At 44.4% G+C, this 72,089-nt stretch overlaps 2 protein-coding genes and 2 long non-coding RNA genes across 9 annotated transcripts in view; all 4 read right to left on the reverse strand.

Moving 5' to 3' along the window:
- Positions 1-3,477: 3,477 nt before the first annotated feature.
- Positions 3,478-35,094, reverse strand: DDO (D-aspartate oxidase). Of its 4 annotated transcripts, none has more exons than XM_073337038.1 (5): positions 35,024-35,094; positions 15,367-15,541; positions 12,975-13,083; positions 9,195-9,371; positions 3,478-4,973 (listed from the first exon to the last, which is right to left on the reverse strand). In XM_073337038.1, exons 2-5 carry the CDS (start codon positions 15,536-15,538, stop codon positions 4,406-4,408), a joined length of 1,026 nt encoding a protein of 341 aa, XP_073193139.1. In that variant the 5' UTR covers positions 15,539-15,541; positions 35,024-35,094; the 3' UTR covers positions 3,478-4,405. The 4 variants fall into 4 exon arrangements, with proteins under 4 accessions (XP_073193139.1, XP_073193138.1, XP_073193141.1 ...); XM_073337037.1 differs by lacking the exon at positions 35,024-35,094 and adding an exon at positions 34,626-34,754; XM_073337040.1 differs by lacking the exons at positions 12,975-13,083; positions 15,367-15,541 and having other exon boundaries at positions 35,024-35,069.
- Positions 26,422-27,999, reverse strand: LOC140908926 (uncharacterized). Its single transcript, XR_012158018.1, has 2 exons — positions 27,919-27,999; positions 26,422-26,997 (listed from the first exon to the last, which is right to left on the reverse strand). It is a non-coding gene; the product is annotated as an uncharacterized lncRNA (long non-coding RNA).
- Positions 35,095-41,669: 6,575 nt separating the features above from the next.
- LOC140908927 (uncharacterized) lies at positions 41,670-61,345 on the reverse strand. Its single transcript, XR_012158019.1, has 5 exons — positions 54,906-61,345; positions 54,242-54,315; positions 50,347-50,503; positions 42,978-43,123; positions 41,670-42,307 (listed from the first exon to the last, which is right to left on the reverse strand). It is a non-coding gene; the product is annotated as an uncharacterized lncRNA (long non-coding RNA).
- A 110-nt stretch (positions 61,346-61,455) lies between these two features.
- The window catches only part of SLC22A16 (solute carrier family 22 member 16), a 67,829-nt gene continuing 57,195 nt past the window's right edge, over positions 61,456-72,089 (reverse strand). For all 3 annotated transcript variants that reach the window (XM_073337041.1, XM_073337044.1, XM_073337042.1), the window contains exon 8: positions 61,456-69,810. In XM_073337041.1, the coding sequence (XP_073193142.1) occupies positions 69,628-69,810 (183 nt within the window). In that variant the 3' untranslated portion in view covers positions 61,456-69,627. The remainder of the gene's footprint in view (positions 69,811-72,089) is intronic.

Consider the following 72,089-nt stretch of genomic DNA (forward strand, 5'->3'; position numbering starts at 1 on the left):
TACAGTGCATTGGTGATCTTCCTGAAAACACCATCCTGGCCACCACGGATGTAGAAACTCTTTACACCAATATTCCACACGAGGATGGACTACAAGCTGTCAGGAACAGTATCCCTGATGAGGCCATGGCACACCTGGTGGCTGAGCTTCGTGACGTTGTCCTTACCCATAACCCTTTCAGATTTGGGGACAACTTATATCTTCAAATCAGCGGCACTGCTATGGGTACCCGCCTGGTCCCACAGTATGCCAACATTTTTATGGCTGACTTAGAACAATACTTCCTCAGCTCTCGTCCCCTAGCACCCCTCCTCTACTTACGCTACATTGATGACATCTTCATCATATGGACCCACGGGAAGGAGGCCCTTGAAGAATTCCACCTGGATTTCAACAATTTCCATCCCACCATCAACCTCAGCCTGGATGAGTCCACACAAGAGATCCACTTCTTGGACACTACAGTGCAAATAAGTGATGGTCACATAAACATCACCCTATACCAGAAACCAACTGTTCTACTTACCTACATGCCTCCAGCTTCCATCCAGGACACATCACACAATCCATTGTCTACAGCCAAGCCCTAACCGCATTTGCTCCAATCCCTCAGACAGAGGCAGACACCTACAAGATCTTTATCAAGCATTCTGAAAACTACTACCCACCTGGGGAAGTGAGGAAATAGATTGACAGAGCGAGGTAGGTACCCAGAAGTCACCTACTACAGGACAGGCCCAACAAGGAAAATAACAGAACACCACTGGCTGTCATGTACAGCCCCCAGCTAAAACCTCTCCAGCACATCATCAACGATCTACAACCCATCCTGGAAAATGATCCCTCACTCTCACAGAACTTGGGAGGCAGGCCAGTCCTCGCTTACAGACAGCCCCCCAACCTAAAGCAAATACTCATCAGCAACTACACAACAGAAACACTAACCCAGGAACCAATCCCTGTACCAAAGCCCGTTTTCTACTCCGTCCCCATATCTACTCTAGCGACACCATCAGAGGACCCAACAACATCAGCCACACCATCAGGGGCTCATTCACCTACACATCTACTAATTTGATCTATACCATCATGTGCCAGCAATGCCCGTCTGCCATGTACATTGGCCAAACTGGACAGTCTCTACATAAAAGAATAAATGGACACAAATCAGACATCAGGAATGGTAACATACAAAAGCCAATAGGAGAACACTTCAATCTCCCTGGACATTCAATAGCAGATTTAAAAGTAGCCATCCTTCAACAAAAAAACTTCAAAATCAGACTTCAAAGAGAAACTGCAGAGCTACAATTCATTTGCAAACTTAACACTATTAATTTGGGTTTGAATAGGGACTGGGAGTGGCTGGGTCACTACAAAAGCAATTTCCCCTCTCTTGGTATTGATACCTCCTCATCAGTTATTGGGAGTGGACCACATCCACCCTGATTGAATTGGCCTTGTCAACACTGGTTCTCCACTTGTAAGGTAACTCCCTTCTCTTCATGTGCCAATATATTTATGCCTGTATCCATAAGTAATTTTCGTTCTATGCATCTGAAGAAGTGGGATTTTTTACTTATGCCCAAATAAATCTGTTAGTCTTTAAGGGGCCACCGGACTCCTCATTGTTTTTGTGGGTACAGACTAACACGTCTACCCCTCTGATACATAGCAAAAGAAGTAACAGTATTTCTTTTATGTTGTTATGTTGATAGGGGTTTGATAGATATTTCTGGTGTCTCATTAAATATGTCTTTTATTAGTCACTACTTACACTCTTCAAGTCTTAAAACACAAGTACACTTTCACAATTACACAATAAAACAAGATTCACAATATCACAGCTTTCATCATAGGCACCCAGTTCCTGTGTCCCCGGGGGGTGCTCGACCCACGCTCCATCCCAGACTCTGCCCCCACTCCACTTCACCCAAGCCCACACCCCTGCCATGCCTCTTCCCGTCCCCACCCGTTCTTGCCGCCCCTGCCCTGCCCCAGACCCCGCCCCCATACCACCCTTCCCTCAAACCCCCACTCGTGCCTTGCCTCTTCCCAACCCCTCTCCCCTCTTTCGGCCCCCAGCACCTCCTGCACACTGTTAAACAACTGATCTGCGGAACACAGGAGATGCGTGGAGGAAGGGGGAGGCACTGATCTGTGGGGCCACCAGCAGGCGGGAGGTGCTGCGAGGGAGTGGGAGGAGCTGATAGGGGCGCTGGTGTTGGGTGCTGAGCACCCACCATTTTTTTCCCGTGGTTGCTTCAGCACCGGAACACCTACGGAGTTGGCACCTGTGGCTCTCACTTCAGTTTGTTCTTATATCTCACTGACAGACTGGTGACTCCCCACCCCTTATATACCTGTGTGGGCATGGCTGACAACATTCTAGGAGGTTCAAGGAAAATGTAATCCTCAGAAAATCTGGAAAGTTCCACGTGATTCTATAAAGGGACCACCACAGCCATCTAGCCTGAATCCCTGTACACACAGGCTGTGGAATTTCTCCCACAAACTGGATTCAAGCATATCATAATTAGAAAGTTATCTAATCTTACTTCACAGATTTAAAGCGATGCTGAGTCCACTGTACTGCTTGCTGCCCGTGCTGAAGTGTTCTATAAAGGTAAAGAGAGGACTTTACTATCTAGGCTTAGGCTTGTCAATCTGGCACTTTTCATGAGAACATTTTTGTGCATGCAGGTTTCAGCCCCAAAGAGGAAACAGATTTCAGAGTAGCAGCTGTGTTAGTCTGTATCCATAAAAAGAAAAGGAGTACTTGTGGCACCTTAGAGACTAACAAATGTATTAGATCATAAGCTTTCGTGAGCTACAGCTCACTTCATCGGATGCATGGAAATGGAGACAGCCATTTGCAAATGTAATTCAAACCCACTGAACATTGTTTTATTTCCAATATCAAAATCTAGAGCCTGCTGATGTACAGTGTCCTTCTGCTGTTTACAGTACAGAAACCCTGTCAATTAACATAGTGCCAGCTACCCAGTGATGGGCATAATATTAACCCTAGGTATATTACATAGAAGTAATCACAGCTGTAGGATTTTCTGTAAAATATTTCTCCCTTAGGGATTTTCTGTGCTGCTCATGCTGGGTACCTGCATGTCTGAATCCAACTGCAGTGACTATCACAGACTGCAGTAATATGCTGGTAAAAGGAAGGATGTTTTGCAATAAAAGAAAGTGAATAGAGAAGACAGTGAAAAGGAAGAGAGTTTGGAACAGCAAATTTATCAGTAGGTGTTTTGTCATCATGTACATGGCGTAGTGAAGGGTCGTTGTGCTTTGGCCAACCTCTGGATATGATCTATGAGAGAGAAGGTACCTTTCAGCTGACCATATGAAATCACCCATTGTTGTTTTCCAGTGTTGTTATAGCCCTGTTGGTCCCAGGATATGAGAGAGACAAGGTGTGTGAGAAGATTGTTGCGGTTCAGTGATGAGACAGAACACAGCTTTATGCAAGCAAACAGGCTGGTCAGCGGAGATGGGCTGTTCTGCCCCCCCTGCCTTCCACCTTCTCCTTTTATTATATTTCTCCCCCTAAGCATTACACACTGCTACACAAAGGAATGTATGACGTTGATTCATATGCTTAGTTACCATCCTCTATCTACTACAATCCTGGTTCTCAGGCCTTGAGCCCAGGCTAAAGAAACCTCCCACAGTTGCTGTCCAAACAATCAAGTTCTCAGGGTTCATATCTAGCCCTTGTCCTTGGATAGAGCAATGTGTGCATTGCTTCTAGGAAACAGTCAGGGTGTGCCCCGCCTGCTTCCAGGTGGAATAGCTAGACATTAACCCTTCAGAAGATAATCTTTTATTGGACCACCTTCTGTTGGTGGAAGACACAGAGACAAGCTTTCAAGCTACATAGAGGTTTTCTTCAGGTCTGTAAAAGGTAATCAGAGTGTCACAAGGTGGAACAGATTGTTAAGCACAGCAGTTCATGCATGTTGCAAGGGACCATTCAAAATGAAATGGCCCATTAACACCTCTACAGTCATAGGACAAAGGAGGATTTTTGGGGTTACAGATGGTTGTAAACAGACATAAAACTAGTGTCTCTATCGAATCTATACCTCCCACAGCACACCTTTCAAGATCCTTGGTTCTTATATGTGTTGTACATCAACCAGTGCATCAAATGCCCCAACAACGGCTATGTGGGTGAAACCAGACAATCATTATGCTCTCCAGTGAACTGACACAGAAAAATGGTGAAAGACAAAAACACCCTATCACCTGTGGGCAAACACTTTTCACAAAACAAGCACTTGGCTGCAGTTCAGAATGTGGCATGCAGCTTATAGAATAACATTCCAAAGGTATTACTAGTAGATTTATTATAGCCTACCAATAACTGAAAAGGAGGCCCCAGTGATTATAACTTTGCCTTTGAAGAGGCGCCTTCCAGAGCAGCAATGCATTCTCCCACCAGTCGAGCAGCCTCTTTGGCAGTGCCCCTGTGCACTGAAAAGCCACCCGAACCATGTCCATAGTTGTGGACCACGGGCAGTTTTTTCCCATCATGGACTAGTATCTCTTTCTGCAGTCTCACAGCTAACCTGGTTGGCCTCACACCCACCCTCTCCTTTATGTCCTGGGCTCTTTGAAGTGAGGGTTCAAGAGCACAACATCTGTCAAATATGTCTTTGCTACTTCTAGGATCTGGGGACAAGCTCCAGTTATCCTTCTGCCTTGTCCCACCTAATGTTACATTGTGTATTCCTGGATAGATATAGGTTAAACCATCCCCATCCCGGATGAAGTGATTCACCCAAGGAGCATTGACCTTGAGTACTTGACCTCTGACAGGGTATATCTCCAAGTCACCCATGAGTTCTCTGGATCCAATGCCTGAACAGTTGACAACGATGTCATATTTGCTATGTAGTTCCCACAGATCTTTGATTCGTCTTGCATACACCTGGCTGCCATTTCCTTTCAACCTAAAAAGAAACACAGGAGGTAAAGCAAGACAATTAACTATTAATAAATTACCTTGATAATTTTTATGCAAGTCAAGTAAATAAGAGACTCTTTAAGACACAGAAGAATAGAAAATTGAAGAAAAATCAGAGATAGATAGCACAGGGCTTTTGTTTATGACTTGTCTGATTTGGCTGTTGGAATTAAGACATTGCGAACAAAAGGCTCTTCGTTTGTTTATAAGATTGGACAGGGCAAAATATATCAGGTGTACAAATATTACAGAGATGCTGTGGCAAAAAAGATGTGATAGAGATCTCATGAATTCATTCTCATGACAGCTCCAAAACTGAGCAGTTCATGCAGCCTAAGGATGGGCAAAATATGACTTTTACATCATACAAGTATTTATTATATTATTAGTAGTATTTTACTACATACATTTCTAAGGTACCTGTTACTTGAGCCAAATTCATCACTTATGTCACTCTGTCTTCAGGGTTGCTATCAAATATGACACTATTTATAACTGCATAAGGAAGAAAGGAATCAGGCCTCATTTATAGAGAGTGAGATACAGCAGGTATTAACTTCAATTTACTCTGGGTGTTTTAAAGTGGCGATCTCATGTAGGATGGGATGACTTGGTTTAATATCTGTAAAGAGATCTGTTTGACTGCACGTTAGGCATGCATGCCATTCTTTCATCAAAAACTCATCCTCTTCCTAGGGTTTACATTTATTGTTATTTAAATCTCAACCTAAGCTTCATTTTGAGCATGGCTTAAATGTAGGGTTCTCCCTGCAGGACCAGCTCCTAATCTGTCTAATAGGTAGAGATTAACTCTCTCCAGTGGGATCTCACCCATAGCATTTGAGATTCTGTCATCTTTTTTGCAAAAATATGTTTGTACAAAAACTACTAAACATTCTGCAGAATTCAGACAAGGTAGAGGGACAAAGTTCCTGAACTGTGACATTAAAGCTAACCTAGAAAGAGGGTATAGTAAATGCTTTTGTGCTGCCAAGGCAAGGTACCATAAATATTGTTCAGATCACTTAGGTTTGCAAAATAGTACATATTTACTATGCTCTCTTTCCTGGTACTCACCGGGTGGCGGGAGGGGGATGAGGGGGGGGACTTGATCATCTTATTAGACTACATCCTTTGGGAAATGAGAAGAGTCTGAAACAGGAATAAGGAAACAGCAGAAGCCTTTGTGGTGAAGCAGCCTGACAGATACTAAATGGAGTCAGTGATTTAGTTGTGCCTTAGTACAATTTTCAGTATCAGTTAAGCAATGAAACATGACAAGGCGTGTGTTCCTGTGAGACACTACAGAAGTCGGCTAGAGTACTCCCACTCATGCTTGCTGCTAAAAAACAAGAAATGTTATTTTATGTGGTTCAGTGGCATGGAACATAATCAAACAAGCCTATTATCTAGCAATTTGTTCCAAGATGTAGACACACATTTTACTACCTAACATCAAATCACCTCGTATCCAGTCACTATGCCTATGAAATGTCAAACATTATTTGCTCTTTTTAAGCGTATTTAAATGGATTATACGTACACATTATAGGATCGGTTTTCTGACTCTGCTAAAATTCTTTGAAATTGATGTGGTTTGAGGAGAATTGGTCTTCAGAAGGAAAAATATGAACTGTAAGACTTTTTTCTCACAGGCATACATTTTAAAGCCTTCATTTGTGCCAAGCATTTTGCACATGCAAATATTTCTGTAAGGTTTTCTACAAGATGATAATACAGAAAGATAGTACCTGGATTTTTTTTACTCCTTTCTGCTCCTGATTCCAGAATAGTTTGTGAGGTGAGTTGGGCAGAAGAGAGGTTTTTGACCAAATCAGAGATGAATTGGCCCAGCCAATTCCAGAGGTTGGAACAAGAGGCATTTTCCAAGATTTTCAAATTCTCCTGACAGGTTTTGTCATTTCATAGCTCAAAACCAGTGAGGCTAGAGGCTTCAAAACATCACCTTTGGTTTGTGGCAAAGGCTTGCAAAGCATTAGCATCTTTTACCATTTTCAAGAGCTGGTGGGATGTATTTTGGAAGTTACACACTGGCAAATGAGGAACATCTGAATGCTCATTTGACTTATGGCAGAGAAAAGACAGAAGATAACACTTTTTCTACTCCACTAGTATCTCTGGAGGATCTTAAACAGAAGCTACTAAAGTTAGACATTTTTAACTTTCATTTCAGCAGGTCCTGATGGCTTGCATCCAAGAATTTTAAAAGAACTGGCTAAGGAGCTTGATGGGCCATTAATGCTGATTTTCAATAAGTGTTGGAGCACTAGGGAAGTTCCAAAAGACTGGAAAAAAGCTAACTTTGTGCAGTTTTTAAAAAGGGCAAGTGGGATGATTTGGGTACTTATAGGCTGTAAGCCTGACTGTGATCCTGGACAAGATAATGGAGTGGCTGATACCAGACCTAATTATAATGAACTAAAGGAGGTTAATGTAATTAATGAAAATCAACATGGGTTCATAGAAAACATCCTGTAAAACTAACCTGATATCTTTTTTTGATGAGATTACAAATTTGATGAGATTACAAGATTACATAGATGCCTCTAAGGTGTTTGTCCTGGTGTCACATAACATTTTGATTAAAACACTAGAATTAACCTGGCACACATTAAATGGATTAAAAGCTGGCTAAGTGATAGGTGTCAAAATGTAATTGTAAATGGGGAATTATCATTGAACAGGTCTGTTCACAGTGGGGTCCTGCAAGAATTGATTCTTGGCCCTACACTATTTAACATCTTTATCAATACTGGAAGAAAACATAAAATAATCATTAATAAAGTTTGCAGATGACACAAACATTGTGGGAGTGCTAAATAATGAAGAGAACAGGTCATTGATTCAAAGCAATTGAGATTGTTTGGTAAACTGAGCGCAAACAAACAATATGCATTTTAATATGGCTAAATGTACACACCTATGAACAAAGAATGTAGGTTATACTTCCAGGATGGGGGACTGTATTCTGGGAAGCAGTGACTCTGAAAAAGATTTGGGGGTCGTTGTGGATAATCAGCTGAATATGAGCTCCCAATGTGATGCTGTAGCCACAAGAGCTAATGCAATCCTAGGATGCATAAACAGGGGAATCTTCAGTACAAGTAGAGAGATTATTTTGCCTCTATATTAGGCTCTGGTGCAACCACTGCTGGAATACTTTGTCCAGTTTTGGTGCCCACAATTCAAGAAGGGTGTTGATAAATTGGAGAGGGTTCAGAGAAGAGCTATGAGAAATTATTAAAGAATTAGAAAACATGCTTTAAAGTGATAGACTCAAGGAACTCAATCTATTTAGCTTAACAAAGAAAAAACTAAAGGGTGACTTGATTACAGTCTGTAAGTACCTATATGACAAACAAATATTGAATAATGGGCTCTTGAATCTTGGAGAGAAAGGTTTAACATGATCCAATGGCTGGAAGTTGAAGCTAGACAAATTCAGACTGGAAATAGGGCACAAAAATTTAACAGTGAAAGTAATTAACCATTAGAACAATTTACCAAGGCTTGTAGTGGATTCTTCATTGCTGACAATGTTTAAATCAAGAGCGGATGTATTTCCAAAAGATCTGCTGTAGGCATTATCTGGGGGCAGTTCTATGGCCTGTACTACTTAGGAGATCAGAGAGGAGATGATCACAACGGTCCTGTCTGGCCTTAGAATCTATGAATCTATGAAAGGACAGGACCAGGAATATGGCTGCTCTCAAGAAATCCGCTTTCCACATCCAAATCCTGCACGATTCCCCATGTAAATGTATGTGGATCAGGTCATGCATAAGATAGTTCCCACAATGCTCAGTGAATGTCTCCCTTGAAGAAATTGATTGAGCCATTAAGACACAGTCCTTCATTGAGGATGGTGCTGAATTGCCCCAGCAAGAGCTCCAGAATGTATCATCATCTACCTGTGTGCATTATCTGCAGGGGGACTGCAGCTGCAGTACCTGAGTCAGCCTGGTACAAGGTATATAGGCTCCCTGGTGTACTTAGCCAGCTCTGTTTCACTGACTAAGAGAAGGATCATGGTTCCTTGCCTACTTGGCAACACAGGGGTAACTCACAGAAGATCAGTCTCCATTTGTCCCAGAAAGGAAGGAAAGATTTTAAAATCCATTAAATCAAAGGAATATTCCCAAGCCTTTCCTTTCAGGAAATATCAGCTATACCCATCAAAACCAACCTTTTCTCCAACCATAGCAGATAGGATGGGCAGTCACATTTCAGTGTAGTAAAAGCCTGACCAAATCTGTGCTGTGGAAATTTCTTCAGCTCCTCTTCAGTCATTGAACGAAATCCCAGGACAACATCAGACCAGAATGGTAACACTTCATCAGGAATGGTTTTAAAGATCTGCCAGCTAAAGGACATGGAAGAGAACAGGGTAGACTTAGACACGCTTGGGTTCATGTGACACAATTCATTTTGATCTTAATTTAAAAATATTAGCAATCTTCTTCCATTGGTCAGCAGGATCTCTAGAGTTTAAACAGATAGAAAGTAACAAAGTAAAAGACCTCGTGAGTCACAGATGATAATTATTTAATTGGCCATAAGATTTAGGGGAGTCTTAGTAGGACTTGGACGTAGGGGTGAGGGCAGAGTGAGGCTTGAGGTAATGGAGCCAAGCTAAAAATCACTAAATGGGGTGGGGAGAGAGGGGGCACCAGGGAGAATAACAGGTTAACACAGGGTTAAATACATTAAATGCAGTGAGTGGAGGGATGGAGGAAATAGCAGTCCAGTGTGTCCTGTGTCTTCTTATTTTCATGGTTCTCATTTAAAACTAAAACTGTACTGGAGAATGACAACATGGGCCATTAAAACCACATCCTTTCTGTGCTCCATTTACTCTCCAGTCTGGAATCTTGTTGCAGAGATTCTAGGTTAATCTGCATGAATTCACTAACTAAATTCCACACCAAGTTAAATTTAGAGATGGGCTCAAATCCAGATCTGCATCACAATGCCACTGCTTGGGCTCATCTCCAGGTAAGGTACAAAGTTTGCTCCCCTTCAGAGTTTAAACTCTGGAATTCCTGCCTGTAGGGAGGAGGTGCAGCCTTCCTCAGATGCAGACATGGAGGGAACACCGCACACCGCCTGGTGGGAGGAGCCAGAAGTGCCACGCCCACACACTGGAAGCAGAGGGACGGGACAGGAAGGGGAGCTATAAAAGGTTGGCCCAGCTGCTCAGTTGGGAGGAAGCTGCTGGAGGAGATAGATGCTTCTTCCCTGATGCCAGAGGCGAGCACCAAAAACTGCTTTTGCCCAAGGGACTAGCATGAGCCTCCACAGAGCCCTGACGCTCCTGGTGCAGAGATGCTGCTACCGCTACCCTTGGCAGAGTACCCAGAGGAGATTGAGGCTGACCCCTGGATCCAGGTACGCCCGAGGGGGAGAGACGGAAGCAGCCCAGGGAAACCAGGCAGTAGTCTGGTGGAGGGTGAGCCTGAAACCAGATCAGCATGTTCCAGGCGGATCCCTGCTGACCCAGTGGTGGACTACTCCACCACTGTTAGGGCCCTGGTTTGGGACACAGTGGAGCTGGGTGGACCCATGTCACCCCACCCCTGGGGTGGCAATACTCCCCCTCTGTAGGCCAGGAGACCTATGGTCCTCTGCTCACTTCAAACAGAGCCCCCTTGACTGAGTGTGGTGCTCACCCCAAACTGGAGCCCCATAGCCTGGACTGGAGCTACAGCTCTGCCTGGCTGCAGGCCAGAGCCCTGACTGTTTGTTGACTCAGCCTGTTCAAAGGCAGGGTGCATAGAGTCATAGGTGCTGACTCCGTGGGTGCTCTGGGGCTGGAGCACCCATGGGGAAAATTGGTGGGTGCTCTGCACCCACAGGCAGGCAAGCTCCCCTCCCCCCCCCGCCTCGCCTCGCCTCGCCTCGCCTCCCCTCCCCTCCGCCTCCTCCCCTGAGCGTGCCGTGTCCTCACTTCTCCCCCTAGCTCCCAGCACTTGCTGCTCTGAACAAGCTGTTTCGCAGCGTCACAAGCTCCAGGAGAGAGGGGGGAGGAGCGGAAATGTGGCTTGCTCAGGGGAGAAGTCGGTGAAGAGGCAGGGCTGGGCTGGGGATTTGGGGAAGGAGTCCAATAGGGTCAGGGAGGGGGTGGAGTTGGGGTGGGGACTTTGGGGAAGGGGTTGGAATGGGGGCGGGGCAGGAGAGTTGTGGTGGGGCTGGGGGCAGAGGCGGGTTGAGCATCCACCAGCAGAAGTTGGCACTTATGCATAGATGCTGTAGTTCTGCTTGATTGCTGGCCAGAGCCCTGGCTGGTTGCTGCCCCAGCCTGCTTAAAGGCTGAGCAAGTGAGCTACAACAGCTCTACCTGATTGTAGGTCAGAGCCTTGGCTGTTTTCTGCCCCACCTTGCCTAGCGACAGGGTGAATAAACTGCTGCTGCTCTGGCCCTTTGCAGACCACACCCTTGACAATTGACTACCCTGCCCTGTTTAACAACTAGGCGGATAGACTGCTGCAGCTCTCCCTGGTAACAGGCCAGAGCCCAGCCTGTGTGGCCCACCCCTGCTTGAAGGACGGGCCCCTTGAGAATGGCTGATTCCCTCCTTTTTCCTCTTTGGAGAAGGCTTTAGCAGACCCAAACTGCGAGGAGGTGAGGCCTCCCTCAGACGCGGAGGGGTGGCTCCGCTAGTTTACACTACCCCATTTAACATCGATAGCTAACACCTTTTCTCCCCCCCACCTTTAAAATCCAAACTTTTCCCCAGCTTTCTACACAACACTCCTAGGAAAGTGCTAATTCTACTTCCACTGAGTAGCTACTAAGGGCATGTCTATATTACAAACTTAAGTTGACCTATTTTAGGTCAACTTAGAACCACCATGGTAATTACTCAGGGTCCACACTACCCTCCTTCTGTTGGTCGCACATGTCCATACCAGGAGCACTTCCACCCTCTTAAGGGGGTGGGGAGCTGAGAGTCTGGGCTCTCGGCTCCATGCACAACTCCACACCAGGAGCCCAGCTACCCCACTCCTCCCAGGCTCTCAGCTTCCTGTTCTCCCATGGGAGCCTGGCTGCCCCTAGGGCGCTCAGCTCCCTGCTGGGAGCTGGAGCAGCTGCTGGGCTCCTGGGGACAATGGGGAGCCTGGGCGGCAGCCTGGCTCAAAGCGGGAAGCCCAGAGGCAGCTGGGGTGACAGCCCAAGCTATGAGCCATGTTTTCTTCTCAAGTTCACGGCTCTAGCACAGAGTTGTGAAATTGACATGAATGACAGCCAATGTATGTAACCTGCAGTGTCTACACAGACACTGCGTTGCTCTAACTACACTGACGTAAGCCCTACGTCTCTTGTGGAGTGGAGTTATTCTGTCAATGTAGTAGGGCACTTACATCGGCAGGAGCAAAGCTGTAGTGTAGACACTGATATAATTTGGTCGATGTAAGCTGCCTTACGTCAATCAAACTCTGGCCTGTCGTGTAGACCAGGCTTGACTCAGGCTCTCTTTCTAAAGGCTACAAGCTTCTTGGCTTCATCTTCATGCAGTGCCTGATCATACTTTCTTCCAGGTGCCAGCAAAGTCACAAACTGAGTAGACAAATCTTTGTAGGTATGGTGGGCAGCAAACCTACTGTGTTTTATATTTAGTTACCATAACTGAAAGATCCTACAATGTTCCATCTTCCATTACTAGGATGACCACGTACATTTCAAGCAACTAAAGGAGGAGGAATGTAGGGAAGATATGGGCTACAACTTATATTTAAGAGACACCAGCTCAGAGTGTTTTGTTTGTATGAGCCTTTGAATGATTTTTTGCTTGAAAACTCGCTTCATGTAATCAAATGCATCTTAACACTGTAGCTCCTTTTAAATATGGGTCACAAGAGAGACTCCAGAGAAAGAATGTCCCTTAAGTATTGGATGGAGTGTCACCCTGCCTATTACAGTATATAGCATAAAAATACTAAAAACCTATTTTGAGTTCCTTTCTTACCCAGACACCAGATGAATGCCAGCATCTGAAGCCTCCGATGAATTATTGATTTCAAAAAGATAGTCAAAGGTCTCCCTAATCCACTGCTTCTGCTGATGAATTGGTATGCCTGTGCATATGAAATAAAGCAAAAAACTAAAATGGAGGGAGACGGTAGATCAGGAAAAGACTCCCAAACCCACATCAGCTGAGAAAGGTAGGCATCAGAGAAACCAGGAATAGTAAAGTTTCTACATTAGTAAAACTTTGTATATGACCAGGTAAAAGTATACACTGTCCTGAACACACAAAATACATGGGAACTAAACCTCTATTTTAGTATTTATAAAGTCCAGCGCTATAAGGTAATGCATGCCTCCTATAAGGTGCTAATTGCCCTCAACTCTCCAGGACTGCATTGGTCTTCAAAGAGAGATGACAGTGCTTAGCAGCTTGCAGTGTTGCGGCCTTCATATTTACCCACTTAATGTTGTCGTTACACATTACAAGACTGAACTATATCCCAAAAAATCAATGCATACCCTGCTGATTGAACTATATATTAGTGGAAAATATATCCTACTGCAACATCAAGGCCCCAATCCTGCACTGGGATCCACTAGCACATAATCCTACCCTACTGAAGTCATCAGGGCCTGAGGATGGACACTAAGATTAAATTTTAAAAGTAAGAAAATGAAAGTTATATTTCCTAGAACAACATAAACTCAGCCTCTTTCCCATAGGCAGTACTTCTGCCTATGGGACATTGGTTACATGCGTAGGTCAATATATTGTTCATGTCATAAAATGCATATGGTAAAACATACAAGGTGTGCCAGTCAGGTTAAAGTTGCTGGAGGAGCCTTTAATTTAGTGATTCCTGCCTTTTTTCTTTTTCTTCCCTTTCTTCCCTCCCATCCCTGAGACACAATCTCTCCTAAGTTTCCTTGTAAACCCTTTCCCAGTGCAGGCCAGGGTATTCTATGTAATTATATCTAACCTCTCAGCAAACATCAGACTACAGTAATTACTGAAACAGGAGTACTTTCATTAACACGAACGTCTGCACACTGACCCGCTTCCTGGGGGTGCCCAGAGTTGAAAGTCACCTTGCTATCATCTGCCCTTAGCATGAGGAAGCCTTGTCTGTGCCTGCCGGGGATCAGCTCCCTGCTACAGGCAACACAAGCATTTCTTTCTAGGCCTCGCAGGCCCTGCTGTTTCTCTACAGGTTAACGACAGGCACACTCCAAACCTCAGCTCTCTGAGCATCCGCCTGGAGGGTCCAGCTCTTGCTGCCCTAAAGAATCAGTGCACCTTGGCTTATCAGTTCCACCTCAGATCACTAATCCATTTAACTCACAGCACTTAACACACAGCACAGACATGTGTATAGTGAAATCAAGTATACAGTTATTTAACAAAGCACAAAGATTCAAGTAGCAGCAAGAAGTAGTACTGGAAACAAATGGTTATATATAAAACAAAAGCATAACATGCATTCTAGAGCCTAGACTTAATTAACAAGATACACTCATGTCTTGTAGAATATTGCTCATCCAAAATCCCTGTAGCATTTTACAGCCAGGTTTGGCCTTAACCTTCCTCTCATGAGACAGACAAGCTGTCTACTTGTCTGTTTCCTTGTACTCGCAGATATACACTAATAATCCTTTGTCTTTAATCTGAAGCAGACACCTCTGCTGTTTATTCCATCCTATGAATTTTGTCTCTTGTAGATTTCACAATCTCTTCCTTTGCGCATGGCTCAACATGCAAATAGGGCTACATGGTGAGGCATACACTACACAAATAACCAGACAGCGAGATCGGTGTCTGCTGCCTCCTTCCTGAAAGGAACATTTCCGGTATGAAACTTCCTGGTGACCTGCCTTAACTCCAAGACCTTGAGAATATAACTTTTTTAGTATATATACATCTTAAATTTTATCCATACATACATTTCAAAATGACTTTGACAACCAGTGGGCTACAGATTCTTGGTATACACCTCACATGTCACTCTTCGGTGAACTATTATGCATATATCCATATGTGCTCTCTGCTGATTGGCATGAAGAGATCCCTGGGTCGGTGTCACACACACACACACACACACACACACACTATGTAGAGCATTAAAGAGCTGAAAATATCTCCAAACACCTTAGGACTGAAAATGGAACAAGAACAGGTGATTAAGCATCAAAACACTGGGGGTTTCCTTGGCATAATTTATGATTGGTCATAAAATAAAGACTGCAGACATATTCTAAACTAATCAGATTCGAATACTATCAAGTGGAATAATTTCTTTTTGGTATCATCTGAAGAAAGTTTAAACTTAAAAAACCTTTAATCCATATCGTTCTGAAGTTTGAGCTATGAGCTGAGCAGAGGTTTCACTCACCTAGATAAGTGTGTGGAATAAGCATTCCGGCTGCTACATCGCTCGTTGTGTTGGGAGTAAATTTGTCCGAAATTACAGTCACAGAGCACTTGGAGATAGATTCTGAAATGTACACTGCTGTTGAGAGGCCAATCAACCCAGCACCAACAACTGCGATCTTTCGCTTAGCCATATGCTAGGAGGAGAAGGAGGGAAGAAAAGAATTCCAACAGGTTATTTAAGGTGTCACATCCAATGCAATTTTTTAAAAGTCCTTTCGTCTTAGTTCTGCAATCTATTGTAAACAAGAGTCAGAAAATACAATAGGGTTGGATCCCACAAACCTTTACGTGTGTGAGTAGTCCTACTAAAGACCACAGGACTTTTTGGGCACATAAGGTCTATTCCTGGGCATGGGTCTTTCCAGGCTTAGGGAAAATGGAATTAAAATATTTACAATTCTCAGTATTGAGAGAGAGCAGGCAAGTTAAGGACTAAACAATGAAGCAAAACACAATATAGATAAACAAATACTGAGAGTGGGGGTTCAGATATAAGATGGAAAATGTCTTTGTCTAGCATACGTTCTAGTTGATTCTTTGTCTTAGAGAATAGTTTACTTGCTGATTTTTGTCCCAGAAAATAGACTTTACATTTTCAGGGTATAGAATAACTGCTTCTATACTTCCATCCAAAAATTGTTTGCAGGGAGATGTTGGTCCCTGTTGTCTTGATTATGCCTTGGGAGGGGGCGTGGGGAGGGAGAGGAGGACATAAAATCCTTCTGTGCTCTGACATTGTTAAGAATACATTTCCAGCCCTAGGGTTAGAGTGACAACAATGGCTCTAGTCCAGTGCCTCCCTCCAAATAGGGTATGCATAAATATTCTGTTATCTAGGTCACAGATTAATGGGTCCTCCTCTGTACATGAGGGTACAATCCTGAGCACCCACTGCTCCCATTGACCTCAGTAAGAATTGCAGGTGTTCAGGACTCTGCATAAACCAGGAAACGGTAAGTCCATCAAGCCAAGAAGACCTGATGCCCCTTGGGCAGTCTAAGCATATGCCCATTCCTTGCTCTGACTGTATTTTTACGCTGTTTAGTGTCTTCGAAGCACTTACATTTACTTAATATTTAATCACTCCAACCCTAAATTTGGAACAATTCTGAGATGGACAGAAGCTTTGCAACTCAGGACCATCTGCACATAGAAACTGCCAGGTTACCGGACCTGTATGAACCAGAGACGTTTGCAAAAGAGGAAAACGATTTAGTGAAAAATTGAACTTACATTTCACTCTTGCCATTTTTCAGGGTTTGAAATGGGTCCATTTTATGTAACAATTTTTACTGAAATATTATCTAACCTTTTCTGAAAGTTTTCATTGACCAAAATCCCAGTTTTCAGTAAGAACACGGGTTTGAGTAAATAAAGCATTTTGATAACTACTTCAAAAAGGATTTCAGTAACAAAGTTACTGAATGTTAACAATTTTTTTTGCGCAAAGCAAGTGGTTTTGGAAAAAAAAGTCATTTTTTAAATTAAACTTTTAATGCAAAAGAAGAAATCCCAGCTCTAGTGGAAACATTGTTCTGCTCTCAGCAGGTTCAAAGAGCATCTTGGGTCTCTGCAAAACATTTGGCCTTACAGGATCCTGCTCCTCCATTGTATGTACACATCATCCACCAGCCAGAGAACTAACCCAGATTCCTCCTCCATTGTCCTGTCTGACACTCACTGATTCTAATGAGCCATAGCAGAGGTTGAATTTCTGAACTGACCTCCTCGTAGCCAGGACAGAAAGATGAGAGAACCAGGCCAGGAAAGGCTCAGATTTGACCATAATTTATCCTCTCCAGACAGGGTTTTATCACAAAGGAGCTGGTCTTACCTAAATTGACACCAGCTTGCAGCCCCCTGCTGGGCAGTTTCTGCTAACTGGGCTCCAGTGGACTGCTTTAAAGCTGCCCTCCACTGATGGAAACAGCAGGGAGGGCAACAGGGCAAAAACTATCTGCCCTGCCTGGGAGGGAATGCCCCTTAGGCCACAGCTGTCCCTGCTGGTGAGGATTGATATATGCATCTTCCACACATCTACTGTCCTCCACCAGTGCAGATGAATCAAGCTGAAACGTGTTCATTAACAAACATTTCTGTCGCACTTGCCACTACAGTTCATGAAAGCCGAGAGTCAGTCCTCCAACACACACAAAACTAAGGGCACATCTTCACGAGCAATGTTAAAGTGCTATAAAAAACCCACCTCCCTGAGGGGAATAGCTCCCAGCGCTGGTGCACTGTCTACACTGATACTTTACAGCACTGAAATTTGCACCGCTCTGGGGGGTGTGGGGGTTTCACACCCCCTCAGGGAGAAAGTTGCTGTGCAGTAAAGTGCCAGTGTAGACAAGCCCTAACTTGGTGCAAAGTTACGGCTAAAGCCCACACAACTTAATTACTTCAGTGAGAATGGCTCATGCGCCTCAAAAATAAAATATGCGATCAGAGCAAGAATGAAACACACACACTTTAACATGCAGGAGAATTCTGAGTTCTGCAGCAGATTTGCATAGATTGACATATGGAGGGATTTGCAGAAACTGACAATGGCAAGGGCACCATTGGGGGGGGTGCTCCTGCCCCCCCTGAATTTCATACAGGAAGTGTGCTCCCAGGTGGAGCTCTTAACTGCACAGGATTAGTGTGGAATGTGAGTTCTCCAGAAGAAAGATGGGGCTCCCAGATTGTGCAGACTGAGGCTGGGAGTCAGTATGTGGTTTAAAAATAGAGGCAGGGTGATTAAGATAAGAAAGGGCTGGTAATTAAATTAAGGAACTGGAAGTCCTTATATGAGTTTGTAAAACAGGAATCCCTCTGGGGCGGGAGCGGTGGGGTGCTGGAGAACACAGGGAACTCAGAAGAAATACAGCCACGCCCTCAGAGCCAAGTTTACATTCAGAAAAGAGAGAGATTTGAGGGGTGTAGATGAAAAGAAGGGGCCAAAATCCAGCAAAGGGATAGCAGTGGTACAGAGAAGTTCCACTCTACCCATGGTGTTTATGTGGCCTCATCACCACAGCATCTGAGCGCCTCACAGTGTCTAACCTATTTCTCCTCGCAGCCCCTCTGTGATGCAGAACTTTGTTGTTATTCCCATTGTACAGATTCAGCACTCAGGCAGAAAAAGACTAAAGGCCAGATTTTCAAAGGTATTTAGGCCCCTAGCGGGATTTTCAAAAGTGCCTAGAAGGTTAGGTGGGTTGTAAACCCCACTAGATGCCTAGCTGCATCTTTGGATGCCTAAAACCCTTTGAAACTCTGTCCCTAAAGCACTGGCCTGAGGTCATACAGTAAGTCCATGGGGTACTCTTTCAGGGCTAGCTCCCTATTCACTGGACCATCCTCTCTCTCTCTGCTGTGAGCTGCAAAAAAAAGAGGACTCTGATAGATGGGAGAAAACTGATTGGCCAGTTCTCTGAGACTCCAGCAATTGGTCCCAGCCAATGGGGAAGGATGTCATGTTTGACAGCATGAAAAACATCACAGAGATCAGGAAAGATGAAGAGAGGAAGAATGAGAGTCAGATGAGAGAAGATCACTTAACTCCCAAGGGGTGGCAGGTTCTGCCCCAGGCTGAGTTGGAGAGCAATGGCTGCTCTGCAATTTTAGATTTTTAACTGAAAATCGTTTGTCATTTTTTGTCATTTGTCATTTTTTTGTTGAGAGTTCAAGAAAACGAAGGATTGAGAAAGTGTTATATGAGTACCAGATGTGCTTATGCCTCAAATTCTTAGGGTTTCAGCTCTATCCAGGCCAATTCCAGAAAAAAGAATAGAAATGGCATCCAAAAGTCCATAAAGTCATGATTTGTATTATTCACTAGGCACCATGTGTGTGCTCAGCACCGTCAGAATATGCCAGAAAATGTAGTCCCTGGGCCAATGCATATAAGATAGCTCAGATATTCAACAATGAAGTGTATAGTTATTGAGCATGTTATCCCATGTTCACTGTGATGATAATATATAATGCGTGGAGGCACTGATGTCAATAGAAGTTTTACTTGATTAAGGACTAGAACAGAGGTGGGCAAACTACGGCCCGCGGGACCGTCCTGCCCAGCCTTTGAGCTCCTGGCCGGAGAGGCTAGCCCCCGGGCTCTCTGCCCTCCCCCGCAGCCATGCCACCATGCAGGCAGCACTGTGGCCCGCCACTCCTGTTGGGCAGCGTGGCGGCATGGCTGGCTCCAGCATGGTAAGGGGGCGGTGAGCAGGAGGGGTTGGATAAGGGGCAGGGGATCCCGAGGGGCAGTCAGGGGACAGAGAGCACTGGGCAGTTGGATGGGGCGGAGGTTCAGGGGGGTGGGGGCGGTCAGGGGATGGGGAGCGGGGGAGTTGGATAGGGGGTGGGGTCCCAGGGGGGGCGGTTAGGGACAGGGGTGTGGATAGGTGTCGGGGCAGCAGGGGACAGGGAGCAGTGGGAGGTTGGATGGGGTGGAGGTTTCGGGGGTGATAGTCAGGGGATGGGGAATAGAGGAGGTTGGATAGGCATGGGAATCCTGGGGGGGCCTGTCAGGGGGCGGGGGTGTGGATAGGGGTCCTGGCAGTCAGGGGACAAGGAGGGGTTGGATAGTGGATTGGGTCCCGGGGGGCAGTTAGGGGTGGGGGGTCCTGAGAGGGGGCAGTCAGGGGTCAAGGAGCAGGGAGGGTTGGATGGGTCGGGGATTCTGAGGGGGGGCGGGAATTGGGAGGGGGTGGATAGGGGGCAGGGGCCAGGCTGTTTGGGGAGGCACAGCCTCCCCTATCCGGCCCTCCATACAGTTGCGCAACCTCAATGTGGCCCTCGGGACAAAAAGTTTGCCCACCCCTGGACTAGAAGATTTGACACTTCAACTTTCTTTCAAGGGGAAAAGCTGCCCAGAGTTCCTGTGCCCATTTATTTTCCTATCCTGCCTGTAGAGGCTCTGATATACCTCAGAAATCTCATTTTTTTGTCTCAGCTTTAAAATGTGGACCTTTCTTGATGTTTGTTTTAAATATTCTCCTGTGAGAACTGCACCCCAGTCGCTGTAGTGTTGTGTTTAAGAGCCTTCTGGAAAGTAACTAACCTTTAAACAGAAGTGAAGCAGTGTTGCCAATTCTTATGATTTTGTCATGAGTTTCATGATAATTATTGTTTTCCTTAAAGCCCCAGCTCCTTGAGCCAAGTGGAGATGTGATGATTTAAGCCTTTATTCTTAAAGAAAAATGAAGTTGCAAGCCCTTGTGCTATGAAGAAAGCTTCGAAATGTGACTCCAGTGCACCCTAAAGTCTCAAAAAGGAGAAGGCAAATAAAAAGAACCCTAAATCTACTATTTTACATAATCTCATGATTTTAAAGCCAATCTCATGATTTCTGGTGAGCCTGATTCCTGGTTTTTGAACATTTGGGGTTGGATATGCCATGAAAATGTCAGTTTCACTTCTGTTCAAAGTCAGTTTCTAGTCTAGTATTTGTAGTGGGGTAAGAGCCCTACAACCCCAGGCAGATGAAGTATAAACTCACAAGGCCTTGCCCTAGTGAGATGTTTCCAAAAGTTAAATGATCTATTCGAAGCCCGGTAAACTGGAAAAAAAAGTGATAGAAAATAATCTAGATTTTTCTACAATTGTTTCAGTTGTTTTATACAAGAGTTAGTAACAAAGTAAGAATATACATTAAATTTTACACCTCACCAATGTCCCTTAAGTGATTTGACACAAGATGTCAGAACATGTTAGTATTAGATCTGAGTGGGTCTAATATTTATTTAGTTTCCTTTCTTTGTATAGGAATTAGATACAATGCCTTTGTCAGCTAATTTCTTAGTTATCTGGAAAAAAACTAGAGTTTTCAGCAGCCTAAGTAACCCCTAGAATCACTGTTAAAGTTGCGCCTTCCCCCCGCCCAAATCTGAAATGGCGCCATTGGACAATGGATGTCTGAGCTGTAATAACTTGTTATTTCTGGATCATATCCTATTTAGCAGGTCTTTCCTTGTTGGCAAAGGAAAGAGGGTAGAACCCTGACATCAGGGACAAAGCACAGTTAATTACTTATACTTATGTAACTCTCGTCAAATGGGAAGAGTCTTTGTAAAGCTTGCTTCCTGGTCCCCACCCCAGGTTGGATGGAATGCATGAAGTGCCTAACAGCAGCCCAGTTTGGCAGATTAATAAGCAGTTTTCAGATGAGACATATGAAAGACCTAGTGTGACAACTCTTGCGTCATGTGATCTTTGCTGACTTTCTTATAGCCTCAGATGCCAGAATAAAGAGATTTCATGAGAATCTCAGCTTTCATTTTTATAAAGAGTAAGTTTCAGCCTTCACGGTTGGTGTGAAAAGCTTGTAAACAGGAAATGAGCGCCCCAAAAAGGCTCAGAAACCAGAAATAAATTTTAAAAAATACAAATGTATGTTTTAAAACTCTCATGTTTTTAGCCAATATCCTGATCTCTTGGGGCATGATTCATGATTTTTGGCTACGGAGGCTGACAATGTGGCAGGGGTCCTTATCCCTTGTGATCTGATAGGATCTCATGGCAGTCTTGGTCTTGGTAAAAGCGCTTTGTAGAATTCCATTTTGGCTAACTGAACACGGCTGACCTAAATTCCAGCCTTTAAACCGAATACATAATTTTTTGTTTCTAGCCTTAAACAGTTGTGTAGCATAGCTGTGTGCTGCTAAATGGCTGCTGAGTTCCAGGACAGAGGTGACTATCTCAGTAATAGGTGACATTATTAGTGTGTAGATGCACGTATACTGTATACATATATACAAGGACTGAATTGGGTTGGCTTGCTGTGGTTTGGCAATCTAGTGTGTTTTGGAGGCTGTTGTCTGGTGCTCAGCGTGAGATTAACAGTTCAAGACTAGCCATGAATGCTGTCTTTGGCCACAGATCCCCCCAGGAAATAGGTATCCCTAAGCTTTTCTTGAACTAGCTCTGATTCCTTTGTTTTGACAGACATGCTCCCAATGTCCTTTTTGCTGATGGTGCATTTCCTGGACATGCTTTCACTGACTGGGCTGACTTTGCCTGTGGTGTGTAATCCCTTGCCAAACTTGTCACACTTCTGCCCAGGGAACTCAGTGCTCTTCAGATGCCTCTTTATGGCACTTCCTTTTACTCCGTGGGAATTTTTTTCTTGTCTTTTGCTTCTACATCTCTCCTGCTGGGTAACTTGCATTTTCACTAGCTCAGATCCAGTTACCCTGCCTGTTTCAGAGGTAGCTTAGATATTAACTGTAACATTCTTTTACAACCCTTGTTAGACATGCCAATGACTATGTTCTCCTCTTCACCAATACACAGCACTGCCAGCTCCATAGGCACCAGCTTTGTGGGTGCTCCAGGGCTGGAGTACCCACACAAAAAAGGTGGGTGCTCAGCACCAACCTGCCAATCAGCTGTTCAGCAGCAGGTGCTTGAGGAGGGGGCAGAGTAGGGGCAGGAAGAGGCAGGGCAAGAGGCGGAATGGAGGTGGGATTTCAGGGCAGAGTGGGGGTGGAGCACCCACCTGGGAAAATGAAAGTCAGTGCCAGTGGCCAGCTCTCACACTATTACCATGAGCCTTGCAATAGTTGGTATTTTTCTTAAAGCTCCAGCTGCTGGAGGTTATTTGTTCTTAAAATAAGATTCCAGTCCTTGTAATTTCAGAGAAGAGTATGAAAAATGTGACCGGATCATAACCAAAAGGCTCAGAGACCAGAAGACAAATAAAAAGAACACCACTCTGACATGCTTTTTCTCTCTCATTATTTTTAAAGCAACTCTCATATTTGGGGGCTTGACTCATGCTTTGTGAATGCTTGGCATTGGTGTGACACTTCCCAGCGGTACCCAGGGTTGTGAGGTAACTTCCTACCAGCTGCCCTTAGTGCGAGGAAGTCTAGTCTGTGCTTGCTGTGTGTCAACTCCCCAACCCCACTGGCCACAGACAATGCAAGCACTCCTCTCTGAGCTGTGCAATCATTCCACAGGTTAGCAACAGGCACACTCCAACCCTCAAGTCCTCCGAGCGTCTCCCTGGTGTTAGATGTTTTCAGATCACCAGGGCTTGATGAAATACATCCTGGAATACTGAAGGAGCTGACTGAGAAGATGTCTCAGCCATTAGCGATTATCTTCAAAAAGTCATGGAAGATGGGAGAGATTTCAGAAGACAGGAAAAGGGAAAATATAGTGCCAAACTAGAAAAAAGGGAATAAAGGCAACATGAAGAATTACAGACCAGTCAGCTTAATTTCAATACCCAGAAAGATAATGGAGCAAAGAATTAAGTAATCAATTTGCAGATACCTAGAAGAGAATAAGGTGGTAAGTAACAGCCAGCATGGATTTGTCCAGAGCAAGTCATAAAACCAAACTAGTAGCTTTTTTTGAAAGGGTAACAAGCCTTGGGCTTAGAGCTTAGGATAGTGACTTTGGTAAGGCTTTTGACACTGTCTCACATGGGCTTCCCATAAACAAACTAGGGAAATACAACCTAGATGGAGTTACTATAAGGTGGGTGCATAACTGGTTGGAAAATCGTTCCCAGAGAGTAGTTATCAGTGGTTCACAGTCAGGCTGGAAAGGCATAATGAGTGGGGTCCCGCAGGAATCAGTTCTGGGTCCGGTTCTATTCAATATCTTCATCAATGATTTAGATAATGGCATAGAGAGTACACTTATAAAGTTTGCAGACGATACCAAGCAGGGAGGTGTTGCAAGTGCTTTGGAGGATAGGATTAAAATTCAAAATGATCTGGACAAACTGGAGAAATGGTCTGAAGTCAATAGGATGAAATTCAATAAGGACAAATGCAAAGTACTCCACTTAGGAAGGAACAATCGATTGCATACATACAAAATGGGAAATGACTACCTAGGAAGGAGCACTTCGGAAAGGGATCCGGGGGTCATAGTGATCACAAGCTAAATATGAGTTAACAGTGTAACACTGTTGCAAAAAAAGCAAACCTCATTCTGGGGTGTATTACCAGGAATGTTGTAAGTAAGACATAAGAAGTAATCCTTCTACTCTACTCTGAGTTCATTAGGCCTCGACTGGAGTATTGTGTCCAGTTCTGGGTGCCACATTTCAGGAAAGATGTGGACAAATTGGAGAAAGTCCAGAGAAGAGCAACAACAATTAATTATTAAAGTTCTAGAAAACATGACCTATGAGGGAAGATTGAAAAAATTGGTTTGTTAAGTCTGTAGAAGACGGAGGGGAGACATGATAACAGTTTTCAGGTACATAAAAGGTTGTTACAAGGAGGAGGGAAAAAATTATTCTCTTTAACCTCTAAGGGTATGTCTACACTACGAAATTAGGTCAATTTTATAGAAGTCGATTTAGAAATTGATTTTATACAGTCAATTGTGTATGTCCCCACTAAGCGCATTAAGTCGGCGGAGCGTGTCCTTAATACCGTGGCTAGCAGCGACTTACGGAATGGTGCACTGTTGGTAGCCATCCCACAGTTCCCGCAGTCTCCGCTGTCCAGTGGAATTCTGGGTTAAGCTCCCAATGCCTAATGGGGCAAAAACATTGTCGAAGGTGGTTTTGGGTACATGTCGTCAGTCGCCCCTCCCTCCCTCTGTGAAAGCAATGGCAGACAATTGTTTTGCACCTTTTTTCCTGGGTTACCTGTGCAGAAGCCATACCATGGCAAGCATGGAGCCCACTCAGCTCACTGCTGCTGTTGTGAGCATTGTAAACACCTCGCGCATTACCGTGGAGTATGTGCAGAACCGGGCTAAGAGACGCCAGCATGAGGACGATTGTGATGAGGACATGGACACAGATGTTCCTGAAAGCACGGGCTGTGGCAATTGGGACATCTTGGCAGCAGTGGGGCTGGTTGATACAGTGGAACACTGATTCTGCACCTGGCAAACAAGCACAGACTGGTGGGACCGCATAGTGTTGCAGGTATGGGATTATTCACAGTGGCTGCAAAACTTTCGCATGTGTAAGGACACTTTCCTTGAACTTTGTGAGTTGCTTTCCCCTGCCCTGAAGCACAGGAATACCAAGATGAGCGCTGCCCTGACAGTTGAGAAGCGAGTGGCAATAGCCCTGTGGAAGCTTGCAATGCCTGACTGCTACCGGTCAGTCGGGAATCAATTTGGAGTGGGCAAGTCTACTGTGGGGACTGCTGTGATCCAAGTAGCCAATGCAATCACTGACATTCTGCTCTCAAGGGTAGTGATTCTGGGAAACGTGCAGGTCATAGTGGATGGCTTTGCTGCAATGGGGTTCCCTAGCTATGGTGGGGCGATAGACAGAACACATATCCCTATCTTGGCACTGGACCACTTTGCCAACCAGTATGTAAACCGCAAGGGATACTTCTCAATGGTGCTGCAAGCACTGGTGGATCACAAGGGACGTTTCACCAACATCAACGTGGGATGACCGAGAAAGGTGCATGATGCTCGCATCTTTAGGAACTCCGGGCTGTTTGAGCAGTTGCAAGAAGGGACTTATTTCCCAGACCAGAACATTACTGTTGGGATGTTGAATTGCCAATAGTTATCCTTGGGGAACCAGTCTATCCCTTGCTCCCATGGCTCATGAAGCCATACACAGGCAGCCTGGACAGCAGTAAGGAGCAGTTCAACTATAGGCTGAACAAGTGCAGAATGGTGGTAGAATGTGCCTTTGGACGTTTAAAAGTTCACTGGTGCTGTTTGCTGACTAGGTTAGACCTCAGCGCAACCAACATTCCCATTGTTATTGCTGCTTGCTGTGTGCTCCATAATATCTGTGAGAGTAAGGGGGAGACATTTATGGCAGGGTAGGAGGTTGAGACAAATCGCCTTGTGGCTGATCTTGAGCAGCCAGACACCAGGGCGATTAGAAGAGCACAGCTAGGCGCACTGTGCATCAGAGAGGCTTTGAAAACCAGTTTCATGACTGGCCAGGCTAGGGTGTGACAGTTGTGTGTGTTTCTCCTTGCTGCAAACCCGCCCCCTTTGTTAATTTTAATTCCCTGTAAGCCAACCACCTTCCCCTCTTCAATCACAGCTGGCAAAGGAAATAAAGTAACTATCGTTTTGAAACCATGCATTCTTTCTTTATTAATTAAAAAAAAAGTGAGATAACTGACATCGTAGCCCAGGTGGGGTGGGGTGTGGGAGGAGGGAAGGACAAGGCCACATTGCTTATTGTAGCCACACTACCAATCAAAACTGTTTGAATGACAGCCTTCTGTTGCTTGGGCCATCCTCTGGAGTGGAGTGGCTGGGTGCCCAGAGCCTCCCCCGTCCGCGTTCTTGGGCGTCTGGCTGAGAAGGATATTGAACTTGGGGAGAAGGTTAGGCGGTTATACAATGGATGCAGTGGGGGTCTGTGCTCTTGTTGGCTTTCCCGCAGTTCCAACAGATGCTGCATCCTGTCTGTTTGCTCCCCCATTAGTCTCAGCATCACCTCTGCCTTTAGTCTTCACGCTCATTTAATGCTTTCCTGACCTCTGCCACTGAATGCCTCCATGCAATAAGCTGTGCCCTATCAGTGCGGGAGGACTGCATAGGTTGGAAAATATGTCATTTCGGGTGCATTTTTTTTGCCTTCTAATCTGCGATAACCTCAGGGACGGAGATGATAGGGGGAGCATAGAAATATTTGCACCTGGGGAGAGATAAAAAGGGAGAGTCAAATTTAAGATGATACATTTCTGAGAACAAAAGGGAGACTTTCACAGTGAATCAAGCAGTTCACAGCAGACAGCACATGTGCTTTAGGTACAAGGTCGCATTTTGTCTTTTATATTGAGTGCCTGCTGGTATGGTGACACATCACAAATGGCTGGGCAACAGAATTTGGTTTCCAGACAGCCATGGTAAGCCTTTTGGTATGTGGGGTTGGCTTCTTACGCCTTCATAACATGTGGGAATGGTTTCAAACTGCAGCACCATCCTTTCCCAATGCCTGTTGGGTTTCACATTTAAAAGGAGGGGCTGCAGTTTTCGGGGGGATGTGCAGCACACACCTCCCCCCACTCCACCGCGTGGCTATTCTCTGGGATGAGCCCTTCATCCCGCCCCCGCTGAGTGGCTATTCTCCGGGATGATTCCTTTTAGCCGAGCGCATACAGCACAGCATGAACAGGGTCCTTTTACTGTTCCCTTACAAAAATTCCTCTATTTCAACCAGGTGACCATGAATGATATCACTCTCCTGAGGCTAACACAGAAAGATAAAGACCAAATGTTGCTTGAATGTGACCAAAACCCAGGAACATTCGCTGCCATGCTTTGTGCTGCAATGATTCCAGACTACTTGCTACTGGCTTGGGGTGGTAAAGTGTCCTACCGTGGAGGATGAAATAAGGCAGCCCTCCCCAGAAACCTTCTGCAAAGGCTTTCAGAGTACCTCCAGGAGAGCTTCATGGAGATGTCCCTAGAGGATTCCTGCTCCATCCCCAGACACGTTAACAGACTTTTCCAGTAGCTGTACTGGCCGCGAATGCATCCCAATTCTTCAGGGCAAATCAAACATTAAACACTATTGCTTTTAAACCTTGTACTGTAGTTACAAATATGCACTAACCAGAGCTGCCTTCTCTGGCTTCAGGGTTGGGGATCCCGCCTTCGGATGGTATTGGCTCCAGGGTGATGAAAAGGTCCTGGCTGTCGGGGAGAACAGATTCACTGCTTGCCTGCTGCGCATTCTCCTCCTTCTCTTCTACCTCTTCCTCAGCCACAAAGTCCTCCTCCCTGTTGCGTGAGACTCCCCCCCCCCGCAGGTGTCCACGGACAGTGGTGGAGTAGTGGTAGGGTCCCCACCTAGAATGCCATGCAGCTGATCATAGAAGCTGTTTGTCTGGGGCTCTGACCCAGAGCGACCATTTTCCTCCTTTGTCTTTTGGTAGACTTGCCTGAGCTCCTTAACTTTCACGTGGCACTGCTGTGTGTCCCTGTTGTAGCCTCTTTCCACCATGCCCTGTGCAATTTTGGCATATATATTATTAGCATTTCTTCTTTTAGATCGGAGTTCAGCCTGCACAGATTCTTCTCCCCATACAGCAATCAGATCCAGTGTCTCCCTTTCAGTCCATGCTGGAGCTCGTTTGTGATTCTGGGGGGACCGTATGGTCACCTGTGCTGCTGAGTTCACCACGCTGACCAAACAGGAAATGAAATTCAAAATTTCCCGGGGCTTTTCTGGTGTATCTGGCTAGTGCATCGGAGTTCAAAGTGCTGTCCAGAGCGGTCACATTGGAGCATTCTGGGATAGCTCCTGGAGGCCAATACTGTTGAATTGCATCTGCACTACCCCAAATTCAACCCAGCAAGGTCAATTTTAGTGCTACTCCCCTCACCGGGGAGGAGTACAGAAGTCAATTTTAAGAGCCCTTTAGGTGGACGGAATGGGGTTGGTTGTGTAGACGCATTCATTTTAAAATCAACCTAACGCAGCTAAATTCAACCTAACCCCGTAGTGTAGACCAGGGCTAAGGATAGGACAGGAAACAGTAGGCTTAAATTGCAGCAAGGGCGATTTAGGTTGGACAGTAGGAAAAACTTCCTGTCATGGTGGTTAAGCACTGGAATAAATTGCCTAGGGAGGTTGTGGAATTTCTGTCACTGGAAATTTTTAAAAGCAGGTTAGACAAATATCTGTCAGGTATGGTCTAAATAATACTTAGTCCTGCCTTGAGTGCAGGGGACTGGACTAGATGACCTCTCGAGGTCCCTTTCAGCCCTACAATTCTATGATTCAAGTGATAGCAAGTAGAAGTATTAAAAGCAAATGGTGATGTATAAAATAAAATCATAACATACATTCTAGAGCCTAGACTAATTTAATAAGATGATTTCATGTCTCACAGAATGTTGCTCACCCAAAATCCCTGCAACAATTTACAACCAGGTAGACTGTGACCCTTCTTTCATGAGACATTCACACCATCAGCTGGCCTCTTAGGAAAGGATTCTGTGTGTCTTTGTAGTCCAACATATACTCTAACAATCCTTCATCTTTAGACGTAAATGTGACACCCACCTGCTATTTGTTTCTTCCTGTAGATTTCCTTTTGTGTAGCTTTTTCAATCTCCCAGTTTGCACCTAGTTCAGTATGCAAATAGGCATACAATATACAATAAATAAATGGCCAAACAGGGAAATAAGTGTCAGTTACCTTGAAGATGTCATTCCTTTCAGGAGGGAGGTTTGTCACCTCCTGGAGACCTGCCTTAACTCCTACACCTTAAGAACATAATTTTCAGTATAGATAAACATTATCCATACATATATCTCTCAATGATTATGATGACTAGTGGGCTACCGACTCTTGACATAGACCTCACATGACTTTGATGAACCATTATGCAGATACCTGAGCCTGGGGATCTCTGGACCACCCTATGCACCGTCTGTTGATCTCAAGGGGTCCCTGATTCACAGTTGGTAATACTGACTATCAAAGTCATAATGCTCTTCTTCATTCTTATAGGGCCCTTATGAAGGCTTCAACTTTTTCCTGCTTTCGGTTGGACTCTGCACCCTATGGTATAAGCACACACCCTCTGAGTGCCAAATTTCCTTTTTGGAATTATCTGCTCCTCAAACTTTTTCAGGTCATTGCCTTCCTTAATGAAGGCACGTTATCCATAAACACTTCCCACGTGCTGACCTGCACTTTGCCACTTTGTGCAGTAAACTTTGTTGCAGTGCAGAATCTGGTAAAGCTCAAGCCATTTTGTGAGCTAATCCAACAAAGTCTTCCGGCAAGTTTAGCTTTGACATTTTCCTTTCTTCTTATTTATACCGTTTTGAAATGAGTTGATTTTTGACCTGTCATGTGACAATGGCCAAGAAGCACTGAAAGAGTCAATTTCTTCTAAGACTGAATAAGGCACGTTATTAAAATAAGCATAGATGATCCCTAAAGCTACTCTGTCTCTCCGTCTGCTTTACTTTATATCTACCTTAGGTATTTATATGGCTCCCATTACTGTAGTCTCTGAGCACCTCACAATCTGTAGTATATTTATCCTCAACACCCCAGGAGGTAGGGCAGTGCTATGATCCCCATTTTACAGATGAGGAACTAAGGCACAAAGAGACATGATGCAGATTTTTAAAAGTATTTAGGCACCTAATGGGAGTTTCCAAAAGCATCCGTCTACATCTTTAGGTGCCTAAATACCTTGAAAAATCTGGCCCTAAATGCCTTGACCAAGGTCACACAGGAAGTCTGGACAGAGCAGGGAATTCAAGCAAGGTCCCAGGCTAGCACCCTAATCACCAGATGATCCTGTTCCTCTACTCTGGAGTTTCTGCCTAAGACCTCCTCCTGCCCTACTTTACTGATATGGTTTTAAAGGAAACAGTACACATATACTCACAAACCACAACCCCAGTTAGGATGTGCCTTTGACATGTTTTTATATTAGATTATTGCTTTAACAGACAAACAGAGCCAGGTTTAAGCCAAAGTCAAGGAATTATGATGTGATTGGAATAACAGAGACTTGGTGGGATAACTCACATGACTGGAGTACTGTCATGGATGGATATAAGCTGTTCAGGAAGGACAGGCAGGGCAGAAAAAGTGGGGGAGTTGCACTGTATGTAAGAGAGCAGTATGACTGCTCAGAGCTCGAGTATGAAACTGCAGAAAAACCTGAGAGTCTCTGGATTAAGTTTAGAAGTGTGAGCAACAAGGGTGATGTCGTGGTGGGAGTCTACTATAGACCACCGGACCAGGGGGATGAGGTGGACGAGGCTTTCTTCCAGCAACTCGCAGAAGTTACTAGATCGCACACCCTGGTTCTCATGGGAGACTTCAATCACCCTGATATCTTCCGGGAAAGCAATACAGCGGTGCACAGACAATCCAGGAAGTTTTTGGAAAATGTAGAGGACCATTTCCTGGTGCAAGTGCTGGAGGAACCAACTAGGGGCAGAGCTCTTCTTGACCTGCTGCTCACAAACTGGGAAGAATTAGTAGGGGAGCAAAAGTGGATGGGAACCTGGGAGGCAGTGACCATGAGATGGTCGAGTTCAGGATCCTGACACAAGAAAGAAAGGAAAGCAGCAGAATACGGGCCCTGGACTTCAGAAAAGCAGACTTTGGCTCCCTCAGGGAACTGATGGGCAAGATCCCCTGGGAGAATAACATGAGGGGGAAAGAAGTCCAGGAGAGCTGGCTGTATTTTAAAGAAGCCTAATTGAGGTTACAGGGACAAACCATCCCGATGTGTAGAAAGAATAGTAAATATGGCAGGTGACCAGCTTGGCTTAACAGTGAAATCCTTGCTGATCTTAAATACAAAAAAGAAGCTTACAAGAAGTGGAAGATTGGACAAATGACTAGGGATGAGTATAAGAATATTGCTCGGGCATGCAGGAGTGAAATCAGGAAGGCCAAATCATACCTGGAGTTGCAGCTAGCAAGAGATGTTAAGAGTAACAAGAAAGGTTTCTTCAGGTATGTTAGCAACAAGAAGAAAGTCAAGGAAAGTGTGGGCCCCTTACTGAATGAAGGAGGTAACCTAGTGACAGAGAATGTGGAAAAAGCTAATGTACTCAATGCTTTTTTTGCCTCTGTTTTCACGAACAAGGTCATCTCCCAGACTACTGCACTGGGCAGCACAGCATGGGGAGGAGGTGACCAGCCCTCTGTGGAGAAAGAAGTGGTTCGGGACTATTTAGAAAAGCTGGACGTGCACAAGTCCATGGGGCCGGATGCGTTGCTTCCGAGAGTGCTAAAGGAGTTGGTGGATGTGATTGCAGAGCCATTGGCCATTATCTTTGAAAACTCCTGGCGATCGGGGGAAGTCCCGGACGACTGGAAAAAGGCTAATGTAGTGCCCATCTTTAAAAAAGGGAAGAAGGAGGATCCTGGGAACTACAGGCCAGTCAGCCTCACCTCAGTCCCTGGAAAAATCATGGAGCAGCTCCTCAAGGAATCAATTCTGAAGCACTTAGAGGAGAGGAAAGTGATCAGGAACAGTCAGCATGGATTCACCAAGGGCAAGTCATGCCTGACTAATCTAATTGCCTTCTATGAGGAGATAACTGGTTCTGTGGATGAAGGGAAAGCAGTGGACGTGTTGTTCCTTGACTTTAGCAAAGCTTTTAACACGGTCTCCCACAGTATTCTTGCCAGCAAGTTAAAGAAGTATGGGCTGGATGAATGGACTGTAAGGTGGATAGAAAGCTAGCTAGATTGTCAGGCTCAACAGATAGTGATCAATGGCTCCATGTCTAGTTGGCAGCCGGTATCAAGTGGAGTGCCCCAAGGGTCAGTCCTGGGTCCGGTTTTGTTCAATATCTTCATAAATGATCTGGAGGATGGTGTGGATTGCACCCTCAGCAAGTTTACAGATGACACTAAACTGGGAGGAGTGATAGATAAACTGGAGGGTAGGGATAGGATACACAGGGACCTAGACAAATTGGATGATTGAGCCAAAAGAAATCTGATGAGGTTCAACAAGGACAAGTGCAGAGTGCTGCACTTAGGACGGAAGAATCCCATGCACCGCTACAGATTAGGGACCGAATGGCTTGGCAGCAGTTCTGCAGAAAAGGACGTAGGGGTTACAATGGACAAGAAGCTGGATATGAGTCAACAGTGTGCCCTTGTTGCCAAGAAGGCCAATGGCATTTTGGGATGCATAAGTAGGGGCATTGCCAGCAGATCGAGGGACGTGATCGTTCCCCTCTATTCGATACTGGTGAGGCCTCATCTGGAGTACTGTGTCCAGTTTTGGGCCCCACACTACAAGAAGGATGAGGAAAAATTGGAAAGAGTCCAGCGAAGGGCAACAAAAATGATTAGGGGACTGGAACACATGACTTATGAGGAGAGGCTGGGGGAACTGGGGATGTTTAGTCTACGGAAGAGAAGAATGAGGGGGGATTTGATAGCTGCTTTCAACTACCTGAAAGGGGGTACCAAAGAGGATGGCTCTAGACTGTTGTCAGTGGTAGCAGATGACAGAACAAGGAGTAATGGTCTCAAGTTGCAGTGGGGGAGATTTAGGTTGGATATTAGGAAAAACTTTTTCACTAGGAGGGTGATGAAACACTGGAATGCGTTACCTAGGGAGGTGGTGGAATCTCCTTCCTTAGAAGTTTTTAAGGTCAGGCTTGACAAAGCCCTGGCTGGGATGATTTAATTGGGGATCGGTCCTGCTTTGAGCAGGGGGGTGGACTAGATGACCTCCTGAGGTCCCTTCCAACCCTGATATTCTATGATTCTATGACTCTATGATTTAAGCCGCTCTTATTCAAGTATAACGAGGAGTTCGGTGCCCCCTTAAAGACTACCAGATTGATTTATTTGTTAGTCGTTAAGGTGCACCGGACTCCTCTGTTGTTTTTGTGGATACAGACTAACACGGCTACCCCTCTGATATTTATTCAAGTATCTGACCCTACGTGAACTCTCCTCTCTCCAGAATACCTATTGATAGGCTGTAGCTAAAGTCAACGCTGCTGCTCCTAGCTAGCTGCACTAAACATTTGCAATAATACTAGCAAGTCAATGTCCTCCTCCCTCTCCAAAAAGCAAAGGTCAAAACTTCCCATTGACCAAGACTTAGACATTGCCAAGCATATTCGCTCTTCGTATGGTTGAGATAAACACGATAAAGAGTTTAAGTTTCTCAGACCTCTGAGCACTCGTTCACAAGTTCAAGGGTTTTACGTATTGCAGTAAGCACTGTGGCTAATGGCACTGGCTGTAAACAGATATGACAGCTCATCTCAGCTTACAGCAGGGCAGCCTCCACCTTAGATCTAAACATAGCTCCCACAGGAATCAGTGTAGCTGTTGTTTTAAGCCAGGGGCGGGCAAACGTTTTGGCCCGAGGGCCACATCGGCGTTAAGAAACTGTATGGAGGGCCAGGTAGGGAAAGCTGTGCCTCCCCAAAGAGCCTGGCCCCCACCCTCTATCTGCCTCCTCTCACTTTCTGCCCCCAACTGCCCCCCTCAGAACTCCCAACCCATCCAACACCCCCCCCCCGCTTCTTGTCCCCTGACTGCCCCCTCCCGGGACCCCCGCCCCAACCGTCCCCCAGGACCCCACTCCCTATCCAACCCCCTCGCTCCCTGTCCCCTGACTGCCCCGACCCCTATCCAGCCCCCTGCCCCGTGGCAGCCCCCCCTCCCCAGGGATTCCCATGCCTATCCAAAGCCCCCTGTTCCCCATCCCCTGACTGCCTCCCCCTCTAAAACCTCTGCCCCATCCAACCGCCCCCTGCTCCCTGCCCCTTATCCACCCGGCCACCCGCCCCCTTACCATGCTGTTCAGAGCAGCAGGAGCTCGCCGCCTGGCCAGAGCCAGCCACTCTGCCCATGCTACCTGGCTGGAGAGGCGGGCCAGAGCGCTGGCAGCGCATTGAAGCTGCAGGAGCTAGCCTCCCCAGCCGGGAGCTCAAAGGCCAAGCAAGACAGTCCAAAGGGCCAGATGTGGCCCACAGGCCATAGTTTGCCCACCTCTGTTTTAAGCAAATTTTATGCAACTTGTGGAATGAAATCTAGTGTAGTTCCATTTAATATCTGATACCTTGCCTACAAGGGACTACATCCTGCTCTTCCAAGGGAATGGTCTCTGGGAGATAACATGTTTTTTATCTAATTAAATATATCTATGATCCTTTTTAAAAAAAGTTGGGGAAGGGAAAGAGGGGAAAATACCTGATGAATAAAGAATCCAGATTCTGTCTGGTAAGAGTTGCTCTCCCCGGGATTGCTTAGAAGTGCACAAAAGCATTAATAAGACAGAAAGAAAAACATTAGCTCAATGGGAGGAGCAGTTATGATACCACATCAAACTCCACCCTTATTGGCCATTGCTCCTGTTTGGTTGCTGCTTCACGTCACAGGTAAAACAGTTGCTTGTGCTTTCTCAAAAGGGGCTGTCCCCAGAGCTGACACGTAGCAAGAGAAGAGTCCTACAGCCCACTCATTAGCACTGAGGGAGCTTTGTCATTTTTTGTTCTATGTTTATTTTCCCTGCAGATAAATTCCTCGATGCATTAACGAGGAGACGATACTCTGGGAGCCTAGAGTATCTCGCCTAGAATTAACTTGCCTTCTCCCTAGATGTGAGCAACTATTACAGCTATAGTGAATCTCATCATGGCTGCCAGGATACTTGGGCAACAATGCAAATCATTAACCGAGTACGACAAGCTGTCAGCCCTTTATATTCAGTTCCACAGTACAGCTCAGGAAGAGGTCCTCATTAAATCCCAGTTTACCCATTATTAAATCAACAAGTTCTTTTGGCAACGAGTAGGATTTGCTAAAACCTGCTAGCACGATATAAAATAGAGATATTAGCAAGACAATTAAAATCATTTCAAACTATTTAACAATATCTTGAGGTTCCAACTTGGAAAGCTGTTCTTTGCTACTAATTTAGTAAATGTCATATACAGTGCACTGGTTTTATTATCAGAGATAAATAGGAAATGATAGTAAGTAGAAGCAGAAGGGACAAAATTGAGAGCCTTACACTGTCATAAACACCCCCACAAATGAAAAACAAAGCCATCTAAAATCCTAAATTGCTTTCTGCCCTCTTATGGTGGAAACTGGAATGATCTCTTCTTGTTTGAAAGGAAAGAGCTATATGCCATCTTTTATTGTAGGAGACGTCATAGCTGGTTGTGTTCAAGGGCATACACAGTACTACAAAATTTTAGTCTTGCTGTACTCATTTATTTATTTGTAAATGGAAAATCTTACCCCTTTATTTGCTCTTGCATATGGACTGGAAAAAGAAAGTTTGAGAGAGAGAAGATAGGTTAGGTAATTTCTTTTACTGGACTAACTTCTATGGGATATCAATTTTCAAGCTACACAGAGCTCTTCTCAGATCAGGGGAAGCAAGCAGAGTGTCTGAGCTAAACACAAGTTGGGACAGATTGCTAAGCAGAAGGGGTGAAGCAATCATTATGCATAAAAGGTTCGAAGTGGGCAATTAAGGGTACAGGCAGTGTGGTGTGTTGCAAATTATTGTAATAAGCCATAAAACAAGTGTCCCTGTTTAAGTTCATGGCTTTTGATATCTAGCAGAGTTATGAAATCCTCACATGCTTTTCGCCCCTCACACTGGAACAAGACACTCAGGAAATCTACATAGAAATCATGCAGGAAACCAAACACTATAAAAAAAAGGAGCCACCGGACTCCCTGCTGCTGTTTTTTTAAAAAAAAAAGCTACTGACAGCCATCCAACTTAAAAAGTGGAACCAGTTACAATAACTCCACAACCCATACATAGCTGCCTGTCTCAGATACATACTAAGTAATGCACAATGCTCAGAATCCACCCAAAATACATCACCAAACATAAATTTATAACTCTGCTAGACACCAAAAGCCATGGATTTAACAGGGGCACTGATTTTGTAGCTCATTACAACAATTTGCAACACACCACATTACCTGCTACCTTTAATTGTTCATTTCAATGCCTTTCTGCCGAACAATCTAATCCCCAACTGTCCATCTCATTTCAAGTGACTGCCTCCAACAATTACCCTATTTGCTTAGCAATCTGTCCCAATTTGTATTTAGCTCAGACCTTCTGCTTTCTTCCCCAGATCTGAAGAGGGGAGCTGTGTAGTCCAAAAGCTTGTACCTTTCACCAACATAAGCTGGTCCAGTAAAAGATGATTACCTCAGGGACCTTGTCTCACTCATATCCTGGGACCAATACGGCTACCACAAGACTACAAAGTATAAAGCAGATCATTTAAAAATGAGCCCTCCAGTATTGGTAACCACACAAACAAATTAGGAGCCAGGCACCCCAAAATTATGGAATTTACTTAAAAATAATAATTTTTAAATCTTGATATTGGACATATCTGTTTTTTGAGTCTTTAGCATTCATGTTTTCTAGCTTTTCTCTGCAACCATGAGGGCTAGAAACTTAATTTTTAAAAATTAAAGCTGAAATGTTCACACAGTAACATGCCTCCAGAAGCCAGGACTTTAAGAAAAACACCGAATATCTCAAGATTCATGTTAAAATCACTAAAACTGGCAACACTGACATGGAGCATGTTTCTCCCAGAAAATAGAGGGATGATCTGTTTGTTGAAATGGCCCTGTCACCATACCATCTGACATTAAGTTTAATGACACTCTCAGAGATCTTTTCCTTTCCCCCACCATTTTGGATCTCACCCTTGCAGCCTCACTTAGCAACACTATCCTTCCTGCTGAATAGAAATGAATTGCATGACTGGCTGCACAGTTGCACCCTTGAAGGAAACAAGGCACTATCTTTTCCACAGAGGCTGAGTGTGTTACTTCTGCAGCTCACTGCCCCTTGTTGATGAAAACATCTATTTGCCTAATACTGAATGTCTTGAATGCACCCTGTATTAGCTATATAAGAAGATTCCAGGAACGCCACTCTGAAGCCTAAAATGTCTGAGTTGAGTCCGTGTGTAGTGAAGTTATAAGCATGACTGAGAGCTCTTTTTGTTCAGAATATCACCAGGTTGAATCATCAATAGGTTTTGCAATCTGTTACCATCCAATTTTTAAGTTCTTAGCCATTTTGACTTTATGCATTATATCTGTACAGTGTGCAGTGACAATAAAGCATGTCTCTATGTCATGCCAAGAGTTCTTGATATCATTGTGATATCAGAGGTAATTCAGCTAATCACCATCCTTACTCTACAACTAATTTGCATGTGACAATTTCATTGGTTGCATAAGGGAGACTGCGCAGATGGTGGATTGCTTGACCCAGCTGCCTCCGCATGTGTCCCTGTGCCACCCGCTCAAATCCACACAACTATCCCAGCACAACCAGCACAAATCAACACAACCATCAACATAACACAATAACCCCAACACACACATCCTCTCCCTGCAGCACACGCCCTTTATTCGCCACCCACACAAATCTCCCAGCACAATCCCCTCTAGACACAAATTAACACAACCACCCAAACAACAACATAACAAACTGTGATGCTGTATGATTTAAGATGACCATTGATATCACCACTGTTATACAATTGCTACAAATCTTATGCAAAATATGTCATGTTAGGTATTATATGTATGTATCATCTTTGTGTCTAAAGTTATGAATATTTGCTATGTAGTTGTATCTCAAACATGTGTTTTGTTCTTGGGTTACGCTCACAAGGTAGTTTTACATCCCATCTAGCCAGCCCAGTGTTGGTGAACCATTCAATTGTAGATGGACCATTCAGGTGGTGATGGGCCATTATGGGAGATCAGCTCTTCAGTGAGTCTTCCTGCGGGTGCCTCAGACAGCCAAGGGACAGTGGCCAGCCCTGTGATTCAGCAAAACACGTAAGGTCATGTGATAAGGACATGTGACTTCAGACTCCATCTTTGTCAGTAACTTTCCATACACGGGGGCTGTGGGCTTTGTTTGGGACAGTAAATTTCCATGCACGTGGCAGAGGATATAAAAGACCATTGAGCCATCTCTTTTTGCCTCATTCCTGCTCCAATTCTCTGGACTGTGGATTTACAACTAAAAGAAATATTTTGAACTATGGACTGAGGACCTTCCAATCTTTTGGAAGTTACCAGAGAGACTTTTGCAAGTCAGCAGTCTATTCCATCACTGCTATGATCCAGATCTATGCACATGGAAAATAATTTATATGTATATGATTATTTAACCATTCAATAACTCTCTTCTTTTCTTTTATTCATAAAATCTTTGGATAGTTTACCGAGGATTGGCTGACAGCATGATATTTGGGTAAGATCTGAGATACAAAGTGATCTGGGGTAAATGCCTGATCCTTTGGGATTGGTAGAACCTCATGTATGGGGAAATGGGTATTCAGTAACCTTTCATTATATTAGACTTGTTTGTCTGGATGGGAGCCAAGGGCTGGAAGGCCGAAAGGGGACTGTGTTTGGTTTCTTGTAACCAGCATGGTGCTACGGAAGCTCTTTTGATACTGGTTTGGTGAATCTAATTATAAAATAAACCACCAGTTAGTTTTTGGGGGATTGTCTGCCCTGTTTCATGCAGTCTGCCCTCAATGTGGTCCCTCCCAGGCATCCAGTCACTCCAGCATATACTTGGGATCCATGGTCTGTTACCATCCAGTTTTGAAGGTCTCAGCCATTTTTGGCTTTTTCACACATATGTGAATTTGTGACTTACACCCATGTGCTAGCATGGGCTTTCAACTACTAGAAAATTTTATAAAGGAAGCTAAAGAAGTGACAAATAATATTAAGGTTATTCTTATTAATGTAAGCCCTATGGCCAGATGCTCCAGAGGTGAAAGAGATTTGGACTCTCACTTTTGGGGAGAAGGGAAAAGTCCTGCCATAAAGCACTTCAGTTGCAAAGGCTACCTACCCACCATTCCTCTAGTGACACTTGAGCAGTCACCATAACTATACAGGAAGTTGGATTTAGGGGGCTATGTGCTCTCAGAAAGGCTCAAAGCAAGGAAAGAGTTTTTATCACATGGTGAAAAGCTAATTTCTAAGCCCCCAGGTCTCTGCTCAAGTGCCCTAACTGCTCCTGGCTCCCCTCCCATGAGGACTTCAATGCGAGAGATGACAAAGAGGACATCAGCAGAACTGAGTGGACGCCACTGAGGCCCTGCCTACTCAACATCTTAATAAAACTGAATCATTAAGTTGAGATAAATGGTGGCACCTCCAGGCTGGACCAGACTCCCCTGAGACTGGAGTCAGACTTGCTGAGAAACTCTTGGACTACTGCTTCTCATTGATCTAAACTGTACAGGGGTTTAGTGAGGTAGTGCAGTCAAGGGACTACTATCAGTGGGTGGAAAGGGAGTTAGACAAACTACTACCAATGTTATTGAAAATGGAGTTTCATATACTGTGTATGGGGCAATAACAAGAGGACTCCTTGCTTGTAAAAAGAAACTGGCCCTTTCTTAAAAGAACTATTTATAGAGGTGCTACAACTGCAGCTAGCATTGAAGCCATGTGACTAACTTCCTGGTGCATCCCCCAAACTCTCTCTCTCCCGCAGCCTGGGCTCCTTCATCCAACTTCCATGCAGGTTGCCAAATCTTTCCTTGCAACATGTTGTTGGTGGTGGTGTTGCTAAAGAGTGGATATTTTACTCTTTCTTTGCATATAATTCTCGTGCTGTGTTTTCCCAAGTTGATGACTGTCAAGCACAGACTGGTGGGACCGCATAGTGTTGCAGGTCTGGGACGATTCCCAGTGACTGCGAAACTTTCGCATGCATAAGGGCACTTTCATGAAACTTTGTGACTTGCTTTCCCCTGCCCTGAAGCGCATGAATACCAAGATGAGAGCAGCCCTCACAGTTGAGAAGCGAGTGGCGATAGCCCTGTGGAAGCTTGCAACGCCAGACAGCTACCGGTCAGTTGGGAATCAATTTGGAGTGGGCAAATCTACTGTTGGGGCTGCTGTGATGCAAGTAGCCCACACAATCAAAGATCTGCTGATATCAAGGGTAGTGACCCTGGGAAATGTGCAGGTCATAGTGGATGGCTTTGCTGCAATGGGATTCCCTAACTTTGGTGGGGCCATAGACAGAACCCATATCTCTATCTTGGCACCGGAGCACCAAGCCGACGAGTACATAAACCACAAGGGATACTTTTCAATAGTGCTGCAAGCTCTGGTGGATCACAAGGGACGTTTCACCAACATCAACGTGGGATGGCCAGGAAAGGTACATGACGCTCGCATCTTCAGGAACTCTGGTTTGTTTCAAAAGCTGCAGGAAGGGACTTTATTCCCAGACCAGAAAATAATTGTTGGGGATGTTGAAATGCCAATAGTTGTCCTTGGGGACCCAGCCAACCCCTTAATGCCATGGCTCATGAAGCCGTACACAGGCAGCCTGGACAGTAGTCCAGAGCTGTTCAACTACAGGCTAAGCAAGTGCAGAATGGTGGTAGAATGTGCATTTGGACGTTTAAAGGCACGCTGGCGCAGTTTACTGACTTGCTTAGACCTCAGCAAAACCAATATTCCCACTGTTATTACTGCTTGCTGTGTGCTCCACAATATCTGTGAGAGTAAGAGGGAGACGTTTATGGCGGGGTGGGAGGTTGAGGCAAATCGCCTGGCTGCTGGTTACGCGCAGCCAGACACCAGGGTGGTTAGAAGAGCACAGGAGGGCACGGTCCGCATCAGAGAAGCTTGAAAACAAGTTTCATGACTGGCCAGGCTACGGTGTGAAAGTTCTGTTTGTTTCTCCTTGATGAAACCCCCCGCCCCTTGGTTCACTCTACTTCCCTGTAAGCTAACCACCCTCCCCTCCTCCCTTCGATCACCACTTGCAGAGGCAATAAAGTCATTGTTGCTTCACATTCATGCATTCTTTATTCATTCATCACACAAATAGGGGGATGACTACCAAGGTAGCCCAGGAGGGGTGGTGGAGGAGGGAAGGAAAATGCCACACAGCACTTTAAAAGTTTAAAATTTATTGAATGCCAGCCTTCTTTTTTTTGGGCAATCCTCTAGTGGCTGGTTGGCCGGTGGACCCCCACCGCGTTCTTGGGCGTCTGGGTGTGGAGGCTATGGAACTTGGGGAGGAGGGCGGTTGGTTACACAGGGGCTGTAGTGGCAGTCTGTGCTCCAGCTGCCTTTGCTGCAGCTCAACCATACACTGGAGCATACTGGTTTGGTCCTCCAGCAGCCTCAGCATTGAATCCTGCCTCCCCTCATCACACTGCCGCCACATTTGAGCTTCAGCCCTGTCTTCAGCCCGCCACTTACTCTCTTCAGCCCGCCACCTCTCCTCCCGGTGATTTTGTGCTTTCCTGCACTCTGACATTATTTGCCTCCACGCATTCGTCTGTGCTCTGTCAGTGCGGGAGGACAGCATGAGCTCGGAGAACATTTCATCTCGAGTGCGTTTTTTTTTCTTTCTAATCTTCACTAGCCTCTGGGAAGGAGAAGATCCTGTGATCATTGAAACAGATGCAGCTGGTGGAGAAAAAAAAAGGGACAGCGGTATTTAAAAAAGACACATTTTATAAAATAGTGGCTACACTCTTTCAGGGTAAACCTTGCTGTTAACAAAAAGAAAAGGAGTACTTGTGGCACCTTAGAGACTAACCAATTTATTTGAGCATAAGCTTTTGTGAGCTACAGTTCACTTCACTGGATGCATACTGTGGAAACTGCAGAAGACATTATATACACAGAGACCATGAAACAATACCTCCTCCCACCCCACTCTCCTGCTGGTAATACCTTATCTAAAGTGATCACTCTCTTTACAATGTGTATGATAATCAAGGTGGGCCATTTCCAGCACAAATACAGGTTTTCTCACCCCCCCCCTTTTTTCAAAAACCACACACACAAACTCACTCTTTGTGTGTGTGGTTTTTGGAAAAAAAAAAGGGGGGGGGGTGAGAAAACCTGGATTTGTGCTGGAAATGGCCACCTTGATTATCATACACATTGTAATGAGAGTGATCACTTTAGATAAGCTATTACCAGCAGGAGAGTGGGGTGGGAGGAGGTATTGTTTCATGAAAGAAGTTCCAGAGATAGTGATGGATAATTCAGGAGGCTGGACATCAGTTTTCGCTGTTTTTTTTTTCTAGCACAAAAGGGGAAAATAGTATGTGAATGATAATAAACATACTGGCTCAGAATTACGCATATGAATAATTTCTCCATCAGCAACAAAACTGTTATTTCAAAACAGCCTGGAGGATAACGTATCTGTTCAATGGTTAGCAGCGTAGAACTCAGGCTCCAGCATGTCCTTCAACATAGGGAACAGTCAACCTGGGAGTCAAGGAAGGAGAAGGGAAAAAGATAGCAGTTGATTTATAATGTTTTTTTATAGGTCACTATGAGACTCTTGGGTCAGCATTGTGTCTGTGTGTGGCAGAGAGATGTATACCTTTTACTAAAGATTTTATCACAAGACACAGGGCTTGTCTACACAAACACTTAGTTTAAGGCAAGCTGGGGTGTAAATCTACCCCACACTAGTCTGTCGTGCAATAAGTGTGCATGTGGTCCCTTCTAAAGTGCACCAAAATTTCCCAAGTGTGCCTTGATCTACTCCCATTTCAAAGCAGTGTTGATCAAAGTGCACTGTGGAACTTTTTTTTAAGTGCATGACAGCAGGGCCCACAGAGACACTTAGTGCACGGCAGGCTAGTGCCAGGTAGATTTACACCCCAGCTTGCTGCAAACTAAGTGTTTGTTTAGACTAGCCCATAATAGGCTAAATCTAGAGCTCAGAGCCTCTGAAAGGGGGGAGGGAAAGGTGGTTCTAAGACACAGATCTTGAGACTGGCTCCTGGTGCAAATTAGAGCAGCCACTGGTCTGTTCTAACTTGCATTGACTTATAATGGCTGCTGGGGCCTTTACACTGCTGAGGAATCTGGAGTGCAGTGCACTCAGGCCTTGTCCCCTCCCTTCCCTCAAATGTCACTGTCAAGCTATCCTTCAGTGGCTCAAGAGTGTGGTTACCAACCTCAGGGCAGACTGTTAGGAGGCCGGGCACAAACCCCAAATAGGATGTGAATTCTATACTTAGATGTCACCAGATATCATATGTAAACTCCTGAGGCACTATAAACATCCTAACTGTGGAGTCACTAACAGTCCCTTTGTGTACTCCAGTTTATCTTGTCACCTAGGCAAGCTTGCCTTTATGATAGATTGCCCCTTATATAGAAAAAAAAGTCACAATATTCAGGTTACTCCCAGTCCCAAAGGACCAGTCACTTATCTCAGGTCAATTGCACCTTAGATCTCACATCAAGACAATGTTTGTAGCCATTTCTATAACAAACTATTTAAAGATTTATAAACTACAAAAAGAGAACAAGAGTTATTTACAAGGGTTAAAACAGGTAAACATACACATACAAATGAGTTATAGTCTTAAATTGCAAATGGTAATAGAAGCTTTTATAATAAGCAAGCTATATACGTCCCTTAGGGCTAACCAGCTAAATACTGGGGATCTCTTGCCGATGCCTAGAAAATCTTGCCCTTGAGAGTCCAAGCAACATAGAGATACACTTTCTCCTTTGTCAGAGATTTTTATTCCTCTACCCCCTTGGCTGAGCTGCCAGTTCAGCTGATAGGAGGAATTCACTTGTATGTTCCCCCTTCATGGAGCAATCCACAGTCTTTTGTCCTCTGATATTCCACAATAGTTTATCTGGTGTTAATAGGTCCTGCCCAACAGCAAAAAGCCCAACACTTTGTTTGAAGCCAGTATTTCACACTGATGCCTGATTTACACTGGAAAATTAAGTCAGCTTTATTATATCATTTAGGGTTGTGAAAAATCTACATCCCTGACCAGCATAGTTTAGCTGACCTAACCCGCAACATAGACAGTGCTATGTCCATGGAAGAATTCTTCCATCAACATAGCTATTGCCTATCGGGAGGTGGATTACCTCAACATACAGGAGAACCCTTCCATTGGCAGAGGTAGTGTCTACACTGACTTGCAGCATTTCAAGTGTAGACAAGTCCTAATTCAGGTCTCTTTCCTGTCTGGTGATTTACACAGTTACAGAGACTTACAGCAGTATCCTTACAATGTGCGATACAGATGTTAAGTGAGATTAATGCATGTAGCAATTTACAAGCATTAAGTAAGGTCTAAACCCTAAGCACAATTTTATAACTCAAATACCTATTTTACCAATACTAACCCACAGGGGAACCAGCCTGGTTCCAGCTATGAATTTGTCAATGCTCAGTTGAGACCTAGGGACTTCAGCATGAGCTGGATTTACCCTGCCTTTATGGCAGCTGAGCATTTCCCAATCCTCAAGTGCCCATTGAAGGCAGCTTTAAATCTTTTAGCACTGTTCTGACAGCACAAATTGACATTAGTGTGGGCTAAGATTGGGTTGTGACACTCTGTACCTCGGGGGAACACCCTACACCCGCATATTCATCTTTATAAAATAATTGTGTGGTATCCAATGCAAAGTTTCTCATGTTGGGTGTCCTCGGAAGGCTCATAATGCACTGAGCATGGTTGTTATAGTAATTGTTACAGTAATGTTATAGTAAGGTTATAATTTCATGTATATAGTTATGAGGCTGAAAATGTATCCTCATGGCTTAAAGCAAGCCCATGCAAAAACTCTCCAAGAACAGGGGGCAGTTCACATCTCATCAGAGCATGGATGGGACAAACCTAGCCCAGCCTCACAGGAACAATGGACACTGGTTTAGGCAGCAAAAAAATAATCTGTTGGACTCTTGAGGGAGTCACCCCCTTCCTTTGACAGTTTGGGACTGCGATGAGGTAATGCTCACCTGACTCTGAATGGGGGCGGGGGGGAGGGGGAAGCCAGGAGACAAAAAAGGACATGATAAAAGCAAGAGACATTTTGCCATGCTCTCTCTCTTCCACCTACATCTATAGATACCACCACCACCAAGCAACTGAAGCACTGATCAAAGGGGAGAGCCTCGCTGAAGAGCCAGCCTGTGGTGAGAAGCATCTAAGTTTGTAAGGACACTGAAAGTGTTAAGATCATCTTAGAATGCATTTTGCTTTTATTTCATTTGACCAACTCTTCTATTATCTCCCTGTGTGAGCTACAGCAAGTCACTCCTGTCTCAGTTTCTCCATCTGTAAAATGGGGATAATACCTATTTCGCAGGATGGCTGTGAGGAATAATTAGCTAATGTTTGCAAACATGAAAATTTTAAAGCAGAAGTGTTTCAAAGCCTTCCAGCTCCAGATTAAAGAAAAGGATGCAAAGCAAATGCAGTCTCCTCTTTAGATTAAATACTAAACTCTACTAGTGCACACACAGAGAACATAGGTCATTTAGATGGAATGTGTGCCTATCTGCATACTGAATGAACCAACTCAATGCAGATAGGCATAATCAGCTCCTTGCTAGGTGCTGTGATATTGAATCTCCATGATTTACTAATTCATAAGTGAGATTATGTTTTTCATGTTTGTGACACAGCATGTTAGCAAGTATGGTGGGTGGACTGGCCACTTTCAGACTTTATCATTCCTTTCTGACATGGCATTTTGTCTGACAATTGAGCACCAGATCATGTATCATTCAACACTCAGGTGAGTGCAGTGACATGAAATGGTTCAAATAAAGCCAGTCAGGCAGCATTTGGCCGGAAGCTTCCATTCTGAGGTCCACATTTTCATAATTGGGTAAACAAAGAAACAAGCATCTAATGGGATGATTGTATGTGCGTTTTACAACTGGTCACAAGAACTCAGTTTTTGTGAACACAATACTGCATAAACAGTGTTGTGTGCTGCACAGTTGCACACATGTAATTACAAAATATCGGGCCTGACTTTGAGTGGGAAGGAGATGAGTGAAAAAACATACAGCCGTGGCTGGGAATCTTTCACTGTGAAAAATCAATCCTGCAAAATCTACAAAGCCACAACCTCTTATGATATCCATATTTGAATAGCCAATGGCCATTAATATACCTAGCAAGAAACATGACTCTTTTACATTGGATTTTCTGTTTAGATTAGTCTGTTCTTAAAAAATTCTATTGATCTAGATTAGTTTGTAGAGATTTGAAATTCAAAGCATGTTCCAAAAATCCCAAGGGCAAAAAGTTAATGTTAACTTACAAAAAAAGTTAATTCCACCCTTTATCCACCCCTCCACCTCTTCCCCCTCAAAAAATAAGTTACACTAGCGAAAGAGAGGACAGAATTTGTCTCAGTATTTGACCTTTTAACATAAATAGGTCCTGATATTTTCCTCTCATACTGAAGTAAGTTAGGAATAACTCCACTGAAATCAATGAAGTTACAGCAGTTGTAGCTCAATTTTTCCAAGCCATTTCCAGAGGGTGGGAGTACAGAAGGAGGTGGGAGCTGAATTAAGATGGCACAGGCAGCCTGAATTTTGGCATTTCCTAACTTCTGAGTACTTGACTTTGTTACCTTCTTTTAACATTGTTTTTTAATTTGTACTATGATAATATCTAGGCCAGCGTTTTTCAAAGTTCAGGTTGTGACCCAGCACTGGGTTGCGGCATGTCAGGCACTGGGTCACTCTGATCAACACCGCCGATCGCGACATTGAAGTCCCGTTGGCGGTGCTGCCCAACTAAGGCAGGCTAGTGCCCACCTATTCTGACACCATGCTGCACCCCGGAAGTGGCCAGCAGCGGGTCCGGCTTCTAGGCAGGAGGGCCACAGGGCTCTGTGTGCTGCCCCCACCCCGAGCACTGACTCTGCATTCCCATTGGCCGGAAACCAGTCAAAGGGAGCTGGGGGGGGGTGATGCCTGGGGATGAGAGCTGCACGGAGCTGCTTGCGTGCCTCCACCTAGGAGCCGGACCTGCTGCTGGCTGCTTCTGGGGAGCAGCACAGTCTGCGGTGCCAGGACAGGCAGGAAGCCTGCCTTAGTACCCCTGCTGTCCCGCTGACTGGGAACTACTTGAGGTATGTCTGTGCCCCAATCCTGTGCCCCAATCCCCTAACCCTTAGCCCCCCCAAACCCGGAACCCCTCCCTCACCCCAAACCCCTCATCCCAGCCCCACCCTAGAGCCTGCACCGCCAACCCAGAGCCCTGACCCCCTGCCACACCCCAACCCCCTGCCCCAGCCCAAAGCCCCCTACCCCACCCTGAATTCTTCATTCCTGGCCCCACCCCACAGCCCTCACCCCCATACCCCAACCCTCTCCCATGAGCCTCTCCCATGCCCCAAACCCCTCATCCCCAGCTCTGTTGGGTCATGGGCACCAACAATTTTCTTCAACTGGGTCCCCAGAAAAAAGTTTGAAAACCAGTGATCTAGGAGGTGGTCTTGGATTTTGGATTCATAGGAGGCTGAAGAAATACACACACTACTCTTGTTGAGGTGCTGGTACTTAATACACAACCATAGTTTAGCATGAAGAAACATTTGTCCTCTGTGTATACTTGAGCCAGGTTTATAACATTTCATTACAATGTTGCTCATTCATGCCTGACAATTACCAGAAAGTGCCCTTCCAACTCTTAATGCTACTGTTATTTTTCTTATGTCCATCCTTTACTGTAATCAACTGCACAACACAGTACTTCCTTGGTCTAGCTCTGGAGGATCAACAAGCTGTTTAACAGAAAACTGTTGGTTCTGTACTGATGCCTTCAGAAGATTAGACAAAAGTACTGTAAATGCCAGTCAGTACTTTCCAAAAAATACTGGGGAAGGGTGATATAGCAAGAGAGAGCTGCCATTTCACTCTTCAGGATAACTGCACAAACATTAAAATTTCAGGAACATGAATGTTTTTATTGTGGGATGTTCTGTGCATACTAAGTAGTTTTGTCTTAACTAATGATATCCTAGGTGGTATCCTGCATCAGCTATGACAACCTAAATTAGAAGAGAAGTAAAGGCAGCCACAAAACTAATATATATAAATAAAATAAAACAAATAAATAAAATGGAAGAAAGGGGAAGTTTATTGTAATTAATATAAATCAGAAGTTAGCAATTATAGAAATTGATAAGGGAAAGGAAAGGGAATCAAGGAGAAATCTTTGGTCAGCAGAGTTAAGGACAACAACTAATATGAATATTAGGACCAAAAAGATCCTAACAATGATATTGGTCCATTACTAGATGAGAATGATAGAATTGTCAGTAATATGTCAGAAAAGGAAGAAAAGTTCAATAACTATTTCTGTTCTACATTTAGGAAGAAAACAGATGATATAGTCATATCAGATGATGACATTCTTTCTAATCCACGAGTATCTCAAGAGGATACTAAACAGAAGCTACTACAGGTAGACATTTTCAAATCAGCAGGTCTGGATAACTGGCATCCAAGAGTTTTAAAAGAGCTGGATGAGGTGTTTGCTGGACCATTAATGTTGATTTTCAATAAGTCTTAGAATACCACAGAAGGTCCAGAAAATTGGAATAAAGCTCATATTGTGCCAATTTTTAAACAGAGTAAACAGGACGACTTGGGTAATTACAGGTCTGTCAGTCTGACGTTGATCCCAAGCAAGGCAATGGAGTATCTGATACAGGACTTGATTAATAAATAATTAAAGGAGGGTAATATAATTAAGTGCCAATCAACATAGGTTCATGGAAAATAGATCCTGTCAAACTAACTTGATATATTTATTTGATGAAATTGCAAGTTTGGTTAATAAAGGTAATAGTGTCAAATATAATATATTTAGACTTCTGTAAGGCATTTGACTTGGTACTGCATAACATTTTGATTAAAAAACAAGAATAATATAAAATTAACATGGCATGGCTTAAAAGCTGGCTAACTGACAGGTCAAAATATCACTGTAAAAGGGGAATCATTATTGAATGTGTGTGTTTTGAGTGGGGTCCCAAAGGGAATGGTTTTTGGCCCTATGCTAATTAACATTTTTGTTAATGCCCTGGTAAAAATATATATATAAAATTATCACCGATACAGTTTGAAGAGGACACAAAAATTGCGGGATTGGTAAATAATGAAGAGGACTGGTCATTGATAGAGAGTGATCTGGATAGCTTTGTAAGCTGGGCTCAAGCAAATAATAAACATTTTAAAATGGCTAAATGTATTTGTGACACTGCACCCTATAGTCTTCATAGTGATATAATTATATGGTTATAGCATAATTATGATGCATTTTGTACAAGACGGGTCATGTGAGGTGTCGTTGAAAAAGTTATGACTTGCTGAATGTAATTATCCCATTTATATGCATGTATCATTTTTGTACCTAAAGTTAAGAATATTGACTGTGTATCTATTTCAATCATGCTTACTCTGAGTGACACCCACAACTAGACTTTCTGGTACAAAAAATGAAGAAGCCAGACAGTACTGATGGCTCATCAGCAAAGACAATGGACCCTGGAAGAAGTTAACCTTCCTGTGAACATTTTGGCCAGCCTATAAGCAATGGCTGTCCATCATGGTGGCCGCCCATGTCCATGTCATATCATCAGTCATTGTGAGCAGTCTCCAAAAGGCAATGCCCCAACTCATCCCTACTTACCTGAGATTGAGGGATCCTGGTTCAGCAGCTGATTTGATCTGTGTTCCTCCTGTGCATGCCACCATCACCAGGCACAGAAGAAGGTCCGGGTTGTTCGTCACACCAGAGCTGAGGCAATCGGTCAGACATGACCCTCCCTCCGTGACTGATCTCTCATCTATAAAGAATAGATTTTTTGACTGTTAGTCCATAACATCTGTAAGGGCTAGAGGGCCTGGACTTCACGCCCTTGATTCCAAACCACTGAGTGTTCTTTACTTACTTGTACCTAATAAACTGTCTTCTCATTCACTTTTGATTTTGTCTCTTTTCTGTTTCACTGAGACGATAGGTGACAGACCCTAAATCAGGGATTACCCAAACTTCCATCATTAGCAGGGGTCCTTTAATATCCCTTTTAGTTCCCTTTTCCCCTAACAGACTCAGCGGTACCCCAGTTCCAGGTGGCACCCCAGGGGGAACTCATCACAGTACCTATCTAGGAACAAAGAATGCAGGCCACCCTTACACAATGGGGAACTGAATCCTGGAAGCAGTGACTCTGAAAAAAGATTTGGGGATTATGATGGATAATCAGCTGAACATGAGCTCCACAATGTGACCCTGTGGCCAAAAGAGCTAATGCGATCCGGGGATGCATAAATTTGGGAATTTCACTTAGGAGTAGAGAGGTTATTTTATCTCTGTATTTGGCACTGGTGCAACCACTGCTGGGGTACGGTGTCCAGTTCTGGAGACCGCAATTCAAGAATGATTTAACAATTAGCTCCCTCCAATTTGTTCACATCCTTTCTGTAGTGGGGAGCCCAAAACTGGACGGAGTATTCCAGATGTGGCCTCACCAGTGCTGAATAGAGGGCAATAATCACTTCCCTCGATCTGCTAGCAATGCTTCTACTAATGTAGCCCAATATGCCATTAGCCTTCTTGGCAACAAGAGCACACTGTTGACTCATATCCAGCTTCGCGTCCACTATAATTCCCAGTCCTTTTCTGCAAATCTGCCGCTTAGCCAGTCGGTCCCCAGCCTGTAGCAGTGCCTGGGATTCTTCTGTCCTAAGTGCAGGACTCTGCACATGTTCTTGTTGATCATCATCAGATTTCTTTTGGCCCAATCCTCCAATTTGTCTAGGTCACTCAGGACCCTATCCCTACCCTCCAGCATATCTACCTCTTCCCACATCTTAGTGTCATCTGTAAACTTGTTGAGGTGCAATCCATCCCATCATCCAGATCATTAATGAAGATGTTGAACAAAACCGGCCTCAAGACAGACCCCTTGGGCACTACACTTGATACCGGCTGCCAACTAGACATTGAGCCATTGATCACTACCCGTTGAGCCCAACGATCTAGCCAGCTTTCTATCCACCTAATAGTCCATTCATCAAATCCATACTTTTTTAACTTGCTGGCAAGAATACTTTGGGATACCATATCAAAAGCTTTGCTAAACTCAAGATATATCACGTCCACCACTTTTCCCATATCCATAGAGCCAGTTATCTCATCATAGAAGGCAATCAGGTTAGTCAGGCATGACTTGCCCTTGGTGAATCCATATTGACTGTTCCTGATCACCTTCCTGTCCTTCAAGTGCTTCAAAATGGATTCCTTGAGGACCTGCTCTATGATTTTTCCAGGGACTGAGGTGTGGCTGACCGGTCTGTAGTTCCCCAGATTCTCCTTCTTCCCTTTTTTAAAGATGGGTACTATATTTGCCTTTTTCCAATTGTCAAGGACCTCCCCCAGTCACCACGGGTTTTCAAAAATAATGGCCAATGGCTCTGCAATCACATCCGCCAACTCCCTCAGCACACTCGGATGCATTAGATCCAGCCCCATGGACTTGTGTATGTCCAGCTTTCCTAAATAGTCCTTAACCTGTTCTTTCACCACTGAGGGCTGTTCACCTCTTCCCCATATTGTGCTGCCCAGTGCAGCAGTCTGGGACATGACCTTGTCTGTGAAAGCTGAGGCAAAAAAAGCATTGAGTACTTCAGCTTTTTCCACATCATCTGTCACTAAGTTGCCTCCCCCATTCAATAAGGGTCCCACACTTTCCCTGACCTCCTTCTTGTTGCTAATATACCAGTAGAAACCCTTCTTGTTACCCTTCACAACCCTTGCTAGCTGCAACTCCAGTTGTGCTTTGGCCTTCCTGATTACACCCCTGCATGCTCCAGCAACATTTTTATTCTCCTCCCTAGTCATCTGTCCAAGTTTCCATTTCTTGTAAGCTTCCTTTTTGTGTTTAAGATCACAGAAGATTTATCTGTTAAGCCAAGCTGGTCACCTGCCATATTTGCTATTCTTTCTGCACATTGGGATGGTTTGTTCCTGCACCCTCAATAAGTCTTCCTTAAAATACAGTCAGCTCTCCTGGACTCCTTTCCCCCTCATATTAGCCTCCCAGGTGGTCCTGCCCATCAGTTCCCTGAGGGAGTCAAAGTGCTTTTCTGAAGTCCAGGGTCCATATCCTGCTGCTCTCCTTTCTTCTTTTTGTCAGGATCCTTGAACTCGACCATTTCATGGTCACCACTGCACAGTTTGCCACCCATTTCTACTTCCTCTACCAATTCCTCCTTGTTTGTGAGCAGTAGGTCAAGAGGATCACAGCCCCTACTATACAAGAACTCAGACTAGATTATCACAATTGTCCCTTCTGGCCTTGGAATCTATGGATGTACCTACACTTAAACTTCATGCCAAGATCAATAATAGTGGCTCTTCCTTCATTGACTAAATGCAAGTCATTTTTGGATCATTCAGGGTAGATAGCCAGGTATTAGGTGGGCATATGCCTCAATGGTAGGACTGATAGCATGTGGGGCTGAGATTCTGTTTCTGAACAATATTTGAGTGTTGAAATGTTTGAGCACCACAGTGACTATTAACTCAGCTGGGACAGTGCTTCAGACGGGTGCAGTTCAACTTTCTGATCCTCTTCTTCCTTGTGTTCTTTAGTCACCAGTACATATATGAGAGTCTGTGAACCTGTTTCTAACCCCCAGGAAGAGAATGGAGTCCTTCTGTGCCATTTCTTCTTTGAGCAGCTCCAAGATCATGAAAGTCAACATGAGTGGCTAGTTATTTTTAGAAGAGTAGCTCCCACTAAGATTCCAACGCTGTTCATTTTACTGTTCACTTGCAGATGGCATTTATTCAAGACTGGGTGAGAGAATAGGAATACTGCCTTACATAATAAGATGACTTATGATTGTATTTAACACAAAGATCTGGTGATTCTTAGCTTCTTAGGCATCATGGTCAGTATAACTGAAGATACTTTTCTTTCTAATCAAGAAGAAGATACTTTTCTTTCTAATCAAGTGGTGATAGGATGTTATAAAATTTCCCTTAAAGCTGTGAGAGTCTGTTCTGTCCTCTGGTAGTCAGAGACACAAGGTGGGTGAGGGAATATCTTTTATTGGACCAACTTCTAAATAAAAGAGATTACCTCACCTACCTTGTCGCTCTGATATCCTGGGACCAATATGGCTACAACAACACTACAAACAACAGTGACAGTCAGTTCATCTGCCACAAGACATATTAGAGGGGAGCACTAACAACCAGACTCCTCTGGGTGGATCCTATTTATCTGCAACAAACATCTGAGTATTATACAAGATTCTATAGGAGAAAGTAATGCAGCTAAACAATATGTTGCTTTAGATGAGCCCTACTATATTATTTCTGACAGTCACACAATCTATATGACTTTTTAAACTATCTGTAGAATTTCTTTGAAAGGGTCATTTGTATTCAGAAACCTTTGTGATTAAACTATATTAATGAATGAAAGTGTAACGTTTTCTTGAGCATAAAGATTCTTCTAACAGTCATTCATAAAAGATTTCTGCACTATTTGTCAAGAATTAGCTATACATACCAGTTCCACAGATCCTATGTCTTCCATTGCTGCTCATGTCTTTTCTATGATGCAGTATGCATGCATAAAGTGGCCTGAAAAAAGCACATAGGGACTATCATTACCCTCATGTCTGCCCATCTAGTTCAGCAATTAATTCTGCTCCCAATGCCCAAATCAATTCTGTCCCCACAGTTCTAGCCCAACATTAGTTCTGTTTCCACATCTATTCTGTTCCCCTCCAATCTCTCATAAGTTCTGCCGGTGCCCCAGCATCAACTCTGCTCCTCAAGCAACTTCTGATGTGAAGTGATGAGTCATCCCTGAACTACAATCTGGTTAATCCACATGCAAAAAAGTGATTTGTCATTCCTGTGCTAGGCTCCAGCCAATCCACAAACTAAGAGCTGGTCTGCTGATTCTCAGGGCAAGTATATAAGCCTCACAGGAGCAACAGCCCCTCAGTCTGCCCAATGTCACTACAGGGCTTGGAACTCTCCCCTGCCTGATAGTGGTGACAGACTTCATAGACCTTGGCCTGCTCGAGCCCTGCTCCAGCGTAGCTCCCAGACCCACTCTTGCTTCGCTCTGAACCTACTCCTAACTCTGGCTCCAACCTCTGGTTCCAGTTCTTCATCCAACTGCCACCACACTGACCACCATACCCAACTACCACTGTACTTACCACTATGTCTTATCTTTTATGTCTCATTATTTCACATCTGGAGTTCTTCATCCCCTGTGCCCAGCAAGGTGGAGCTGTAGCAGGCACCCCTCTTGCCAGGCTGGATGTTGCAGGGAGTGGGGAGGAGCAGCGAGCCATTCTGCCTCCATTGCTCACAGGAGGGGCAGAGAGAAGAGGGAGTGGAGTCACTCTGAGTTGGTGGGCTCTTTCTGCTCACTCCTCCAATATACCCTCCCGTGAGAATGTTGTTGGCTCCTGAGTTGGGAGGGGGAGAGAGCTCTGTCTGCCTTCTGCAGCAGCCCTTATTGGCTGCTTTTCCCCAGGAGGTAGCAAATGGGGAAAGCAGTCAATCCAAGGGAGTTTTCCCCTAGGCAGTACTGAACATGTGTGCCCCTCAGACACCTGGCTAGCTTTTTCAAAAATGTATTACCCAGGTCTGCAACCGGGCATGCTTTAAGCACTGGCAGTCCAGGCTAAATTCTGTTACTCTGCAGTTGCTGTCTTCGGTGTATTTCAATGAGAACTTTTCTAATTGAGGTACATTCCTTGGGCTTGAGTCTCCTCTTATTTACACTGATGTAAATCAGCAGTTATATCACTGACCTCAATGGAATTGTGTGTGTTAAACCGGTGTGAGAGGAGAATCAAGGCCCTAATCCTTAACAAACAGGTCTCTGAACAGGCTTGAGATATTTGCTCCACTTAATACTTTTTGTCTTCTACATACATTTTTCCTACAAGTAGCTTTCAGTTTACTTCAGGAGTTGAACCTAATCACCACTAACTGGCATCTGGCAAGTACAGATAAAGTACAGATAAAACAGTAAGGACAAAATTGGGTGATGACACAAACACTTGGAAGTATATGTCAGTGGAAAGTACTATAACATACACCAATTTGGCATTCAGTGGGAAATAAATGTAACTTATGCACTGCTGGATTAAAGAGGGATAGCAGGAAAGGTAGATCTACAGGTTGCTTTATCTTACACTCTCGTTTTCCTGCTACCATATATCCCGGCATCACAGTGTGTATCATTCACCATGCTGGATTGTCACCTCCTGCTGGCAGTCTTGGGGATTAGCTTGAGGCCGATGCCCCCATCCATGGTCTGCACACCATCACCCAATCTCTGCCCTCTGCCTACAGCCCCTCTCGCAACCTCAGGAACCACAGTGTCTTCTTTGTGGCTTGGCCTCCCAGCTGTGTCACTGACCATGTTTCCCCCCCTTCTGGGGTAGTATAGCTCCTAGTCCAGATGCTTCCCCAGTGGCAACTGGAGTCAATTGTCCTGCCATTTCCCCACTGGCGAGTGTGGGGAACCTGGGCCTGCCCACTACTTCTGGTCCCAGCCCAGGGACCCTCCAGACCGCAGTCACTTACTGCATTCCTTTGCTTCTACTATCGCTGCATTTCCCCAGACCACCTCCCCATGGCCACAGCACCCTCCTCAGTTTCAGCAGCCCATCTGGAGCTCCTTCTCTTCTCCTGCCTGCACTGCTCTGTCCAAAGTGCTCCAGAGTTGCAGCCTACTCCAGACAGTCCTCCCTCCCCAATCTCCAGGTAGCTATTGACATTGCTCTGCCTTGCACTCTTTTTATATGGGTCTGCTGGGCCCTGATTGGCCACTCCTCATAGCTCCCTTCCTATTGGCTGCTTTTTGCGCAGCCTCCCTAGGGCTCTATTAACCCCTTGTCCGCCAGTGTGGGGCAGATGTGCCATCACACTCCCTCTTGCCCCTCTGTGTTTAAGTAATACATCTTCCACACCCACTGAATGCTAGATTGATGCTTTCTGGCCAACTCAAACCCATCATACAACAATACAGCCATTTTTGTCACTACTGAATTTGGCTGAGAGACTTCTACCATGGCAAGTTTATATCAAGTCTTGGCAGAAGAGGATCACATTCTACTAGTAGCTGAAAGCCCACACAATCACATGGGTGTAAATAATAAAGTTGTGTGTAAAAAAAGCTAAAAATAACTGAAAAACTTAAAAAATTGACAATAAGAGTGTGAATCCCATTTGTATGCTGGTTATCTTGGATGGGTGGTTGTTTTGATCTTTGTCTAGGAGGCCTTGTGCTGGGAGATGTGTGTTGATTTGTGCAGCTGGTGAATGAGGGGCTGTGTGTTCTGGGGGTTATTTTGTGTTCTGGTTGTGGTATGTGTATTGGTTGTGATGTATGGATGATTGTGTTGATTTGTGTGTAAGGAGAGTTGTGCTAGAAGAGTTGTGTGGATTTGTGTGGGTGACAGTTGGGCACATGGGTGTGGCAGTTGGACCAACCAATCGACCATCTGTGCAGTGTCCCTCATAAAACTGAAGAAACAGTCACATGCAGATTAGCTGAAGAGAAAGGGTGGGAATTGGTTGAGTTACCTCTGACATCACAATGGTCGAGGACTCTACAGACATAATAGGCTTCAGAGTGACACAAAGTGACAATCCTGAATCTTATTATATTGTATAGCTCCCAGCTGACACTGCCTTTTAACAGCTAACACAAATGACAAAGAGACACACAAGTGGTAACGGTCAACCCAAAACATGCAAAAACCTTAATACAGTACAGTGTCCCTAAAGGAAATCATTCAAAAGATCTTCCAGGTGTTAATATAGCTCCTCAGAACGAGTTTATAACACCAGTGCATACGAATGACTATATAAAGGGAAAAATAAAAGTGCACGACTGCCTCTGAAGCCATGGTGATAAAGATTAAATGCATATTCCACTTTATTGTTCTACATACTTTGAGATAGTAAATACATACATGGAAAAACAAAATTCCATTGACTGAATAATGCATATAGTATTAAAATCATGTATGCTGCATTTAACACAGGTCAGTTAGAACAGTATATATGCCCCGCATCTATTATCAAAATGGGTAAATTGCCTGGTGTATAGAATCTGGTATCACAAACCAACTGTAAGAATAACTACCATATATGGATTTCCCTTAACCTTTTTTCATGAGTGATTCAACAATATGGGTGTTGTTTTATTGCATACAACAGGAATTTCTTTTGATATCACAGATAACCTTGTTATTGTTTAAATTCATAACTAGTCTTTTAATCTTTTCTATCCTTTATACTTGTTATGAGATCTAGGCAAGTATCTTAGAAGTACCTTTGACACACATATATAGGACAAATCCAGTATCCACAGAGGCCTCCAGCAGCATAAATCTGCTGTACAAGGTGAGGCTGGATTTTGGAAGGCCATAAAAATGGGTGAATAGCCCTGAGACAGTGCAGAGCCAAACCCTGCAGAGGGTCCCTGCATGGCAGAATACACGGGATGGGTTGGCATAAGCTGAGGGAGCAGCAGGGCAAGGCCAAAGAATCCTTTGGTCCTACCCGCCCCAGAGCTGGGAATATGGGCCTTCTTCAGGCTCTGTGAACCAGCTACACAACAATGTTTAGGGGGGAGATTCCATCTGCTTTTGACATGTTCAGTGCACAGCCCACTGGACTTGGCCCATAGCATACATAGTTTGCATGGCTACTTTTCCCATAGTTGATTTAAACTACCAAAATGTATAAAAAGACATTAAAGTCAGACATTAAATTAGAAAATGCATCTTAAAGCTTAGTTTAAAAAATGCATTTGATTTAAAATATCAAGCATATCACCTTATTATTGTTCTTCAGTTAGAAGTCAACAAATGTTAATCATTGTACTCATTCACCCAGGAAGTATTAGTCTGATAACCCTCACTGTTGTATGATACAATGTGATATCAATTTTAGGATATAAACATTTTATAGCCAAAATGACTGGCAATTATGATGAACCACAATTAAAAGGAGATAGCTTATAAATCATCAGGAACAATCAGAACCATTAATTAGTAAGATATAATTGACCCACTATCAAGGTTAAGGAGAAAATAAGAGACACGGTTAATGGGATTTTTTTCATGAGCATTAAGAGCATTAAACCCCCAGTTGATTACTTTGTTAAAGTGTATTGGACCATGTCCATAATATAAATATGAAACAGTGAAGCAGGAAGCAACCACACTGTCAGTCTGTCAAGATAGGAAGATGAGAGTTGCAGCCAAAGACACAGGGAACAACAGGAGATTCCTACAGCTCTTTTAAGACAAGTTCTGAGGTCCCATCATCCATGGGAGATGTCCATGCACAATTCCCATTGAAATCAATGGAAGTTGCTCATGCTCATCTCCTAGGATGATTGAGTCCCTGCATTTTTCTGAAGTTGTTTTGGTGTATTTACATCCACAAAATGCTTAAATTTCTTAGCTAAAAATAGATCTAGAATGATCATTCTGTTGTCTGTGCTCCTTACTGAAGTTCTGACTTTCCCATCTTGATACCAGTACTTTGACACCAGGCTGCATTTTCTGTTGCAAGTAGCATTAAAATTGTAGCCCCTAATGATTTACCCAGATTTCCAGTTAACAGCAATGGAAATGTGTAAACATGTTTGGGTATTTAAGTACTGCATTGAATTTCCTTCTTTATTTTACACATTTTGAACAAGGGTCTGGTCCTGAATCACCCATGTCAACAGAATTTATGCCATGCACTGACTTTGATTGGAGCAGACCTAAATTGATTTTTCATATAGTCACCTTAGTCCTGGAATTAACTTTAGTTTTATTCTAATAGCTTGTTAGAAGTACATTGTAATGCTCCATATACGGTCAGGATTAAGGAGTAGCTTTAGTACTCTTAGTCCTCAAGATATCATTATACAGTGGATCATGTATTCCAAGACAGCATTTGGCAATGTGTAACAACCTGAAACTTTTAATTAACAGTGGCACTGGCAGCTGTAATATCAGAAAATATCAGTTTATTTCCCTGTCACAATTATATTATGCTGTTTCCCTCCTGCACTATAAAACACCCTGTAAAGAGGAAAGAGCTGCTGGTAAGTACAGCTACTGAGGAAGCTGTATGGCCAGGGAACAGTGCAAAAGCACTGGAGCCTCAATTCAGCAAAACACATTGCCCCAAGCATGTGAATAATGCCATTCCTGTTCAGGAAAGCAGGTAAGTGCGTGCTTTGCTGAGTAGAGATGGGATTACTCACGTGGTAAAAATGTGTAAGAGTTGAGTTAGTGCCTAGGTCTCCAAACAAAAGCCCCACTCCTAGTTGCATATCTTGAATTCTGTGGGATTTCCCTGTATATATCAGGACATCTATGTGATGGGAAGAGCACTAAGTCCCCTTTCTACTTCATACATGATTATCCCATAGAAACTCCCTAAATTTTGACTTGCTGATTTTTCCAGGCTTCTAGGCATGTTTTTTCCTCACACAGGACATGATTTGTTCCTAAGTTTGAACCCAGAATACTATGGTACTACGGGGGATGGTGATCTATGCCCAGAGGTAAGTGCAGAAGGGATATTGGGAGGAAACACAAGGAGGAGGATGCAACAAGGGGAGCCTCCTGATTCATACTGAGAAAGGAGGGCAATCAGCTAGTTATCTTAGGTGCATGTACACGAACGCAAGAAGCCTGGGAAACAAGCAAGAAGAATTGGAAGTCTTGGCACAGTCAAGTAACTATGATGTGACCTGAATAACAGACTTGGTGGGGTAGTTCACATGTCTGGAGCACTGTCATGGATGGGTATAAACTATTCAGGAAGGACAGGCAGGGGAGGAAAGATGGAGGAGTTTCACTGTATGTAAGAGAGCAGTATGATTGTTCAGAGCTCCAGGATGAAACTACAGAAAACTCTTTTGAGAGTCTTTGGGTTAAGTTTAGAGGCGAGAGCAACAAGGGTGATGTCGTGGTGGGCATCTTCTATAGACCACCAGACCAGGAGGAGGCGGTAGACAAGGCTTTCTTCGGACAACTAACAGAAGTTTCCAGGACACAGGCCCTAGTTCTAATGTGGGACTTCAATCACTCTGACATCTCCTGGGAGAGCAATACAGCAGTGCACAGACAATCCAGGAAATTTTTGAAGAATGTTGGGGATAAGTTCCTGGTACAACTACTGGAGGAACCAACCAGAGGCCGTTCTCCTCTTGACCTGCTGCTTACAAACAGGGAAGAATTGGTAGGGGAAGTAGAAGTGCGAAGCAACCTAGGCAGCAGTGACCATGAGATGGTTGAGCAGGCAACCAGTTTGGCTCAACAGTGAAATCTTCAGTGAGCTTAAACACAAAAAGGAAGCTTACAAGAAGTGGAAACTTGGACAGATGAGTAGGGAGGAGCATAAAAATATTGCTCGAGCATGCAGGGGTGTAATCAGGAAGGCCAAAACTCAACTGGAGTTGCAGCTAGCAAGGAATATGAAGGGTAACAAGAAAGGTTTCTACAGGTATGTTAGCAACAAGAAAAAGTTCAGGGAAACTGTGGGACTCTTAATGAATGGGGGAGGCAACATAGTGACAAGAGGAAAAGGAGTACTTGTGGCACCTTAGAGACTAACCAATTTATTTGAGCATAAGCTTTCATGAGCTGAGCTGTAGCTCACGAAAGCTTATGCTCAAATAAATTGGTTAGTCTCTAAGGTGCCACAAGTACTCCTTTTCTTTTTGCGAATACAGACTAACACGGCTATTACTCTGAAACCTAGTGACAGATGATGTGGAAAAAGCTAAAGTACTCAATGCTTTTTTTGCCTTGGTCTTCACAGACAAGGTCAGGTTCCACACTGCTATCCTGGGCAACACAGTATAGGGAGGAGGTGAGCAGCCCTCAGTGGTGAAAGAATAGGTTAAGAACCATTTAGAAAAGCTGGACATGCACAAGTCCATGGTGTGACATTGCACTCCATAATGTTTTATGGAAATATGCTTATGAGTGTGAATATGATGTAACTGAAATATGCTTTATGCAAAAGGTCTCTTGTAAGGTATAATTACAAATCTTATAATCTACTGAATGTATCATTCTTGTATCTGAAACTAGGATTATGAAGTATAATTCTGAGGTCCTATTCAGTGATGAGCTGCCAAAATCTTAACAACCTGTTCCCTCCTCACCACACGAGGGGGTCGTGGCCCACCCCCGCTCCCCGGGACACCTGCCCCATCCAAACCCCGTGTTCTTTGACGCCCTTGCCCCCCCGGATCCCTGCCCCATCCACCCCACTCCCCTGACTGCCCTTAGAACCGGGCAGGAGGGTCTTGTGAGCCACTGTAGTGGGTGTCCACCCCGCCCCGCCCCTAAGAGCCAGAGGGACCTGCCGGGGGTGAGGTGGGGAGTCCCGGCGGTGCTTACCTGGGGTGGCTCCGGGGAAGTATCCAGCATGTCCCTCTGGCTACTAAGGGCAGGGTAGCATAGCTGAGGGGGAGCACCTGCTCCCCCCACTGATCACATCAAAAGTGGCGCCTTAGGCGCCGACTCCGTGGGTGCTCCGGGGCTGGAGCACCCACAGGGAAAATTTGGTGGGTGCCTCGCCCCAAGCCCGGCCCCAACTTGCCTCTGTTGCCTCCCCTGAATGCGCCGTCCTGCTCTGTTTCTTCACCACCCCCCGGCCGGCTTCCAGTGGATCAGCTGTTTGCGCGGGAAGCCTGGGAGGGCTTAGAAGCAGGCGGTGGCTTCATGCTCAGGCCCAGGGAGGCAGAGGTGAGCTGGGGCGGGGAGCAGTTCCCCTGCCCCCCACCCCGGGTTACCTGCTGCGGCGTGGGAGGCCCTCCTCATGCTCCCCCGCCCCAGCTCACCTCCGCTCCGCCTCCTTGGGCCTGAGCACGAAGACGCTGCTTGCTTCTCAGCCCGCCCAGGCTTCCCGTGCAAACAGCTGATTCACGGGAAGCTGGGGCGGGGCAGAGAAGCAGAGCGGGGCGGAGTGTAACCAGGGGTGGAGGTGGAGTGGAGGTGAGCTGGGGCTGGGGAGGGGAGGGGAGCTGCCAGTGGGTGCTCTGCACCCACCAAATTTTCCCCTGGGTGCTCCAGCTCCGGAGCGCCCACGGAGTCGGCGCCTAAGGCGCCACTTTTGGCCGGTTGTTAAATTTAGAAGCCCTTTTTGTCCCTCATGGGACAACCGATTCTAAAAGTGCTTCTAAATTTAACAACTGGTTCCAGCGAACCAGTTCAAACCGGCTCCAGCTCACCACTGGTCCTATTGTAATTATGCGACGTGTGGGCCATTAATGCTTTAGAATCTTGATAGTTCCCATTGACTAGGACAATCAGCTGTAAATGACTCTGTTTACTTGCAAACCTTCCTGTGTATGTGTAGGCCAGCCCAGGAAGAATGGAAGCTGGGGGTCTCTCAGGACATGTGACCATGTCACATGATACCGGAATCCATCCTAAATCTGGTACTTTTCTATTTAGAAGGAGAGGGAGAGAAAGGATTCCCCCCTTGTGGCAAAGCTATAAAAGATGTGGAGCAGAATAAGGGGGGTCCAAGTCATGAGAAACCCCCTGCTTTTCACCTAAGATGCCTGCTGGAACTAACAAGTGGAGAGGATTGGGCCCAGACTAGAAAGGAGTCTATTCTGTGAAAAAAGCTTACTGAAACATCTCTGAGGGTGAGATTTTTACTTGTAATCAGTTTCTTAATGTATTAGGCTTAGACTTGCGTGTTTTGTTTTATTTTGCTTGGTAACTTACTTTGTTCTGACTGTTATTACTTGGAACCACTTAAATCCTACTTTTTATACTTAATAAAATCACTTTTGTTTATTGACAAACCCAGAGTAAGTGATTAATACCTGGGGGAGCAAACAGCTGTGCATATCTCTCTATCAGTGTTATAGAGAGTTTACCCTGTATAAGCTTTATACAGAGTAGAACGGATTTATTGGGGGTTTGGATCCCATTGGGAGCTGGGTGTCTGGGTGCTGGAGATAGGTGACCCGCTGAGCAGTTTTTGGTTAAAGTCTGCAGCTTTAAGGGTGTGGACCAGACCTGGGTCTGTGCTGCAGCAGACTAGCGTGTCTGGCTCAACAAGGCAGGGTTCTAGAATCCCAAGCTGGCAGAGTTAACTAGGCTCAGAGTTAACTTCAGCACGTTAGGTGACAGTCCCAAGGTGGTCTCTGTGACCGAACCTGTCACACATGCATCCGAGGGTGCTGAGGGAATTGGCTGATGTAATTACAGAGCCATTGGCCACCATCTTTGAAAACTCGTGGCGATTGGGGGAGGTCCCAGATGATAATGGGAGACTTCAATCACCCTGATATCTGCTGGGAGAGCAATACAGCGGTGCACAGACAATCCAGGAAGTTTTTGGAAAATGTAGGGGACAATTTCCTGGTGCAAGTGCTGGAGGAACCAACTAGGGGCAGAGCTCTTCTTGACCTGCTGCTCACAAACCGGGAAGAATTAGTAGGGGAGCAAAAGTGGATGGGAACCTGGGAGGCAGTGACCATGAGATGGTCGAGTTCAGGATCCTGACACAAGGAAGAAGGGAAAGCAGCAGAATACGGACCCTGGACTTCAGAAAAAGCAGACTTTGACTCCCTCAGGGAACAGATGGGCAAGATCCCCTGGGAGAATAACATGAAGGGGAAAGGAGTCCAGGAGAGCTGGCTGTATTTTAAAGAAGCCTTATTGAGGTTACAGGGACAAACCATCCCGATGTGTAGAAAGAATAGTAAATATGGCAGGCGACCAGCTTGGCTGAACAGTGAAATCCTTGCTGATCTTAAATACAAAAAAGAAGCTTACAAGAAGTGGAAGATTGGACAAATGACTAGGGATGAGTATAAGAATATTGCTCGGGCATGCAGGAGTGAAATCAGGAAGGCCAAATCACACCTGGAGTTGCAGCTAGCAAGAGATGTTAAGAGTAACAAGAAGGGTTTCTTCAAGTATGTTAGTAACAAGAAGAAAGTCAAGGAAAGTGTGGGCCCCTTACTGAATGAGGGAGGCAACCTAGTGACAGAGAATGTGGAAAAAGCTAATGTACTCAATGCTTTTTTTGCCTCTGTCTTCACGAACAAGGTCATCTCCCAGACTACTGCACTGGGCAGCACAGCATGGGGAGGAGGTGACCAGCCCTCTGTGGAGAAAGAAGTGGTTCGGGACTATTTAGAAAAGCTGGACGTGCACAAGTCCATGGGGCCGGATGCGTTGCATCCGAGAGTGCTAAAGGAGTTGGTGGATGTGATTGCAGAGCCATTGGCCATTATATTTGAAAACTCATGGCGATTGGGGGAAGTCCCGGACGACTGGAAAAAGGCTAATGTACTGCCCATCTTTAAAAAAGGGAAGGAGGAGGATCCTGGGAACTACAGGCCAGTCAGCCTCACCTCAGTCCCTGGAAAAATCATGGAACAAGTCCTCAAGGAATCAATTCTGAAGCACTTAGAGGAGAGGAAAGTGATCAGGAACAGTCAGCATGGATTCATCAAGGGCAAGTTATGCCTGACTAATCTAATTGCTTTCTCTGAGGAGATAACTGGTTCTGTGGATGAAGGGAAAGCAGTGGACGTGTTGTTCCTTGACTTTAGCAAAGCTTTTGACACCGTCTCCCACAGTATGCTTGCCAGCAAGTTAAAGAAGTATGGGCTGGATGAATGGACTATAAGGTGGATAGAAAGCTGGCTAGATTGTCGGGCTCAACGGGTAGTGATCAATGGCTCCATGTCTAGTTGGCAGCCGGTATCAAGTGGAGTGCCCCAAGGGTCGGTCCTGGGGCCGGTTTTGTTCAATATCTTCATAAATGATCTGGAGGATGGTGTGGATTGCACCCTCAGCAAGTTTGCAGATGACACTAAACTGGGAGGAGTGATAGATAAACTGGAGGGTAGGGATAGGATACACAGGGACCTAGACAAATTGGAGGATTGGGCCAAAAGAAATCTGATGAGGTTCAACAAGGACAAGTGCAGAGTCCTGCACTTAGGACGGAAGAATCCAATGTACCGCTACAGACTAGGGACCGAATGGCTCAGCAGCAGTTCTGAAGAAAAGGACCTAGGGGTTACAGTGGATGAGAAGCTGGATATGAGTCAACAGTGTGCCCTTGTTACCAAGAAGGACAATGGCATTTCGGGATGCATAAGTAGGGGCATTGCCAGCAGATTGAGGGACGTGATTGTTCCCCTCTATTCGACACTGGTGAGGCCTCATCTGGAGTACTGTGTCCAGTTTTGGGCCCCACACTACAAGAAGGATGAGGAAAAATTGGAAAGCGTCCAGCGGAGGGCAACAAAAATTATTAGGGGACTGGAACTCATGACTTATGAGGAGAGAATGAGGGAACTGGGATTGTTTAGTCTACGGAAGAGAAGAATGAGGGGGGATTTGATAGCTGCTTTCAACTACCTGAAAGGGGGTTCCAAAGAGGATGGCTCTAGACTGTTGTCAGTGGTAGCAGATGACAGAACAAGGAGTAATGGTCTCAAGTTGCAGTGGGGGAGATTTAGGTTGGATATTAGGAAAAGCTTTTTCACTAGGAGGGTGGTGAAACACTGGAATGCGTTACCTAGGGAGGTGGTGGAATCTCCTTCCTTAGAAGTTTTTAAGGTCAGGCGTGACAAAGCCCTGGCTGGGATGATTTAATTGGGGATTGGTCCTGCTTTGAGCAGGGGGTTGGACTAGATGACCTCCTGAGGTCCCTTCCAACCCTGATATTCTATGATTCTATGATTGGAAAAAGTCAAATATAGTGCCTATCTTTAAAAAAGGGAAGAAGGAGAACCCAGGGAACTACAGTCCAGTCAGCCTCTCCTCAGTCCCTGGAAAAATCATGGAGCAGGTCCTCAAGGAAACCATTTTGAAGGAACTGGAGGAGAGGAAGGTGACCAGGAACAGTCAATATGGATTCATTAAGGACAAGTCATGCTTGACCAACCTGATTGCCTTCTATGATGAGATAACTGACTCTGTGGATATGGGGAAAGCAGTGGACATGATATATCTTGAGTTTAGCAAAGCTTTTGATACGGTCTCCCACAGTATTCTTGCCAGCAAGTTAAAAAAGTATGGATTGGATGAATTGACTATAAGGTGGATAGAAAGCTGACTAGATTGTTGGGCTCAATGGGTAGTGATCAACAGCTCAGTGTCTAGTTGGCAGCCAGTATGAAGCGGAGTGCCCCAGGGGTCAGTCCTGGGGCTGGTTTTGTTCAACATCTTCTTTAATGATCTGGATGATGGGATGGATTGAACCCTCAGCAAGTTCACAGATGACACTAAGCTGGGGGGAGAGGTACATATGCTGGAGGGTAGAGATAGGGTCCAGTGTGACCTAGACAGATTGGGCCAAAAGAAATCTGATGAGGTTCAACAAAGACAAGTGCAGAGTCCTGCACTTAGGATGGAAGAATCCCATGCACCACTACAGGCTGGGGACCGACTGGCTAAGCAGCAGTTCTGAAGAAAAGGACCTAGGGGTTACAGTGGATGAGGAGCTGGATATGAGTCAGCAGAGTGCCCTCATTGCCAGGAAGGCTAATAGCATACTGGGCTGCATTAGTAGGAGTATTGCCAGCAGATCGAGGGAAGTGATGATTCCCCTCTATTCAGCACTGGTGAGGCCACATCTGGAGTACTCCGTCCAAGTTTGGGCCCCACACTACAGAAAGAATGTGGACAAATTGGAGAGAGTCCAGAGGAGGGCAACAGAAATGATCAGGGGGCTGGGGCACATGACTTACAAGGAGAGGCTGAGGGAACTGGGCTTGTTTAGCCTGCAGAAGAGTGGAGGGGGGTTTGATATCAGCCTTCAACTACCTCAAGGGGGGTTCCAAAGAGGATGGAGCTCAGCTGTTCTTAGTGGTGATAGATGACAGAACAAGCAGCAATGGTCTGAAATTGCAGTGGTGGAGGTCTAGGTTGGATACTAGGAAACACTATTTCACTAGGAGGGTGGTGAAGCACTGGAATGGGTTATCTAGGGAGGTGGTGGAATCTCCATCCTTAGAGGTTTTTAAGGCCCAGCTTGACAAAGCCCTGGCTGGGATGATTTAGTTGGAGTTGGTCTTGCTTTGAGCAGGGGGTTGGACTAGATGATCTCCTGAGGTCTCTTCCAACCCTGATATTCTATGATTCTATACTTTGAACTCCAGGACAGTGCTGTAACTGAAGAGAGATGCTTTGTTTCCTGTTAGAGAGGCATAGAGATATTGAATCATATTCTTCTTTCAGAACTCACTGAAGTCAGAGGAGCTGTACAGATGTAACTGAGAGCAGAGTCCAAACCATTACTTGCATAGAATGTAGAATCTTTATGCACAATACGGAAGGCTGCACAGGTATGGAAGAAATGGCTAGCTCTACAGTAGACTAAAAAGGGAGGGCTGGGATAGAAAATTATAAAAAATAGCAGCTAGAGTGAAATGATGTCCTCAATCTATCCCTGTTAGTGTTTTCTACAGTCTTCATCACTCATGTGTATCAGCACGAGTGATATAACAGGGGGATGTTTTCAAGCCGGCACTAGGCATAAGCAGACTAAGCAATTGCGTAGGGTCCCAAGCAGCTCAAGGGGGGCTCTCATTCACTTTTTATCATAAGAACTTGCCTGTTTTAGTGTTGGGGGGGGGGGGGACGGGAACAAAAATATTTCTGCTTAGGGCTAGCACCAGCTCTGGATGTTTCACAGGCATCTGCAGGAATCAGTGACTGTTGCATCCATTTCTAACGGTTGATAAGTTTCTTCCATCAAAAATAATTTTTTTTTAGTATTTGGTTCTGTACAGTGTTGAATAAATGGAGCTACAAATGGATGGTCCATGAAAAAAATAACATTTTGATGCTAGCAGTTATACATCACTTATTTACTAAGGCCCAACTCTTCAAATGTATTTAGGCACCTAACTCCTATTGGAATCAGGCACCTAAATACTTTTGAGGATCTGAGCCTAAGCGCCCAGCACTGCACAGGCCTATGCACTACTTAAGCTCTACTTAAATCCTATTTTGAGCACTAAAAAGATACATAAGCCTTGTGTGGTTGCTTTGCACAGGGGTTGGTTTTACCCTCGGATGATATAAAGAAACTGATGATAGGTCTGAACGGAAACTAATGGGAAAGGGTCATTTAACGTAACAGTTTGGAATGAATAAGGTTTTCAAAAATACCAGATTTTATCTGTATACATAGACTTTACTGATACTTCAACAGAGTCCCAAAGCAGTTTTTTCTCTAAATCAATAACAAAAAATACATTTGACATTAAACAAAATGAATAGTATTCATACTATTTGAACATTCTGCAAATTGAGAATGATTTTTTTTGTCAGAAGCTGTTGCATAGAATATTTTCATTTTTTAGCAATGGCAGTCTCTCCAGAAGAAAATTTGAAAAACAGAAATCTTTATTTCTGTTTAACCTTTCACAGTAATTAAGAACCTTTTCTGTTGAATTAGTACTGTGTGCTTGAGCTTACCATGTTAATAAGTCAAAAGTCTGTGTCTGTCAGTTGTAATATGGCAGTTATTGACAGGGGATTTCATGATGAGATTACAAGCAGAGCTGCAGAAAATCTACAGCAGTGAAAGGAAATACGTGAATCTGGGAAAACCTGGTATTTTCCAAATGAACAATAATCACTCTAACTAGTCAAAGCAAATGAAACAGATTTTTAAAAGTATGATTAAGTTTGCGAGTGGCTCTAAAATCCTTTTAAATTTTCTACCAGACATTTTTATATTTTCCCTCTAGAAAAGGCAAGATTGCATACAAATTAAAAGATGCGTGCATTAAAACCATGATCAGGTTGCTCTAATAAAATGGTCTTATAGAATTAATGAGGATTAAAACTGGTGACAGCAATCTTGATGTTGCTTTATTCTTCAGTGCTGTGTGACTTTTGGCTAAGCATCTATCTTTTCTAACACTACACCACTCTGGGCGGGGGGTGATTTTCCCAAACAGCTGTTCTTGTTTGTTCCCAGTTCTGCAGCTTCTGCCAAAGTATTAGTCAATGGTTTTCCAAGAGTTTCTGGGAGCATTAATGTTAGCATTCCACTCAGAAAGGCCATGATTCCAACAAGCAACTGGAAGAAATAAATAATTAATGTAAGGGTTACACATGTCTTTGGGTTCATGGAAAACATTGGTCTTGCTTGCGAAAATACTTTTAAAATTTGGGAGCACAGTGAACTTCAATGAAAACCAAAGATCAAAAGTCTTAAATGTTCCCTGTTGCAATTGCTAAAATAAAACAAAAATCAATACATAAATAAACTGACAGATTGTCCAGCAAAGTTAACACAGACCAAGTCAAATGTTTTACACAATGAGCTAAATACAGCCCCAGCGTAAGCAGGAACAACTTTGCAGAAGTGAATAGAATGCATGCAACTTCATTGAAAAATTATTCTCTTTAGCAGATAGTAATTTTAAAAGTAATTGTAAGATTGCTTAAATTCATTTTACATTTATTTTTATTGGACTACAACTTCCCTGCTGTCACACAGAGGGGGGAAAAGAAGCTGTAGACCTGGCTCTTCGTCTACCTACTCTACCTATCATCATAGTATTTGAGCACCTTTCTCCAATGCAAGCTGTAGGTCAGGATCTCTTAACTGGGATCATAGAGATCCTGATTAAAGAAAGCACTTCAGCACATGTTTAAGTCCATTCCTATGCAGGAAGATGCTTAAGTACATACTTGCATAATGTTCTGAATAGGTATGATGTCCTGAGTCAGAGAGAGAAAGCTGATGGGGGCCCAGCTTCTAACTGACCCGTGTGTTGTGTCTATGATCTGGATATGTACACTGTGATTTCAGTGTGTACTATTATTATTATCGTTTTATTTTATTGTGGTAGTAGCCAAAGCCACAGTCAGGATCGGGCTCCACTGTGCTAGGTGCACACACGCAGGAAGATGCTGTCCCAAAGAACAATAGAAGATTTCCCATCAATTTGTTGCTCTGGACCAGTGATTTTCAACCTTTTTTCATTTGCAGACCCCTAAAACATTCTGAATGGATGGTTAGACCCCTGTGAAAATTCAACCTGTGGCCTGCAGACCCCTACCATAGAAGTCTAAGACTGAAAACTGGCTGAACAGAATTCAACTATAAATATTGCAGGTGCTCAGCATGGCATTTGATGCAGTCTGAGAAAGGGCGCTGAACTGTGGGCTTCTATGGTAACAACACTTCCAGGTTTTGACCTATAGGTGGGGGAATTCACATACTGTACTTTTGATCCATCAGAAAAACGGAATTCCTTTTCTTGGATCTGAAACTTTATTTTCATAGTCACCTTTCATGGTCCCCTTAGATACAATCTGTAGACCACAGGTTGAAAACCACTGCTCTGGACAATCGGCACTTTTAAAAATTCTTCCTTGTTTTCTCTTTTCTTTAATTTTTATTGCTTGATAAGGATGATAATACTTAGCAATTAACATGTTCAAAGCATTGTACAGATATTAACACACTAATCTTCAATCTTATCCCATTATGCTCCCTGTGCTCTTACTCTACTTCTCTGTAAATACATGTCTTTAATACACCATTTCTCGCAGGCTTCTTTTTCTATTTTATAACTGTTACTTTGTGCATTTTGATACTGTGATGTCCTCAACTTGCTCTGTACTGATCCCAACCTCTGATCCATTTTTTTTAATACTTTCCTTCTAAACATGAGAGAGAACATATGAAATGGCTGTGGTTATGACTTTCATAACACAGCACTTTCAGACAGATATGGGTACACTGGCAGGCAACCACCCCCTAATTCTAAATGAAAATAGCTCTTTGGAAGTCAGAAAAGAGATTTCAAATTTGAAGTCTCAGCTGTAACTTGGCAGAGTTATTTTCCGTTAAAAACACCAAGCTGTTTATGATCCCTCAGGGCCAGAGCCACCAATTGTCTTAAGCAATCCTCTGTGAGAAGCAGAATTATATCTGTTTCAAAGGTTTCAAAGTAGCAGCCATGTTAGTCTGTATCTGTAAAAAGAAAAGGAGTACTTGTGGCACCTTAAGAGACTAACAAATTCTGTTACACTCATATTGAGTGCAGAAGCTAAAAGAGTAAAAAACTAAGCAAAATACTGTTGAATGCTACATACTACAATGAAAGTAAAACCGTTACATTCCTACAATGAAGAATTAGAAAAGAGGGCAATCATCACTACTACAGTAGGAATGAAGGCCAGACTGGTGGAGGTCTCTGCAGGCAGGTACAGAGTTATAGGAGAGAGTGTTTCAAGAGGAGGCTTAATTGTATACACTAACTACTGGAGCCCATCTTTAATATTTTTCAATATTTTCCTTGAAAAGAGCTGTCAGCTCCCTCACTTTTTCAGCCACCATAATGT

This window comes from Lepidochelys kempii, chromosome 3, assembly GCF_965140265.1.
Source record: "Lepidochelys kempii isolate rLepKem1 chromosome 3, rLepKem1.hap2, whole genome shotgun sequence".
NCBI classification, from domain to species: domain Eukaryota; kingdom Metazoa; phylum Chordata; order Testudines; family Cheloniidae; genus Lepidochelys; species Lepidochelys kempii.

Coding starts and splice junctions, on each gene's coding strand:
- DDO (XM_073337037.1), bottom strand. Junction 13,084..15,366: donor TATTCCACACACTTATCTAG/GTGAGTGAAACC, acceptor TCATATGCACAG/GCATACCAATTCATCAGCAG. Junction 9,372..12,974: donor GGCATTCATCTGGTGTCTGG/GTAAGAAAGGAA, acceptor CATGTCCTTTAG/CTGGCAGATCTTTAAAACCA.